The sequence below is a fragment of the Monodelphis domestica genome, chromosome 7 (genome assembly GCF_027887165.1).
Source record: "Monodelphis domestica isolate mMonDom1 chromosome 7, mMonDom1.pri, whole genome shotgun sequence".
Taxonomy (NCBI): domain Eukaryota; kingdom Metazoa; phylum Chordata; class Mammalia; order Didelphimorphia; family Didelphidae; genus Monodelphis; species Monodelphis domestica.
In genome coordinates, this window is record NC_077233.1 from 53,599,563 (window position 1) to 53,671,651 (window position 72,089).

The window sequence follows — 72,089 nt, forward strand, 5'->3', positions numbered from 1 at the left end:
TATTGGCTTTTTTAATCTTTTAAAAACACCTCTTTGTTTCATTACTTTAATTATGTTTTTATACTGTTAGCTCCTGTTAATTGCTTCTTTTTCTTTAGCACTCTCTTTTTTGTGCTTATTTGAGTTACATGAAATTGTTTGACTTCAAAATTGTAAACTGTGAACTATTCCTTATTCTCTTTATTTTGAGAAGGTTAAAATAAGCATTCAGGGACAGAGAGTGTCTTGTTTATGGAATGGCAAGAAGGCCAGTGTCACTGGATCACTGAGCATAAAGTGGGGAGTAAATTGTAGGAAGAGTAGAAAGGTAAGAAGATACTGAATTCAGAAGGACTTTGAACATAAAAAAGATTTTATATTTGGTCCTGGGGGTGATAAGGACCTACTGGAGTTTATTGAATGGGGGAGCGACAGGGAGAGGGAAACATGATCAGACCTAGGATTTAGAAAGATCAGTTTGACAACTCAGTGGAAGATGGATTGCAGTGGGGAGAGACTAGCAGGGACACCGGCCAGGAGGCTATTCCAGTAATTCAGGCATGAAAATATAAAGATCTATTACAGGGTACTGGCAGTGTCAGAGGAAATAAAGGGGCATATATGAGAGATATTCGAGGCACATCAAAACACCAAAAGTGATATTAGGGGAACATCAAAATATCAAAAACTTTGACCTAAATAATAAATTCCCAAACAATAAGATCATATTTATGGATGACTAAATATCACAAATGAACTTGGGCTAGAGCGAGAGGAAGGAAGGAAGGAAGGAAGGAAGGAAGGAAGGAAGGAAGGAAGGAAGGAAGGAAGGAAGGAAGGAAGGAAGGAAGAAAGGAAGGAAGGAAGGGAAGGAAGGGAGGAAACAATCATTTATTAAGCATTTACTACAAATTAGACATTGAGGTAATTGCTATGGGTACAGAAAGGAAAGAAAGATAAAGAGCTTACATACAAAAGGGAGGTAAAAAGTGTAGTGGGAGAAATGAAGAATGAACTAAATTAATTACAAAGAAAAGTAGACAATATTGACTATAATGATAGGAGACCTCTATTTACCCCTATCAGTCCTAGATTATTCTAACTAAAAAATAAACAAGAAATACACCATGAACCTGAATATTATTTTAGAAAAATTAGATATGATAGGCTTCTAGTGCTTATTAGATGGAAAGATACATGGGTTTTTATATTTTTCAGCTATACATTGCACCTTTTTAAAATTGATCTTCTCTTAGGACATGAAAAGAAACTTTCAAAAACAAATATAGAAAGGCAGAAATATTATGTGCATCCATCTCTGACCATAATACAGTAAAATTATATTAAAAGGCTATTTAAAATGTATTAAAAATAACTTTAAGCCTAAGTAATTGGCATATCAAAGAAGAAATCATAGAAATAATTGATAATCTCACTAATGATAATGACAAGACAAAATATCAAATTTTTGTAGGTGCAAATTAAAGCAGTTCTTGGGGGAAATTGTGTATGTCTAAACACTTTTATTAACAAGAAAGAGGAAGCTTATGTTAATGAATTGGAAATGCAACTTAAAATACTTGAAAAATAATAAATTTTAAAACCTTGACTAAAGAGCAATGAGGTGACTCAATAGACAGAGAGCCAGGGCTGTAGACATGAGGTCCTGATTTCAAATTTGACACTTTTAATCTATATGATCCTGGACAAGTCATTGTATCCCAATTGCCTATGCCTTATTGCTTTTCTGCCTTAATTAATGAAAATCAAAGAGAGATTGAAAAATATGAAAAAAATTGAATTAACATTAATTATAATTAATCACAATTTATAAAACTAGGAACTGTTTTTAAACCAATAATATAAGACATTAGCTAATATAATTAAAAAGAACTAAAAAACCAAGATATAACAGCAAAAATTGAAAAAGGAGATATCAAAACAAATGAAGAAGAAACAGGTTCTTATTATAAAGAATTTGTCTACCATAGGCCAATAAAACTAACAAATGAAATAAATTAATATCTACAAAAATGAAAATGATCTACATTAACAAACAAGACACAGAATTTAAGCAACCCAATTTCAGCAGAAGAAACTGAATCTACTGTAAATGAACTTCCATAGGATACTCCAAGATAATATGGATTTACAGGTGATTTCTATTACATATTTTTAAAAATTCTAATATTACATAAACTGCAAAAATAGAAAAAAGAAGGGATGCTGCCTAATTCCTTCAATGATACAGATATGGTCTTGATTCATAAGCCATGGAAGGTCAAAACAGAAAAAACGTATATATCAGTATCAATATCAATTAAGATAATTAGTGAATAGAGATGCAAAAATGTCAACATATTGTTGTTATTTAGTTCTGCAGTTCTTTCCTTCTGTTCTTGACTCCGTGGACCATAGCATACCAATGTTGTCCATGGGGTTTTCTTGGAAAAGGTACTGGAGTGATTTGCCATTTCCTTTTCCAGTGGATTAAAATAAACAGAGATTAAGCGACTTGCCTGAGTTCACATAGCTAGTATTGTCTAGGGCCATATTTGAACTCACAACTCCAGGCCCAGAGTTATATCCACTGAACCACTTAGCTGCAAAAATTATATACTATGACAAGGTTGGATTTATACCAGGAATGCAGGGTTAGTTTAATATTAGGAAAATAATGTTAAATGCTTTATAAATATTATCTCATATGATCCTTTAAATAACCCAAAGCAATAGATACCATTATTCCTTTTTTTAACTTAAAGAAACTGAGACAGACAGGGATTAAGTGAATTGTCCAAGGTTAAAGAACTAGTAAATGCCTGAGGTCATATTTGAACTCTGGTCTTCCTGACTTTAGGCAGTGTTCTATCCCCTGGCCACCTAGCTGCCTAGAAATCAGTTTTTATAGATATGATGGTGTAATTAGAGAACTCTAAAGAGTCAACTAACATCAACTGAAATATTTAATAACTTTATCCAACTGATATGATATTAAATAGACACAAATCATCAGTATTTCTACATAATATTAATAAAATCCAGAACAAAGAGATAGAGAAATTTCATTCAACATTATCATTTAATAAGAATGTTTAAAATTCTTTAGTCTGCCAACCAAGATACACACAAGAAATACAGTATTAAACTCCAAAAATCATTTACAGTAGTTAAGAATGACAGACCTAAATAGTTGGAATAATACTAAGTGCTTATGGGTAGGTTGGCCAAATATTATAAAAATTACAATTCTAGCTAAATTTATTGGCTTATTTAAGGTCATATAGATCAAACTACCAAGGGATTTCTTTTATAGAAGTAAAAAAAAACAACTCAAAAAAAGGGTTAAGGATCCCAAGAAGATAAGACAAATAAATGGGAATGAGGAGGGCCTGCTAGTGTCATATCTCATTCTACAAAGCAGTAATCTCCAAAACAATTTGGGACTGGTTAAAAAATAGAAGGATCAGCATAACAGAATAGCTATACAATATGCAGAACCAAAAAATCTGGAATCCTAGTTTTTGAAATGTATACATAAAGGCTTCAGCCACTGAGATAAAGGACTCTATTTGACAAAAATCACTGGGAAAATTGGACAGTTGTATGGAAGAAATTAGATTTGAGCCAGTACCTCTCATCTATGACTGAGTTAAGCTTTAAATGGATACTTGAGAGAAACATGAAAAAAAAAAAAACAAACTCTACAAGATCTCTGAGTAGGATAAAAGTTCATTGATTAACAAGTAATAGAGAGGAATCCAGGAGATAAAATGGATAATTTTGATAACATAAAAGTCTGTTTCTATGCTGATATCTCCCATGTCTCACAATCCAATCATTCTTAAAGAACTGTGATCAATACAATGGTTATCCATGGTTCCAGAATAGCAATGATGAATCATGCTATCATGCTATCACAGAGGTGATAGATTTTGGGTTTAGAATGAGATGTATATTTTTTAAATGTAGCCATTGAAGGTATTTATTTTGCTAGATCATGCATGTTTGATTCAAGGCCATTGTTTTTCTTTTCTTCCCCCTCCCCACCATAGAGTGAAGGCTGACCAGTAGTCTGCGAAGTCAGAGGTTCCTTCTGACTAGGTGTTATGACTTAGGCAGAATAAGGAGTAGGAGACAGCTGTGTGTTTCAAACATGTTGCTTAGGCATGAACAGGAGCTGTTCCAACAGGCACAGGGTTTGTCTTTATTTTGTATCTCAGTGGTTACACATTTCTCTGGAACACAGTCTCATTTTTCAACATACATGATCTCTTACAGGTAATTGGATGTGTCACATTAACTTTTAATAAATCATTTAATTAGCATTCTATGATTATCTTGCATACCAAGTTGCCACAACTAAGCAAAGCTTGCTAGAGATAAATAATGTCACAGGCAGGGTAACCAGGGGTCAGTTCCAACTGACCTGTGGGATGACTAGCTAAGAAAATCATTGTTGCTTTTAATTAATTCACATAATCAATCAGAATTACTTAGGAGATAAGTAACAAAAACAATGCTTCTAGGTGCAGGGTTAAAGGGTAAATTTAACATAGACCAGATTTAGGTATTTTAAAATTTTCAAGTTTCATTTTTTTATGTTACACTAAGGTATCTTAGTAGTGTTGCTGTGGCTTCAGTAAACACAACAAATCAGTGAAGTGTGTTGTACCAGCTTGTGCTTGAGAAGTGATTAATATTCCTGTCATCCCTGGCTTGCAGTGGGGGTGGAGAATCTGTGTAAGCCTGGGAAGGAAAAGAGAAGGGTGTTTTTTCAACTAAGTGGGTACATTAGAATCTTTGGATTTAATTCTGTAAATATGATCTTTGGGGTGGTATCCTGGGGGGGTGGGGATTAAAGTGGGATATATGTATTAATCCTGCAAGTGTTTTGCTCTCATATTATTTTTCCTAAAATTAGGGAGAGAACAATAATCATAGCAATTTCAATAGTAAGGGATATTAGTGGGAGACGTCACATAAAGGGGGGCTGAGTGGGTATCTCATCTTTTCTGGAGGCTGCTTTGCAGCCTCCAGTTTCCACATGTGACCATGTCAGACAGTCCCCAACAGGAAGGGAAAGAAAAAAATATATTTTTGTTAATTTTTTAAAATTAAAAAATCAAGAAGTGAGGAGACCCTAAAGATTTGGAATAATGAAAGCTCTTTCAGATAAGATCACTATGTTATTGGTTTTGCTTAATTGTTTATTTTATTATGAATAGTTTCTAAAGGAATGAAGCTAATCTTTAAAACTTTGTAATGTAAAAACAAAACATACCAACAAAAATTTTTAATGAAACTTGCTGCAAAGTTTTCCCCAGTTGGATGCGGAAAAGTAGGGACACTAATTCATTGCTGGTGGAGTTGTGAATTGATCCAACCATTCTGGAGGACAATTTGGAACTATGCCCAAAGGGCGATAAAAGACTGTCTGCCCTTTGATCCAGCTATAGCAGTGCTGGGTTTGTACCCCAAAGAGATAATAAGGAAAAAGACTCATACAAGAATATTCATAGCTGCGCTCTTTGTGGTGGCAAAAAACTGGAAAATGAGGGGATGCCCTTCAATTGGGGAATGATTGAACAAATTGTGGTATATGTTGGTGGATGGAATACTATTGTGCTCAAAGGAATAATAAAGTGGAGGAATTCCACGGAGACTGGAACAACCTCCAGGAAGTGATGCAGAGCGAAAGGAACAGAACCAGGAAAACATTGTACACAGAGACTGATACACTGTGGTACAATCGAAGGTGATGGACTTCTCCATTAGGGTCAATACAATGTCCCTGAACAATCTGCAGGGATCTAAAAAACACTATCCACAAGCAGAGGATAAACTGTGAGAGTAAAAACACCGATGAAAAGCAACTGCTTGACTATAGGGGCTGAGGGGAAAAGACTGAGGAGAGACTCTAAATGAACACTCTAGTGCAAATACCAACAACACGGAAATGGGTTCGAATCAAGAACACATGTGAAACCCAGTGGAATCACGCGTCAGCTATGGGGGGGGGGGGAGGAAAAGAAAATGATCTTTGTCTCTAATGAATAATGCTTGGAAATGATAAAATAAAAAATTATTTTTAAAAAGTTTCCCTAGTTGTTTCCCTTCTAACTTAAACTTCATTTAATGTTTGTATAAAATTTTATATAATTAAAATTAAATATTTTTCATTGGCAAAACGATCACTATTAGTGATCTATTAGTAGTTAACTGTTTCCATATTCACAAATCTGAAAGGTAATTTCTACTTTTCCCCTCTAATTTGCTTCTGATATGAATTTTTACAATCAAGTCATGCATCCATTTTGAGTTTATAGTAGTATGTAATGTGAGATGCTGGTTTAAATCTAATTCCTTCCAGAATGCTTCCAGTTTTCTCAGCAATTTTTGTCAAATAGTGATTCCTGATTCAAGTAATTTGGTTCTCTTCGTTAATCAAATACTATAAAACTGTACCAAGATGGTCCTTTCTTCAAGGGGCTCTGGGGATGCTCCATCACTTTGCTTATACCCCCATTTCTTTGTAATAGGGATCTGCAGCTGCCTTTTGTGGTGGGCTCTGAGTGGGACCTTCTGGGTTCAGCAGCTAATCTTGAACTGGAATGGACTTAGGGCCTCCCTCCTTTTCCCATAAGTCTCTGATCATTTCTTTTATTAGGCTTGCCTGGAACCCTTTCCCCTGAAATTGGGTTCAGGGACTGCTTCTAATTGAAGTTAAAAAAAAAAAAAGAAAACAGAAAGCCTCATGGAGTTTTGTTTTACTTGTATAATACTTATACTCATTTGTCCCTCACATTTCCTTAAGCAATCATCCTAGGTTGGTAGAAAGAACACTGACTTTAGGATTAAAGAATCTGACTTGAAATTCTACCTCTGCTGCTTACTACTTGTGTGACAATGGACAAGTCAACTTAATCATTGCCATTGCCTCATCATTGCCATCTTCATCATCGCCACCACCACCACCATAACTCTGTCTTTTTCTGAAAGCCAGTCCCTAAATTTACTAATTTTCCTGATGGCATTTCTACTTCCAACTGAATCAAGTTCATAACCTTGAATTCATCTTTGACCCTTCCCTCTCCTTTATCTTCTCCACTTCCATAGCCAATCCAATGCCAAACCATGCCAATTCTTCACTATCCTGCCTCATTTATCTGCCTCATTATCTTCTTTCTCCTCACAAATCTGCCACCCCGGATCAGGCTCCATCACCTCATTTCCTAGCTCCAATAACCTCTTAATTATTTTTCTTTCTTTCATTTTTACTCATCCCTGATAAATCTTTACACTGTTATCAATATACTCTTCCTTAGGCAGAGATCTGACCAATAGAGACTCAAAAACCTTTGCTTATCTTCTTATTGTCACTTCTTACTCAACCAACTCTAGTGGTTCTTTATTACCTCCAGGATCAAGCATAAAAAAAAAACCCTGTTAGGATGTTAAAGCCCTTCAAGATCTGACTGCTCCCTAGACTTCCAGTCTTACATTTTTCTCCCCTCTCCATCCTCCATGATTCAATTACACTGGTCTCCTTACTGTTCCTCACACTCCCAGCTGAGTATTCTCACTGATTGCCTCCGAAGCTTAGAATGCTCTCCCTTCTTATCTCCATCTTTTGGCTTCATTGACTTCAAGTCTCAATAAAACTTTAACTTTCTGCAAGAAATCTTTCCAGATCTCCCTCAAAGCTGGTGCCTTCCCTGGATTCCTTGAAGTCTCACTGAAACTCTAACCTTGTCCAAGAAACCTTTCCAGATACCCCAGATGCTCATGCTTCTGCCTGAAATGACCTCCAATTTACTGTGTATATTCTTGTTAGTTATTTGTATGTTATCTCTCATTAGAATGTGAGCTCCTCAAGAGTAGGAATACTTTTTCCATTTCTTTTTTATTCATAAAGTTTTTAATTTTTTCCAGATTACACATAGATATAATTTAATAACCATTGTCTGACATTTTGAGATCTGTGCTCTCTCTTTCCCTCCCAATCCTAACCCTTCCTTGAGATGGCAAGTAATATGATATGGGTTACACATGTGTTATTACACAATACATATTTCCCTGTTCGTCACATTGTAAAAGAAGACACCCAATGCTTATACTGGAGAGAAACTTATCAAGGAAATAAAGTGAAGAATGATATGCTCCAATCTGCATTCAGACTTCATCAGCTCCCTTTTCATCAGGATTCCTTTGGAGTTGTCTTGGATGCTTGCATTGCTGATTATAGTTAAATCGTTTACAGTTGTTCATAACACATTATTGCTATTACTGTAAATATACTTTCCTCTTTCTGTTCCCTTCACTTTGCTGTCTTCATTTAGGTCTTTCCTGTTTTTTTATGATTGTTTTTATGCTGTCCTTTTTTGTCATTTCTTATAGCATAATGGTATTCCATTACAATCCTATACCACAACTTGTTGAATCATTCCCCCACTGATGGACAGCTCTTTAGTACCAGTTCTTTGCCACTACAAAAAGAGCTACTATAAATACTTTTTGTACAAATTGATTCTTTCCTCCTATCTCTGATCTCTTTGCAATACAGACCTAGCAGGGGCGTTAATGGGTTAAAGGATATGCACAGTTTGATGGCCTTTTGGGCATAGTTCAAATTTTTCTCCAGAATGGTTGTATCAATTCCCACCACCAGCAGTGTATTAGTGTCTCAATTTTGCACATCTCCTCCTACAGTTATCCTCTTCCTTTTTTTGTCATATTAGCTAGTCTTATAGGTATGAGGTTGTACCTCAGTTGTTTTAATTTTCATTTCTTTAATTAAAAGTGATTTGGAGCATTGTCTTCCAAATGACTAAAGTTTGCTTTAGTTTCTTTATTTGAGAACTGTCTGTTCATATCCTGTGACCATTTGTCAGTTGGGGAATGCCTTGTATTCTTATACATTTGACAAAGGAGGCCTTTGTTAGAGGCACTTACTGTAAATTTTTCCCCCAGTTTTCCATTTCTTTGTATCCCCAGCAGTGCTTAGCACATAGTAGGTGGCTAATGTATACTTGTTCACTGACTTACTAAGATAAAATCCAAATTCTTCAGGCTGACATTTAAGATAGTCCATTTTTTGCTCCCATTCTTCTTTCCAGTTTTGTTTCAAACTGTTCTATTTAATGACCCCCCTATATTCTAATCAAATCGAACCATTCTATGCAATTTCTTGAGTTCAATATTTCATCCACCATTTTGGAACTTTTGTATAAACCCTCTCGTGTACCTTAAATGTGCTCAGTCTTTATCTCCACCACTCAGAATCTTCATCTTCTCTCGAGGCGAAGCTCTGGAATATCCTCCTTTGACTCTCCTGCTTGACTTACATAATATGATATTTCTTCTTGGGTGGAAAATATTCCCACCTAGCTGATTCAGAGGCTGGCTTATATAATTTCTTGTCAATGCAATTGGCTATCTCTATGACTTTTGTCTGGAATTTACATCAGACTAGGGAATCATTTACCCCTTACTAAAGCCATATTCCTCTTTTTCCTTTTATAGTAACTCTCTATAATCAGGAAAAGTGATTAATAATATATATGAACCCAGGGGACAATGAGCTATTGGGAGCCAGATCAAGAGACAAGAAAGCCCGAGTTCAGATGCGACCTCAAACACTTCCTAGCTGTATGACCCTGGGCAAGTCATTTAACCTCCATTTTCTAGCCCTTACCATTCTTATTCCTTGGAACCAATATAAAATATTGATTCCAAAATGGGAGGTAAAGGTTTTTTTTTTAAATACATTAACATAATATTGAATCTTTTTTTATAATAGAGGGCTGAAACACATCTAAACTACTAGTTTGTAAGATCTAAATTATTCAACTTGAAATTCCAATTCCTTTAATACCCCTAAACCCAACTAAGTAGACAAATAGTCTTATTATCTGTCACTAATTACTTAAGGACATTCAAATATCTCAGAATGGTAGAGGAATAATTAGACAATGTGACAATGATGTGAGAACATGAAGAACAAGGATATAGTTCCACTATTTAATGAGATTATGTCAGAAATATTTTCTTAGTGTTATAATAATTTTGTGCAATTACTTTTCTTTGAGAAAAAATAATTTCTTTTTGGTTACCTCTAAGATGCATATAACTCTATTAAAAGCCTAACATTTCTGCATAGGATATATTTTGTAATGCAAGCAAATTACACAGAGGTTTGGAAAAGAAAAAAACAATAAAGACTATAATCTTGGAGAGAAAAAAAGAAAATCTATCCTTCCAAGATTGTCCGATTGTTTACTCTCCCCTCTTAATGCTCTTATATAATACTATAATACTGACCTGTGTATTGCTCTAATAGAATGTAAACTCCTTGAGGGCAGAAACTGTCTCCATTTTTGTCATCATTACTCCCAGGTCTAGCATAGTGCCTCAAATGTAAAAAGTTTTTTTTTTTTTTAAGTTAGCTGAACTAAATTAAATCAAATATTGAATTCCTTTCAAGGTCCTCTCCACTGACCCTTTTAGACAGTTTTAAATCATAAAACTCTTATTATAGTTTTGTTAGACCTTTGTAAACTTTATCCTGAATTCACTATTTTACACCTTGTCCGGTCTTTAATTTGTACATCAAAGATTGCCATCTGGTTTAGACTTTCTTGAAATTATCTAGATTTTTGTTCCTGAGCTGATTTGTATATCAAAGGCCACAGCACCTTCCTCTTTTCCCCGTAAAAATGTTTGGAAATTGGAAAAGTTAAAAAATATGGTATCTTACTTCAAATATAATGTCTAATGTAGTTTTTAAGATGTTCTGGATGGTAGCCCAGTTTTCCTTTGACTTTCAATAAATCATTTCCCCTCTTTCTTTTTAAAGCTTCAGAGCAACGAGTTTTTGCCACTGGCAGATATATAAAATAAAGCTGGATAATTGGAGAAACTCACCTTCTTAGCCTCTCTTTTGTTCGGGCTCAAATTCATTTTCAGGATAAGTCAGATAGGGTCTTGGGAAATTTTAGCTCCAGATCCATTTTCCCTTAGAAAACTGTGATCTCAATGCTGATATAATAGTTAAAAAGAAAAGACGTAATCATAGTCTGGGGACATTTTGCTAACCTTAAAGCCACCAGTGTGATGGGTTGAACCAAAAAGCTATCAGCCTTCCCTTATCAGGAAGAAGTTTGATAGTCAGTATACTCTTATATGTGGTATAACATATAAAGGGTTGGCCTTAGAATTGGGCAGACCTAAAGACCTGGCATATATTGACTGTCTGACTCTAGGTAGGTCATGTTACCCACTCAATGCCCCTGGTTATCTTGTTGATCTGCCATTTGGCCATGTTCAACTCTTTGTGATTTTCTTGGCAACGCGGGAGCAGTTTGGCATTTCCTTCTCTAGCCCATTTTAAAGATGAGGAAACTGAGGCAAAAAGGGTTAAGTGACTTGGCCAGGGTCTCATAGCTAATCAGTATCTGAGACTGGATTTAAACTCAAGTTTTCACTGAGCCACCAGTTACTCCACAAGTCCTTTAGATTTTATGCTGCAGAATAGTTGCTAATTTGTCTTGGTAGAGGGAGTCTCCTCACAGGGAGTTCCTTAAACCCATGAAACTCCAGGTCCAGACTGAAAAATAAAAAATAGCAACAAGATGCCTCAACACATTAGAATAATGTAAATTAATTATAATTGGCTACTGAGGACTAATCAATGAACACATCTAGAATTAAGATGTCCAACAAGCATGCCTGAAAACCTGAATCTCAGGAACAACGAATTCCTAACAGAGACCACTTCATTCATCATTCACTCCAAGTAAGACAAGGTGAGGAGAAGAGAGGGATACGGCTGACTAGAAAAGGACCATTTACCCATCAGTGGAGAAGAGATCCTATCATCTTGACTAATATTGACCTAGAAAGTCCATTGAACCTGGGCTAGTTCTCTTGGGGACCCCATATATAAGAGGGAGATATCTAGGAGCTATGATTCTCATTTCTCATTTTGGGTGTGTAATCCAAGGCAACTGGAATGTCAGTTCTTTGATGAGGGATGCTTTTCCTCCTAGGGGCTTCCAAAGTCCTGTCTCTGTTCATGAAACTCTAGTCTTGGATGACAATATCTGCATGAATTAAAACTGACATTTATCCCTGTGGCCACCAGATGGATTCTATTGAACCGTGTTAGTACCCTCTGCTCTACAGATAAAGAAACAGAGGAATAAGTGATGAAGAAGCAAAATTACACATTGGGTTCCTAGTAAAGCTGGAATTGGGCAGCTAGGAGGCACACAGGGCAGGGAGTCATGAAGACTTGAGTTCAAATCCATCCTCAGATACTTAATAGCTGTGCAATCCTGAGCAAGTCACTTAACCCTGTTTGCCTCAGTTTCCTCATTTGTCAAATGAGCTGAAGAAGGAAATAACAAACCACTTCAGTATCTCTGCCAAGAAAACCCCAAATGGGGTCATGAAGAGTCAGACATAATTGAAATGACTGAACAAGATTTGGAACCGGTGCTCTATTATCCAGTTTAGTGAGTCCAGACCTCAAAAGCAAGAGGCTTTTGATTTTAATATATCAATATTTCTGCTTTTGTTAGCCTTGTATCTTCCCTTTCAGGTACTCCCCAGACCAATGTCACTTCCAACCTGTGAATGACTTAAAGCCTTAAAGATCTGTCTGGGAATGAGACAGAAATGATGTGTCTTCTTGTCTCTGGTCACATGGCAAATAAGCCACAGAGACAAGATTGAAACTTGGCTTTTCCCAACTCCATAATCAGCATTCTCTCCACTATGCCCAGCTGTCCCCCTATTTGTAAGATGCTACAGGGAAATTTTCTTATATAACTTCTGACAAATTGTCCTTGGGCTTGCTTGCTTACTCTTGGGATTTTCTGGGGAGTCTGATGATTGGAATTATTTCTCTAGATTTGGTTCTCTAATTTCATCATCTTTGCTCATAAAACTTTAAAACCCTTCTGCAAGTGACTTACCCTTGGATCTGATTTTGTGGCTTCTTCTTTCGTTGCTGCCTATCTGTCTTCCAGCATAACAATTCTTAAAATTCTTATTATTAATTAAATTTTCAGTTTCATGTAGAAATAATTTTTGACAATTGTTTTCTGGTATTTTAGGATTCAGATTTTCTCCGAGGTGGTAAAGGGTCTAGTACAGGATATACCAGTATTTTACTACAATACATATTTCCATGTTGTTCACATCATGGCTAAAGAGTCATATCACAGATACAAGAAAAATCTCATGATGGAAATAAAATGGAAGATGGTACGGCAAAACAATTTTCTTACTGATTTCCTCCATCCATGGTTTTCTTTATTTTTTTTCAATTTCCCCTTGTCATTGTTTTTGTTATCATTTTGTCGTGTTCTCTTTTTCCTAATGATAAGACCTCTCATTACAGATGTCAGGTCTTTCTTTATGAACAGCAGGTACCCTTTCATGTCCTTTTAATTGTTTGATATCTAATTTGATATGTCATGCTAGATTCAGCTGCACTGAGGGGCTGCCACTGAATTTAGCTGGTTATTTCTTTTTTCCTTCCAGCACCTTCTCTTTAGATTCTTTTCATCCATAGTATTTTTGGTCATTCTGTTAGAGGATTTTTTTGTCTTCTACTTGCTGGATTTTTGTCTTTTTCTTATCTGAGACGCTGCTGCTTTGGAGGCTCTGGAATTACTGAACTGGGTGTCAGGAGCTCATTATAGTTCTACTAGGAAAGAAGTTCTTTCTTTCTTTCTTACTTTCTTTCTTTCTTTCTTTCTTTCTCTCTCTCTCTCTCTCTCTCTCTTTCTTTCTTTCTTCCTTCCTTCCTTCCTTCCTTTCTTCCTTTCTTCCTTCCTTTCTTCCTTCCTTCCTTTCTTCCTTCCTTCCTTTCTTTCTTCCTTTCTTCCTTTCTTCCTTCCTTTCTTCCTTCCTTCCTTTCTTCCTTCCTTCCTTTCTTTCTTCCTTTCTTCCTTCCTTTCTTCCTTCCTTTCTTTCTTCCTTCCTTCCTTCCTTCCTTCCTTCCTTCCTTCCTTCCTTCCTTTCTTTCTTTCTTTCTTTCTTTCTTTCTTTCTTTCTTTCTTTCTTTCTTTCTTTCTTTCTTTCTTTCTTTCTTTCTTTCTTTCTTTCTTTCTTTCTTTCTTTCTTTCTTTCTTTCTTTCTTTCTTTCTTTCTTTCTTTCTTTCTTTCTTTCTTTCTTTCTTTTCTGTGTTCTCTCTCTCTCTTCCTCTCTTACCCCCTCTCCCTTTCACTCTCTCTCTTTTTCACTTTCTCTTTCTTCTTCTTCTCTCTCTTTCTTACTCTGTTTTTCTCTTTCTTTCCTTCTGTGGTAAACTGAAGGGATAGCATATTCTGGAGATCTATTTTACTGATATTTTAGCAATGTGTTGGACAAAAAGTCTCCTGCTTCCTTTGTCAACAAGGTGAAGATATGGGGACAAGCAATAGGACAATTTATATGCAATGTGGGAATTGAGAGGTTTGGAGCTGCAAGTGGTGGTGGGAATTGAGTAAGTTAAACTGACTTCATCTTGTGACTCAATTCTGGAGCTAGCTCATTTCCCTTTCTATTCAATTATGGATCCGGTCCAATTATTCTCCTGTGAGAAAAGTTTATTCAATTGTGGAAAATGGGAGAAAACCACATTGCATTATTTTAACTTAACCTTGCACGGTTGGGAAGCTGGACAACCTTCATGTCGTGTAGAAACCTTGAAGTAAGAACCCAGGTTATACTGACCAGAAACCCAGGCTAATACAAAGATTGATACCAAGAGTTTTCTCGCCATTGTACATCTCAAGCAACCCATATGCCTTATGTGAAAACTGGCCCCATACTGATCAATCAGTTACTGTTTCCATGTTCCTTTGATTGTATGTAGACACTGGATGGGAAGTGGGGCATCTTTTTATCTGATTTCAGGGAATTATATCTCCTCACTCTCCCCCTTCCAACTTGAAAAGTCTAAGTTAACCTTTCCTCCAAGTAGGAATCAGATTCCCTAACAGTGCATCCTGGATAATTATTTTCTTTGAATTAATTGCTCTTCTCTGATTGTGTTTAACATATAAAATCTGAACCCCCCTGTATTGGGGGTTCAACCCAAAGCTAGGGGAGGGACTGATTCTGATGGGCTAGACAATTGGCATCCATTGCTTAAAAAACAGATATGCTCTGAAGCTTGAAGTTTTGTTTCCTTAGTCACTTCAACTTTCCTTGGCCACAGCATCCTAAACGGATTCAATAGCTAAATCCAAAGGTAATAATAATAAATGCTTTTAAAGTCATCTTAGAAAGAGGTCCCTCTTGGAGCATTATTGAATTCTTTGCATTACCCTGGGTATTTAGCATTTTTATTAGATACTTGGATAAAAAGCATGGCTGATCTGAGGTAAATCATGCATATTTTACAAAGGTAGGCAGAATAGTTCTCAAATTAGATGTCAGAGCCAGGATCCCAAACCATCTTAATAGTCATTTTAGAGACCAAATCTAAAAATCTTACAGTTGGGTTCAAAACCTCAACTTCACAAGCACAATAGAGAAAAAAGGCCTGGATTTCTAGAGTTCATTTGAAAAAGATCTGAAGGTATTAGTGGGTCAGTAGTACACTCTGTGAGCCACAAAATCTAAGGGTCCATTCAAAGTATATGAATAAGGAGGTGATAAGTCCTCTATATTCTGTCTTGGTCAGTCAATATTTAGAGCACTCTGTAGCTATTCTAGGTACTATATTTTTAAAAGAGTATTTATAAGTTTCAGATTATCCATGGGATAGCAAAGGGCCCTGAGATCATGCTATCAGAAGATAGCTTGACAATACGGCGTATGTTCAACTTGGAGAAGAGAAGACTGAGTAGAGACAGGATAGTTGTTTTTAAATATAACAGTTTATGGTAGAGGTTTTGGATTTATTCTCCTCATTCCCAGAGACCAAAACTAGGAGCAAAGGGTAGGAGGTACAGAGATAAATGTAGGCTCAATAGGACAAAAACAACTGAAAAGCACCTTTCTAGAAATTAGAGCTGTTCAGAAATGAAATAGGCTGCCACAGAGGGGAGTGGCTCTAGCACAAGAGGCAAGACTATGACTATAAAAAGGAATTGCTAATTTGTGCTGGAAAAGGCATTTCCCTCCATTTCTGAAATGGCAGATACGACCTTGATGAAATGAAGTCAACAAACAAGTCTTTGCAAACAAAGCTTTCAAAGAACTTTCTTTCTCCCCCCCTTTTTTTATTTAGAATATTTTTCCATGGTTACATGATTCATGATCCCCCCCATTTTCCTCCCCCTTCTGAATCCTACAAACAGTTCTGCTGGGTTATACATGTACCATTGTTCAAAACCTATTTCCATGTTATTCATATCTGCAGTAGAGTGATCCTTTAAAATCGAAACCCTAATCATATCCCCATCACATTACATAACCGATCAAATATTTTTCTAATGCATTTCCATTTCCACAGTTCTTTCTCTGGGCATGGACAGTGTTCTTTCTCACAGATTCCTGTGAACTGTCCTGCTTGATTCCCTTTTACTCTGTTCCTCCTCACCAGTATTTTGCTTTTTGTCACACCTCCAGTTCCCTCTCCCTTCAATTATCCCCCCTTCCCTTATCTTGTTCCCCTTCTTCTTCTCTGTAGGGTGATAGGATCCTATGTCTCACTGAGTGTCCTCTTTTTTCCCCTCTCTGAGCCAGTTACAATGACAGTAAAGTTTAGCATTGCCCGTCACCACCCTTACCCTCCCCTCTCTGTATTAATTTTTCTCACCTCTTTATGTTATACAATTTATTCCATTCTATCTCTTCCTTTTTTTCTTCTCAGGGCAGCCCTCTCTTTCAGCTCTTGGTTGATTTTTTACATTTCATTAATATGCATACATATCATATCATACATGCATTCCATGTCATCACATTTGCATCCTATATCACATCACATCCTATATCATCATATACATCATATTATCATAATCAGCTTACTTCTTCACCCTCTTTATGAGTAAATTCCTTTTATCTTGTCTACTACTAAGAGTAATTTTTTGAAAAAAACAGAGATCCTCTTTCCATGTAGACATATAAACATTTTTACCTTGATGAGTCCTTTAAATTTTCTCTTTCTTATTTACCTTTCTGGGCTTCTCTTGTATCTCATATTTGACCTTCAAATTTTTGTTTAGGTCTGGCTTATTCCTCAGGAATGCTTGGAAATCTGTCTTATTGAATGACCACTTTTTCCCCTGAAAGAATATGTTCAATTTTGCTGGATAAATGACTCTGGGTTGTAATCCCAAATCTTTTGCCTTCCTGACTATCATATTCCATGCCTTATGATCCTTTAATATGAAGGCTGGTAGATCCTGAGTGACCCTGATTATAGGTCCATGGTATTTGAATGGTTTCTTTCTGGCTGTTTGAAGTATTTTTTTCATTGACTTGATGGCTTTTGAATTTAGCTATTACATTCCTGGGAGTTGTCAGTTGAGGATTTCTTTCTGGAAGCAATCTACAAACTCTTCCAATTTTAATTTTATTTTCTTGTTCAAGGATCTCTGGGCAGTTACTTTTGATAATTTCTTATAATATGATATCCAAGGTTTTTTCATCATCATGACTTTCAGATAGTCCAATAATTCTCAGATTGTCTCTTCTAGATCTATTTTCTAGGTCAGTTGTTCTTTCAATAAGATATTTCATGTTTTCCTGTTTTGCTTTATTCCTTTGATTCTGGTTTATTGTTTCTTTATTTCTCATGAAATCATTAGTTTCTAGATGTCCAGTTCTGATTTTTAAGGCCTCGTTTTCCTCTGTCAGTTTTTGATTCTCCTTTTTTTCAATTGGCCCATTTCTTCATTTTTCTTGCATCATTTACATTTCTTCTTGTATAACTTTTTTTCTTCTTGTATCAATTACATTTCTCTTCCCCACTTTTCCTCTACCTCTCTTAATTGGTTTTTGAAGTCTTTTTATTGAGCTCTTCCAGACTCTGTGTCCATTCCATATTTTTCTTTGGACTTCGTGTGTGTTTCCTTTGCTTTCATGACCCCCTTGTGTGTCTGCACCTTGCTCTTTGTCTCCATAATAAGTCTGGTTAGGTGCTTTTTTGGTTTTTTGCTCATTTTCCCTATTTAATTATAGGTAGGCTCTGTTTTCTGGGAAGTTGGGGTACCCTCTTAAACTTCAGTCCTTCCTTGATGCTGTTTTTATCTTATTTTCTGGGTGTTGCTAGTTTACCAGATGGTCTGAGGGCTAAGAGCTCTGAGAGTCCCCTCCCTGTGCTGATGTAATTGACCCTTGAGATGCTGATAGCTTAAAGACTTTCCTCAGACTTGAGGGTAAGCTTTTGATCTCAGTCTGAACTTGATCAGGTCAGGTACTGATCAAATTCTAGGCCCAGGCTTGGGTTTAAATTTTTTTTAATGTTTGAGTGTTCTTGATTTAATCAGGCACACCCTTGATTGCTCTGTCCTGGAACTCTACCCTTAGTTTTGGGGAAAAAATCCCAGGGAGGCTCCCCCTGAGAATTGTGTCCTCACCCCAAATTGTGGATTATGTACTCATCCCAAACCCAGACTGGGATTCCTGGCTTTGCTCTGCGTCCATGTGGATTGGCTCCCTTCAGCCTAGATTTCCTTGGGCTAGGACTCTGGATTTCTCCACAGATTAAAAAGTTCAAGGGCTGTGAGTTGGCTTGGACCACTACTTGCCACTACAGAATCTCTGGGTCTGGTTTAGTTTGGGATTAAGCTTGGAACCTGTGAGAGCAGATGTGTGGGTGTGTGGGTGTGGCTAGCTCTTGGTTTGCTCCTCATTCATTGCTATGCCTCCTGATAGCTCTGCTCTCCTCTCATCCCAGTTCCCCAGATGGTCTCTGCCCACCTTTTGGATTACTCTTATTTTGAGGGTTGTTTCACTCTGTCTCTTTGTTGATTCCTTCACTCCTATATTCATTTTGTGGCAATATTTTACTCTTGGTTGGAGAGGATTTTCATGGTGAAATGTTGAACTGCTGCCCTAGTTACTCCTCCATCTTGGCTCCACCCCAGAAGTCTCCAAAGCACTTTCTTTGTTACATTCTGATAAAGTGTAGAGGGAACATTTGCCCATTTTACATAGGTTGAAAATGATCACTCACAATGGTTAAGTGATTAGCTCATAATCATATAGCCAATTAAGAGTGGGAAGTATAGTCTACATTCAGGTGGCCTTTGGGTCCCCAAGTCCTGTACTTCATCCATTGTATGTCATTCCCTTTCTTTTTTTAATAATCCTTATCTTCCACCTTAGAACCAATACTATGTATTGGAAGTGTGTGGGGATGTGTCTGAGACCAAATTTGAACCTGGGACCTCCCATCTATAGATGTGGCTCTCAATCCACTGAGACACTCAAATGTCCCCCATTCCCTCTCTTATACATGTCTTTGTTGCAGAGTTACAGGATCTAGACAAGTTAGGAGTAATTAGAAGAAGAAGAATTGTACTAGAAGATGCTACCATGACATTCTTTTGCAACAAAACTGATTCTCCAACATGGATAGATGGTCCATTCCATTTGAGTGATGCTGAATACTACCCAACTTGAAACAGTCAGAAAATCTGGACATCTGGTGTTTGGTTTAATAGGATGGGAAGCACTCCTTATAGAAGTTGATTCTGAGTTATACTTTTGACTTGGAAACTCAGTGACCATTGGAGAGTTCCCAAAAATGAAGACCAAGCCATAAGAAGAGATGATTTGGAAAATGTTCAACCAAGTTGAATAGAGGATGATGAAATGTTTATGGCAGAAATCTGGGGCTTTTTACAATAGAATGCTGTGTTCCTAAGGAAAGCATCATTCAGGCAAAATAGTCCTTCATAGAGAAGAAAAGGCTGAAACAAGGCCTGCTTTACTCTATGCATAAGGTTCAAAACATCAACTTTATGGGCACAAGACATGGAGGTTTAGCTCTGTATAATTTGTATGAAAAAGACCAGGAAGTGTTGGTAGGTTGCAAGCTCAGCATGTATCAGCAAGACATTGGGGGATATGGGGCAGCAAGGTGACTTAGATAATAGAGAGCTAAGCCTGGAGACAGAAGGTCCTGGTTTCAAATATGCCCTCAGATATTTCCTATGCGACCCTTGTAATAGATGATATTTGGAGGGTATATTTGATGGATACTAGATAACTAATAGATCAGGTAGTGATCTTCTTTTGCCTACCCTTCCTCCCTTTCTTCCTCTTCCAATTTTCCTTCCTCCCCTCTTCTTCTCTTCAGTTTCCCCTTTCCCCTTTTTCTTCAGCCTCTTTCTAAATCATTCAGGGTGAGCTATGATGTTTCAAAGGAAATACTCCTTTCTCTTCTTTATCTCAAGTAAGGGTTTATTGAGGAAAACAGGAAAGATAGAGGATAAGGTAAGAAGGGTGGTGGTTTCCCTATCATCTACAGTGAGTCTTAGGTTGGAGGATACTGATAGAAATGGCAATTCAGTTACAGAGCTAGTCAGAGAGAGATATATGGACTATTGTCCTTCTTCTTCTGCTTTCAAATCAGCCAGACCACCTCCAACTTGATTATCCCAAGTCCCAGAGATAAACCCAGCTTCTTCCTTCAAAGTTACCACCATCAGTCCCCAAAGCCCTCAAAACCATCAGCAGTTGGCTCTTGCCTCCAACTGTTTCTCAGTCACATTCCAAATAGAATCTTCCTTTGATTAATAGATGATCAATCTCCAGCTTTTTGTCTTGTTGTATTTTTCTTGTAATTTCTCTCTTCTCCACACCCAGGACAAGTCATTTAACCCTAATTGCCTAGCGCTTATTCTCTTCTACCTTCGAACCAGTACACGGTATTGATTCTAAAGTAAGGGTTTAAAAAAAAAGACACCTGTGGGAGCCACAAAATCCAAGGTGATTTTAGGCTGAATTCAAAATCTATGAATAATAAAGAGATAAATCATCAATATTTTGTCTTGGTCAGATGATATTTAGAGTACCAAGTTCTGTTCTAGGTGATACAAAAAAGATCTTGCCAAGAAGAGCTTACCCTACAGAGCAAATTTGGATTCTAGTTCAAAATTTGTGGTTGGGGGTACTGGAGAGAGGCTCTGGAATTTTTCTTTTATTGGTGTAAGAGAATTCAGGTGTGGATATTTCCTCCATATGTAACTCTAGGCAATGGGAGATTAATGTTTTGTCCAAGGTTACTTTAACAAGCACAAAGTAAGACTTCAAACCCATGTCATTCAGACACCAAGGCTGGCCTTCTTACCTATAGTCTCATGCTGCTTCTCACACAAGGTTTAGAGAGATAACACAATTAGTAACTTCTCTTTCTTAAAGAAGGAATGATCAACAAATCAGGAATGACCTTTCTAATGCTGTGGATCTAGCTAATGGTGTTTGTTTGAGGACAGCAAATGTATCCCCTAAAAAAGGAGAGGAAATAATGTCAGTGTCTAAGGCTGCCTGAATATACCATCTGACTTGATGAGATGAAAGACTGTTAGAGCTAGAAGAGATCTCTGACGCCATCTTGTTCAGCATCCTCATTTTAGAGAAGAAGATAGCAAAGCTTTGAGAGAGATAGTGATTTGTCTATGCTGGTCTCTGAATCTCATCACAATCTTCTTGATTGCTGTCTTAACGAAAGTCTATTCATCTTTTTCTGATCTACTCAAATCTGCCTTCTTCCTTGAAGATTTTCTCAACTAGGGATAATACAGATATCCTTTCCACATTATGACTTTTCTCAACAAGGTTTCAATATATCATGGGTTGTGTATTGATTTAGAATCTTGAACCCTAGAGACTACATTTCCCATAATCCCCTTTTCCTCTTCCTGTTTGTGAATCTCCTTACCTAGGGGGAGTTTTGAGGGGTTTTTTTTTTCGCCCATGGGGTCTTGCAAGTTCCATGGTGGAAGAGGGAGGAGTGGCTTTTAGTTTTTGCTAGCCTTACTTCCTTAGACTTCAAGATAAATATTTAATATGTTATTAAATATAATACTTATACTACTGGATATTAATTTTAATCTTTACAGTTGGCATAAGAAATTAAATGGGAATTTAGGGGGAGTTTTTCAGAAGCTACAGACAATGCATGAAGGCTAACATATTACATAGGAAATCTTTAGAAACTCAGCATATATATATATATATATATATAATGTAATTTATTTTACTATATATAAAATACAATACTCCTTGAAGAGAGAAACTAATTTCTACCAGCCTCAGTTTCCCTAAATTTTAATCTTTACACCATAAGAGAAAAAGAAAAAATATCATATTTCTTCTGTGGTACAAAGGGTGGGCCAAAGAATTTCACATGGCTTATCTAAATTGCAGAGGCACCATAACTCTGAGATGTGGAAAGGATACCTGTATATGCTTTTTTCTTAGAAAAGTCCTTATCTGGAGGCATATAATACAGTCAAAAGAGTATGGAATTTAAAGTCAAGGGACTTGAGTTCAGATCCCAGAGATGCCTCTTGTAGGTTAGGTGACATTGTATCAATCATTTACAGTCTCTGGGCCTCAGTTTCCTCATATGTAAATGAAAATTGTTCTAGGGGGACTCAGGTTCTTCTGGCTCTAAAATGATGCTTGTATAAAAGCAATAGCTGACATTTCCATTTAGTTTTACAAAGTACTTTACAAATATTACTTCATCCTAGCACTTTTACAGATTCTGGCCCTTTTTGAAAAAAACAAAACAGTTTTACATCCTGACACTACATATGAGAAAACTGAAGCCAATATCCATAATGTGACTTACATGTATTTGTCTAGATATTAAGCGTCAGAGGTAGGATTTGAACCCAGGTCTCTTCTCACTCCAGACCCAGCCTTTTTTACAGCTACACTTTCCTGGAACAGTCATTTGACATTGGTTTTGGATTCTTTCAGAGTTAAATCTAAGACTGCTCCATTTTCTGATGGATTAAACAAAGAAAAGAACCAGCAGAGGTTAGCTAAATGTCCCCAAATGTTCCTCCTTTAAAGGAATGTCAATACATCTCTTTTCTCCATATGGAGACTCTTGCTTGGATTGGGTTATCTATTGTGCTATAGCTTTGGAAAGATTAAGTACAGTCTTGACTATTTTATTACATTTTAAAGGGCAATTTCCTTCCTGCTAACAGTACTAAACTTGTTTCTGTTTGTTTGTTTTTTTTTTAAGGGAACTTCAATAATTTTGGTGGCTATGATTGCATTTTTATTCTGGTTAGTTGGTGAAAGATGTCCTTTGGACATCACCCATAGGGCATTTAAGAAGGCTGATTTCCTATATATAAAGTGATAACATTTGTACCACCAGTAGAATTGCTTGTTGGCTCTGGGAAGGGAGGGAAGAGAGAAGGGAAAGAAAATAAATCATGTAAACATGGAAAAATATTTAAAAATAAAAAATAAAAGTAGAAGTTAAACAAATAAAAGAACATCAATAACATTTGAGTTATGGTCTCTCTGGGGGAAATGTTGCCTTATCAATGGTGGGATTGCTCTTCTCTACTTCCTCAGAAGTAGACAATATGTATGTTCATATCTATCATAAATACACTCTTCTGATTCCTTGTGCAGAGAATTCAGTCCTGAGTCCATATGTTTGAAGACCTTTGTTTTATTTTTCTTATCATGCAAAACATACTTCCTAATTGCTCGTTGTTGTAAGAGCACCCTCATACAAAACCAAAATCCTAAAATAAAACCATAAATTCACTGATGAGAAAGATAGTGTGATTTTATCTGCATCTATCTCCAACAATCATTTCTCTGGAGGTGGATAGCATTCCCTGCCATAAGTCTTTCAGAATTGTCCCACATTATTGCATTTCTGAGAAGAGCCAAGCTTTTACAGCTGATCATCGTACAATATTGCTGTTACTTGTCCAATGTTCTCCTGGTTCTGCTTATTTCACTCTGCATCAGTTCATGTAGATCTTTCCAGCTTTTTCTGAAATCATCTTGCTTATTATTTCAGAATTGTATTACTATTATATATTATTATTATAAAAGAACCTTTTTTCCCTATATCTTACTCTCACCTCCCTTTCTGTATCCCTCCACTTCCATCCCAGGCTCTCTACAAGGCTTCCCAGCTCTTGACACATTTAGTTCAGCCCAGGTCCAAAATGCAAAATATCACCTCACTATTCCATTCCCTATTCCCTTTAAAACATTATCAAAACTTTGAAATCCCTCACTCAGGATCAGTTGAAGTTTTATGTATTAATTTCTCTACTTATTTTCCTCAAACTATGTGACCACCAGCCAGTCCTCCCAGTAGAGAGCTGTTCTCTGCTTAATAAATGTATTTATTAATACAAATTATTCTCTTTTACAATCAGGGGTAAATCTAATGCATAGGATCATCCTATAGCACTGAGATTTCTCCTCTACACAAGGAAAGCCTTGGAGAGAGGTAGAGTTTTTTTCCCCCCAGTGTCTGAAAGGAAGAAGATTTCTTCTTTTCTTCTCCTTTCTCCTACTTTCTTCATGTCCAAAAATTCATTAAATAACTTCTAATGGCAAAAGAAATCCATTAGAGAAATAGGTAGAGACCAATTGGTATAGCTTTTAGTTCTCTTACCAATGGCACTATCTTTCTTATGTCATAGAAGAAAGTCTGAGCAGTGAAAAGAATACTATTCTGGACATCAGAAGACCTGAGTTCAAATCCCAGCTCTGCTATGTATTATGTGGGTTGTCTTGAGGATTTTATTCCCTCTCTCTGTGATGCATTTCCTCTTTGGGAAATGAGAGGATTGGCCAAGATATTCTTGGAAGTTTCTCCCAGCTCTAAATGTTATGATTAAGTTTTCATCTTGCTTTTAAAAAGCAAATGGATTCTTATTTCCATGCAAATAGGAAGGTATTTAAAAGGTAGTGGTGCCTTAGGAATTGGATAGGCAGCTGGTGGTATGACTAATGCTTGGAAGGAGCCCAAACATCATACTTGTGGAATTACAAAGGCGATCTGACACTATGTTATCAGTGCATTTAATTTACTAAGAATTTCTGGAAAGATGGTAGAGTAAAAGCACTCAGGAGACTCCCTTTTTTCTGTTTTCACTAAACCCTGTAAATCAGAGAAATGTCCTGAAAAAAAAAGAATGGGGGGGGGAGGAGATATTCAAGAGATATAGGCTTCAAAAGCAAGAGGTGTAAGCTTAAAATTTCAGTGGAGATCAAAATTACAAGAGCTGTAAACCTCTCTTTCTCCCCTCCATTCTCTCCTACACAATGGGAGTTTATAACTAATTGATCTGAACATGCCAACAATGTCAGGAGACTCAAATAAGCACAAATGTGTTATCACTAACTCTGGAGTGATCTTGTGCACATAAATGAGAAGAAGGTGAGGCAAGGCACTCATATCTCATTAAGTCATGACCTTGATGAAACAAATGCTATGCAGGAACTAAGCTATTTCAAAGCCTACCTCCAATTCCCCCAGACCAGGGTTGCTAAACTCAAAGGTTGCTAAAGATTTAGTTTAGTAGGATCTTGGCAAAAATGTTTTTCTATTGTATTTTTACAGATTACATGTAGATAAAAAAATTTTAGACCCATACATTCTGTCTTAGAATCAACACAAAATATTGGTTCCAAGGCAGAAGAGTAGTAAGAGCTAGGCAATGGGAGTTAAGTGACTTGCCCAGGGCCACACAGCTAGGAAGTGCCTGAGGTCATATTTGAACCCAGGACTTCTGTCCCTAGGCCTGTATCCCAACCTATTGAGCCACTTAGCTGCCCTTATAGATACAATTTTTAATAATCATTTTCTGACATTTTAGGATTTTTCTTATCTCCCTCCTTCCTTCCTCTTTCCCCACCTTAAGATAGCAGGCAATATATGAAATAGGTTATACTTGTGATAGAATGAAATATGTTTTTCCATGTTTATCATGTCATTCAGGAAAACATTTGACATTATCTGTGTTATTAGAGAGATTTAGGTGCAGTTAGTTAGGTTCAAAATTGGTTGAATGGCCAAAACCAAAGATAATTCATGTCAACTTGGTACAAAATCTCTAGAGAAGTTACGCATGGATTTGTATTAACACTAAAGTGTTAAACATTCTCATGCATGACATCAATAAAAGCATAGATAGCATGCTTATCAAGTTTGCAACTGACAGAAAGTTGAGGATTACCCAACACATTGGATGTGAGAGGCAATATCCAAAGAAATCTAGACAAACTAGAATGGTAGACTCAATTTTAAAAAGATGAAAGCTAACAGATGTAAATGTTGTTGGGATAGTCAAGTGCAGTGACTGAGTTGTGGGCTTGGAGTCAGAAGACTGAATTTTAGTACCAATTCCGTCACCTATGACCTAGGATGAATTCTTTAAATTCTCTGGGCTTTATTTATAGTTGCACTCTTATAGGTGGCAAAAAAATTGGAAAATGAGGGGCTACCCTTCGATTGGGGAGTGGCTGAACAAATTGTGGTATATGTTGGTGATGGAATACTATTGTGCTAAAAGGAATGATGAACTGGAGGAATTCCATGTGAACTGGAACGACCTCCAGGAAGTGATGCAGAGCGAGAGGAGCAGAACCAGGAGAACATTGTATACAGAGACGGATACACTGTGGCACAATCAAATATAATGGACTTCTCTGCTAGCAGCAATGCAAGGATCCAGGACAATTCTGAGGGACTTATGAGAAAGACACTATCCACATCCAGAAAGAACTGTGGGAGTAGAAACACAGAAGAAAAACAACTGCTTGATCACATGGGTTGATGGGGATATGATTGGGGATATAGAATCTAAATGATCACCCTAGTGCAAATATCAATCAATAACACATGTAAAACCAATTGGAACTGATTGCTGGTTACAGGAGGGAGTTGGGGGGAGGGGAGGGAAAAAACATGAATCTTGTAACCATGGGAAAATAGTTTAAATCAATTAATTAAATAAAAAATTCAAATAAAAATGTTTTAATTAAAAAATAAATTCTCCGGGCTTTATTTTACCCATATATAAAATAAGGGCAGTGTATTTGATAACCTCCTCCTAGGCCTAAGACTATTATGATTCTGTGATTTTACACTTGGGTTCCAAAAAATCTGCTTGACAAATGAAAGATTAGAAAGATATATGTAAACTGTAGCTCAGCTGAAAAAAAAACTTAGTGTTTAGAATACTGAAAGCTCCATATGAGTCAATAGTAACACAGAAGACAGAAAAAGCTCACACACTTTTAGACGACATTAAGAGAGGCAAACTACTCAGGACTAGGTGATAAGACCACATATGGAGAGCTGCGTTAAGTTCGCAGCATCACAGTTTAGGAAGGGCATTGTAAAGCTAAAAATTGTATAGAGGAGAGCAATCAGGATGGTGAAAGTTTCCGAGATGATGGCAGCTGAGAATTGGTTGAAGTGAGTAGGGATGCTGAGATAACCATGGGAAGACCAGATAACTGTCTTCAAGTATTTATAGGGTTGTTATATAGAAGAGGAATGAGAATTGTTCTACTTGGTCTCAGAGCAGAACAAGGAAACAGAAATAGGCCAGAGATACATTTTAATTTTGTATAAGCAAGAGTGTACTGATAAATGTTTAACCACGTGTATCAATCTATTTTAAAATTTCACCTCCAGTATTAAGACTTCCTTAAGTCTAGACAATCAACAAAATGATAAATCAAGCCCTGATTTGAAGCATTTTCCAAGGTATAAATGCATTTTTTGTTGTTGTTGAATTGTTTCAGTTGTGTCTGACTCTTTCTGAGAGTTTTGGGGTTTTATTGACTGAGATACTGGAGTGGTTTGCCATTTCCTTCTCTAGCTCATTTTACAGATGAGAAAACTGAGAAAAACAGGGTCAAGTGACTTGCCCAGGGTCACACAACTGGTGTCTGAGGCCAGATTTGAACTTGAGTTTTTCTGATTCCAGGCCTGGCACCCTGTCCACTATGCTACCTAGCTGTCTCTGAAAATGAATGGTTAAACTAAAAATTTAAGTTTGTTTTTTTTGAGCCAGTTGGATCTGATTTCATAGCACCCCCAGATATTAGGGAAATCTTCCTATAAATGATACTTATCTAAAGGTGGAGTGAGCTTTAAGTAGCAGTGGGATTCATTAGAGATCAGTAAAGAAAAGCCAAAGGGTCCTTTAAACAATAGAATAAAAAAATTCTTCATTAGGTATCTGGGTTCCTTTTGGAGCTGGACATTTTAGATTCTATAATCTCTTTCATTCATTCACTCAAGCAATCAATAGACCAACAAACATTTCACTCCACATCTACTATGTGCCAGATGCTGCACCAGGTCCTGGGTATGCAAAAACAATAGCAAAACAGTCTGACTTCAGAAAGTTTCCATTCTAATGAGGGAGAAAGCCTTCATATAGGTGAGGATATAGCAAACTCCTACAAATCAAATGCAAAGTGATCTTGGAAATGGAGAAGGCAGGAGCAGCTCTGAGGAACAGCAAAGGCTTCATACAGAACATTGTACTTAACCCAAGTCTGGAAGAAAACTGGGGATTCCAAGAGGCAGAGGTGAGAAGGGAGTGCTTTCTGGTTATGGGTAAGAGCAGTGAAAAGGCAGGACTGAAAATGACTGTTCAACAAGGAAAGGTGAACGAGCAGAATTAGAAAAGTCCCTTTATGGAGAGAACAACTCTCTGTCTCTCAAAGATCTCTGTGAACCCATATCACAAACAGTCCTCCACATACACTCACATGGGTCCTTTCTGTCACTTCTCCCCTACCTTTCCCCCATAGGCACTTCTGAGGGCTGCTTCTTCCTATCTGTTACTGCCCTCTGCTGCCAGAGTGACTCCAGTGGTAGACTTGTCTCTGCATTGCCCTGTTGCTTCTGTTTCTTCTATAACCACGACACCTTGAGAGCAAGAAGTGTTACGACCTAAGGATGTGTGGCTACATTTCTGGCAGCCATTCTGGCAGTCTCGTCATTCCTTTGGAAACACCAATCATTTGGGAAATGAGAAAGGAAGAAATGCTATAGCAGCCATCATGCATGTTTCCCTGCCTTATTAAAGAGAATGCACTGAAAATAATTTATTCCTTTGTTTTTAAACCCTTGCCTTCTGTCTTAGAATCAATACTAAGTATTTGTTTCAAAACAAAACTGTAGTAAAGACTAGGCAAATTGGGATTAAGCACCTTGCCCAGAGTCATATAGCTAGGAAGTGTCTTGAGGTCATATTTGAACTCAAGACCTCTACATCTTCAGACCTGGGTCTCTATCCACTTAGTCAACCTAGCTGCCCCAATCAAATTCTTTCTTGACATTACCAAAAGGATCTCTAGCTCTGTGTTTGCAACTATATGCTAGATTTTTCCATCTGGGTGTCCTCTACACATCTTAAACTCATCAGTTCTAAAGCAACTCATCAGCTCACTGGAAGCTTCACTCCATTCTCCTCTCTCTCATCTCTCTTTCCCTCCCTCCTCCTTCCTATTCTCTCTCTCTCTCTCTCTCTCTCTCTCTCTCTCTCTCTCTCTCTCTCTCTCTCTCTCTCTCTCTCTCTCTCTCTCAACTTTTATCTTTCTGGTTTTGATAACCACATTATTTCAAGAGAAGCTAGTAACAAGACACTAGGTAGTATCATCCATAGAAAAGTTATTTGTGTTTAGAATGGGGAAAACAACAATGTTGTGAGAAACTCCCCAAAGTAGACCTAGACTCTTTTTGTAATGTGAAAACTTCTATAATCTGCCTCATATTGAAAGCACACCAAAGATTTATAAATATCATTTTAAAATCATCTAATCTAAACTGGTTATTTTAGAGAAGAGAAAACTAAAGTTAGGAGAAGGATCATGATTTCCCAAGGTCACTTAACAAGGCAGTAGAAGAATCAAAATTTGAATTGGTGTATTCCATTGTAGTCTTCTTTTCAATTTGCATATAAAGGCTCCTAAACCCTTCTCTAGTTTTGCTGTGCCCATCTTGAGGTATGACCAAAGAAAGACACCCAGTATTCCTTGGGTGAGTTGCCACACTTCTTCCCACCCCCAATTATATGCAGACACAATTTTTTCTTTAAAATATTTTTTATTTACAATATTTTCCCATGGTTACATGATTCATGATACCACCCTCCCTGTTCTTTCTTCCCTTCTCTCGAAGCTGACAAGCAGTTCTATTGGGTTTTACATGTATCATTGTTCAAAGCCTATTTCCATGATATATCAAAACCCCAATCATATCCCTATTGAACTACATGATCAATCATATGTTTTTCTCCTGCATTTCTGCTCCCACAGTTCTTTCACTGGATGTGGATAGTGTTCTTTCTCATAAATCCCTCAGAATTGTCCTAGATCATTGCATTGCTACTAACAGAGAAGTCCATTTCATTCAATTGTGCCACAGTGTATCCGTCTCTGTATACAATGTTCTCTTGGTTCTGCTCCTTTCACTCTACATCAATTCCTGGAGGTCTTTCCAGTTCACATGGAATTTCTCCAGTTCATTATTCCTTTTAGCACAATGGTATTCCATCACCAACATATACCACAAATTATTCAGCCATTCCCCAATCAATGGACACCCCCTCATTTTCCAGTTGTTTTTTTTTTGCCACCACAAAGAGCACAGCTATGAATATTTTTGTACAAGTATTTTCCTTATTATCTCTTTGGAGTACAAACCCAGCAGTGGTATGGCTGGATCAAAGGGTAGGAAGTCTTTTTTTTTTTAATTTGGAAAGGTTTATTTAATTAATTAATTTAGAATATGTTTCCATGGTTACAAGATTCATATTCTTTCCCTCCACTCCCCTAACCCCCTCCTGTAGCTGACATACAATTCCCCTGGGTTTTACATGTATCATTGATCAAAACCTATTTCCATATTATTAATATTTGTACTAGGGTAATTGTTTAGTCTATATCCCCAATCATATCCCCATCAACCCATTTGATCAAGCAGTTGTTTTTCTTCTGTGTTTCTACTCCAACAGTTCTTTCTCTGGATGGGGATAGCATTCTTTCTCATAAGTCCCTCAGAATTGTCCTGAATCACTGCTAGTAGAGAAATCCGTTACATTCTATTGTGCCATAGTGTATCCCTCTCTGTATAAGGTTCCCTTGGTTCTGCTCCTTTCACTCTACATCAATTCCTGAAGGTTGTTTTAGCTTACATGGAATTCCTCCAGTTCATTATTTCTTTCAGCACAATAGTATTCTATCACCAATATATACCACAATTTGTTCAGCCATTCCCCAATTGAAAGGCATCCCCTCATTTTCCTTTTTTTTTTGCCACCACAAAGAGTATGGCTATACAAAGTTATGTACAAGTCTTTTTCCTTATTATCTCCTTGGGGTACAAATCCAGCAGTGCCATGGCTGCATCAAATGGCAGACAGTCTTTTAAAGTCCTTTGGGCATAGTTCCAAATTGCCATCCAGGAGGGTTATACCACTTCACAACTCCTCCAGAAATGTATTTGTGTCCCAATTTGGCCACATCCCCTCCAACATTTATCACTTTCCTTTGCTACCATATTGGCCACTGCAGATACAATTTTAAATTATTTTTTGACATTTTGCTATCCAGGTTCTCTCCCTTTCTCCCACCCTCTCTTCTTCTAGAGATAACAGGTAATATGATATAGGTTGCATATGCACTATTCTACAATAAATAATTCCATGTTTGTCATATTGTAAAAGAAGATACATATTGTTTATACTAGAGAAAGATTCATCAAGGAAATAAAGTGAAGACTGGTATGTTTCAATCTGTATTCAGACTCGCTCAGTTCCTTCTACAGCAGTAGGTAGCCTTTTTTGTCATGAGTCCCTTGGAATAGTCCTGGATCCTTGCATTGCTAATAATATTTAAATCATTCATGGTCCATCATTGTACATGATTGTTGGTATTATGTTCAACATTCTCCTGGTTCTGCTCACTTCATTTTGCCATCCCTTCATACTACTTTCCAGGTGTCTTTGTGATCATTCTGTTCATCATTTCTTAGAGCACAATAGAATTCCATTTTGCCATGTTTTTATACAAGTGAGTTCTGTGTCCCAAACAATGCCTGCCAGTCTGTGCCCAGTGGGTCATTGTCCTTTATGACTACAGCTACATAGTGAGCCAATGTCCTGGGAGAAAAACCCATCATGAGTCAAGGATTCTTTTCTGGGTCATGTCTGATAAGGAGTGGACTGATAGAATATTTTCATGCTTGAATGGACCTTGGAGACTCTCTAGTATGATTCTTTCCATTTAAAAGAGGAGACATGGAGGCTTAGAGCAGAAAAATGATTTGTCCTAGAGTACGCAAATGGTCCTGGACCCAAATGATTGGATTTGGATTCAAAGGGCCCGAGTTCTGGCTCTCTGAAACTTATTACTTATGTGACCTTGGACACTAAATGTCTCTAGGTCTCAGTTTCCCCTTTCATAAAAGGAGGAGTTAAATTAGATGATCCCTAAGGCCCCTTCCATCTCTGAATCCTATGAGTGAATCACTTATCATCCCAAACTCTCTCTGCTATACCATACTACAATCACTATTCTATATTTTCCATTTTTTATACTTAAAAGTATTTCTCTACACTTAAAATTGTATGAAAATTAAATGGTGAAAATTATCAGCCTCACTTTTTTGCCCATTCCCATGGGTTGGTAGTTTTGTCACATTTGACATAATCATGTTAATCCCAAGAAGACATTAATATCCCTAAGAGACATCATGGGGCAACCTGTGCACACAATATACACTCATTAGCATTAATTCCTAGAATACTCTCATGGTCATATTATTCTTATTTAATTGAATCCAATTTAACAAACATTATTAATCACCTGCTATATGACAGATGCTGTGCTATGTGCTAGGGAAAGAAAGAAAGAAAGAAAGAAAGAAAGAAAGAAAGAAAGAAAGAAAGAAAGAAAGAAAGAAAGAAAGAAAGAAAGAAAGAAAGAAAGAAAGAAAGAAAGAAAGAAAGAAAGAAAGAAAGAAAGAAAGAAAGAAAGAAAGAAAGAAAGAAAGAAAGAAAGAAAGAAAGAAAGAAAGAAAGAAAGAAAGAGAGAGAGAAAGAGAGAGAGAAAGAGAGAAAGAGAGAAAGAGAGAGAAAGAGAAAGAGAGAAAGAGAGAAAGAGAGAAAGAGAGAAAGAGAAAGAAAGAAAGAAAGAAAGAAAGAAAGAAAGAAAGAAAGAAAGAAAGAAAGAAAGAAAGAAAGAAAGAAAGAGAGAAAGAGAGAGAAAGAGAGAAAGAAAGTAAGAGAGAGAGAGAAAAAAAACACAGAGGCTTCCATTCTTTTGGGAGAGGTAGAGAGAACATGCATAAGACCTCTCCATTTCAGATATCTTAAGGTGATTCTTTATTAGTGGCAAAACATCCACCCTTATCTTCTGTCTTAGTATTATTTCTATGACAGAAGAGAGGTAAAAAATAGGCAACTTAACAAGCAAACTAGCAAGAACCACATGATTATCTCAATAGATGCAGAAAAAGCCTTTGATAAAATACAACACCCATTCCTATTAAAAACACTAGAAAGCATAGGAATAGAAGGGTCATTCCTAAAAATAATAAACAGTATATATCTAAAACCAACAGCTAATATCATCTGCAATGGGGATAAACTAGATGCATTCCCAATAAGATCAGGAGTGAAACAAGGATGCCCATTATCACCTCTACTATTTGACATTGTACTAGAAACACTAGCAGTAGCAATTAGAGAAGATAAAGAAATTGAAGGCATCAGAATAGGCAAGGAGGAGACCAAGTTATCACTCTTTGCGGATGACATGATGGTCTACTTAAAGAATCCTAGAGATTCAACCAAAAAGCTAATTGAAATAATCAACAACTTTAGCAAAGTTGCAGGATACAAAATAAACCCACATAAATCATCAGCTTTTCTATATATCTCCAACACAGCTCAGCAGCAAGAACTAGAAAGAGAAATCCCATTCAAAATCACCTTAGACAAAATAAAATACCTAGGAATCTATCTCCCGAGACAAACACAGGAACTATATGAACACAACTACAAAACACTCGCCACACAACTAAAACTAGACTTGAACAATTGGAAAAACATTAACTGCTCATGGATAGGACGAGCCAATATAATAAAAATGACCATCCTACCCAAACTTATTTATCTATTTAGTGCCATACCCATTGAACTACCAAAATACTTCTTCACTGATTTAGAAAAAACCATAACAAAGTTCATTTGGAAGAACAAAAGATCAAGGATATCCAGGGAAATAATGAAAAAAAACACATATGATGGGGGCCTTGCAGTCCCAGACCTCAAACTATATTACAAAGCAGCAGTCATCAAAACAATTTGGTACTGGCTAAGAAACAGAAAGGAAGATCAGTGGAATAGACTGGGGGAAAACGACCTCAGCAAGACAGTCTACGATAAACCCAAAGATCCCAGCTTTTGGGACAAAAATCCACTATTCGATAAAAACTGCTGGGAAAATTGGAAGACAGTGTGGGAGAGACTAGGAATAGATCAACACCTCACACCCTACACCAAGATAAATTCAAAATGGGTGAGTGACTTAAACATAAAGAAGGAAACCATAAGTAAATTGGGTAAACACAGAATAGTATACATGTCAGACCTTTGGGAGGGGAAAGGCTTTAAAACCAAGCAAGATATAGAAAGAATCACAAAATGTAAAATAAATAATTTTGACTACATCAAACTAAAAAGCTTTTGTACAAACAAAACCAGTATAACTAAAATCAGAAGGGAAACAACAAATTGGGAAAAAATCTTCATAGAAACCTCTGACAAAGGTTTAATTACTCATATTTATAATGAGCTAAATCAATTGTACAAAAAATCAAGCCATTCTCCAATTGATAAATGGGCAAGGGAAATGGATAGGCAGTTCTCAGATAAAGAAATCAAAACTATTAACAAGCACATGAAGAAGTGTTCCACATCTCTTATAATCAGAGAGATGCAAATCAAAACAACTCTGAGGTATCACCTCACACCTAGCAGATTGGCTAACATAACAGCAGAGGAAAGTAATGAATGCTGGAGGGGATGTGGCAAAGTAGGGACATTAATTCATTGCTGGTGGAGTTGTGAACTGATCCAACCATTCTGGAGGGCAATTTGGAACTATGCCCAAAGGGCGACAAAAGAATATCTACCCTTTGACCCAGCCATAGCACTGCTGGGTCTGTACCCCAAAGAGACAATGGACACAAAGACTTGTACAAAAATATTCATAGCTGCGCTCTTTGTGGTGGCCCAAAACTGGAAAACGAGGGGATGCCCATCAATTGGGGAATGGCTGAACAAACTGTGGTATATGTTGGTGATGGAATACTATTGTGCTCAAAGGAATAATAAAGTGGAGAAGTTCCATGGAGACTGGAACAACCTCCAGGAAGTGATGCAGAGCGAGAGGAGCAGAACCAGGAGAACATTGTACACAGAGACTAATACACTGTGGTATAATCGAACGTAATGGACTTCTCCATTAGGGGCGGTGTAATGTCCCTGAACAACTTTCAGGGATCCAGGAGAAAAAAAAAACACCATTCATAAGCAAAGGATAAACTATGGGAGTGGAAACACCGAGAAAAAGCAACTGCCTGAATACAGAGGTTGAGGGGACATGACAGAGGATAGACTTTAAATGAACACTCTAATGCAAATACTATCAACAAAGCAATGGGTTCAAATCAAGAAAACATCTAATGCCCAGTGGACTTACGCGTCGGCTATGGGGGGTGGGGGGGAGGAAAAGAAAATGATCTATGTCTTTAACGAATAATGCTTGGAAATGATCAAATAAAATATATTTAAAAAAAAAAAAAAGTTTCAAGAATCTAACATGATTTTAACAAATTAACATGCTTCTCCAGTGTCTAGTTTTCATCTGTATGACTTGAATAAAACTATAATTCAACTTGCTTTTAAAAAAAAAAAAAAATAGGCAACTTGGGTTAAATGACTTGCTCAGGATCACATAGCTAGGAAATGTCTGCGGACAGATTTGAACACAGCACCTCCTAACTCTAGGTCTGGCATGCTATCTATTGTGCTGCCTACCTCTCTCCATGAGTCACTGTAAAAAAATTTTTTTTAATATGAAATCTTATAAAAAACTATTTAAACACCTAAGTAAATGCAATCCATTGGTTTTCTTTTATGAACAAGCATATATCTTATATTACTTCTAATAAATTCTAATAGATTGGTTGGGTCTGATTTCCCTTTGCAAAAACTAATCAATCAACCAAAAATATTTATTAAGTACCTACTATATGCCATACATACATGGTTACTAGGGACTAAAATATAAAGAATGCACTAACCCTTACTAAAACACTCCCCCCACCCAACCTACTTTTGTTTCCATGAGTTTTCCTTTATCATTACTGTTACCATTAGAAGTCGACTCACATTCAGTCATGTTCAGTCATCTCTGGAATCCTTCTCCCATTGGCAGTCAGTTCACATCTCAATATTTCAGTAGAGTGGCCATCTGTAATAGCAAGTTGCTCATGCTGGCCAACAGTTACACAATTTCACCCTTGAGCACCTTCAAAGCTCCCAGGTGGCTGCTACCTAGTCTTGGGGCTGCCATCTACGTCGAATGGGGACCACTGGGTATCCTGTACAATTATCACTGCTGCTCTAATGACTGAATTCTTGGTCTTAAAAAGCAGGCAGGCAATGGGGAAACTCCTCAACATAACTCCTTAGTCCAAACTGAAGCAAATAATTCCTTGAAATCTTATAATTGATGAGCATGCCTTTCATATACAATCAAGATGGAAAACTGATTGTTTCTTTGGCTCAATCCATGTGTATGTTTAAAAGATCTTTTATTACAAGCTTTAGAGTTTCATTCAAAGTGTTGCGAAAATTAATTTTGCTTTGCCTGAATCTTAGTTTACACTATGTTCTTCCTTGACTTCCCCATTCTTCCATTTTTGAAAAAAAATACCATTTGGGACATGACAATTCATTTCAACAGCATCACAATTTTTCTAAATAGCCATACAGGATTATTTTGTTCTGTTTTTCTTTCAAGTGACTGATGACTAACCATTTGTTTATCTAAGTAGCTCATTTTTAGGCTCTAGTACCATGGCTGACACATGGTAAATAAGGGAAGTGTGATATGGCAGAAAGAATCCTGGCCCTTATATTCACTAGCTTGGTGACTGGGAGCCAGTCACTTACTGCCTCTGGATCTCAGTTTCATCATCTGTAAAACGGAAATACACAAAATAGCTATCTAGTGACTTTAGAGATAGGAAATTGAGACTTGAGTAGGTTTAAAGACTTTTGCAAGATGCCACAGCTACTCAGTGTCAGATGGCAAGGAGTAAAGCTCTTTGTGAATCACAAAATTTTTACTTTTAATTTGATAGTTATGACTTAATTAACCTAAGCTGGTTCTTTCTCTGATTCAGAAGGCAACTCACTTGCATCTACTCATCTTGTGTAATTCATGTCTTCTCCAAACTCCCCAATACTGGAGTTCCTTAACATGCCAAGAACCTACCTTCTTCTGCTAATTCTTTTGACATCTTGAGAGATTACCAAGGTCACATTCAGTACCCAATCCATCTGTTATCTCACTCTTGGTATGTGTCTGGGTTATCTCCTCTACAAGCACCCGTGATTCATTTTGTTTTATTTAAATCTTTTCTTCCCATGTGGATTCTAAGGCAGAAGCTCAGTAAGGGCTAGGTGATTGGTGTTAAGTGACTTACCCACTATCACACAGTAAGGAAGTGTCTGAAATCAAATTCTCCCAATTCCAAGCATGACACTCTATCCACTATGCTATCATGTTTTTTTGTTTTGTTTTTTGATGATACCTTATTGCAGGCAGGTCATTGTTGGTAACTGACTTATACTCATTATGAGTGTTCCTGTTCCCCTTTGGGTTAGTTTGACACAAATATGCTCCATTTGACATATAAACCAACCAACACCAGAGGGCAGTTTAAGGCTAGCCTAAGCTCTCTTTGGCTCTTGGAAAACTGGCTACCTCTCTTCCCTTAATTCTCTATCCTTGGGGGTGGTTCGCTTTCTCTCATTGGTTTAGGGTATGGATGCCTACTATCCAATGGGATTATGGATAGAGCCTACTTGGGAAACTTCTCCCATGCATTGTATACCTACTCTGTGTTACTAATAACTCAAGCTTCTATGAATAGCCTGAAGAGGCATTTAAAGGAATTAGATGAATTTTAACAACATGTAAACAGCAAACATGCCTTTCAGAAATGACAACCATTTCAATTTCACCCTCACTAACTTCTGCTCCACTGTTCACAGAAAAAGTGTTCAGATATTTTATTCAAACCTCTCTACTCATGTTGGTCCAGGAAAGGAGAAGCATCAACCAACCATATAACCCAAACCAGATGTTAACATTCTGGGCTTAATCCAATTCTGCCTTCTCTGCTATTGTTCTTTATTCATCACATGAAGGTTGGCTGGAAGCTTGATCCTTTCCCATAAGAGCCTCCTTGGGCTCTCTCATGAGCTTGACTAGATGGGAATCTACTGGTTTCTCTGCTAGTGAAAGAGACATCCACCACTATGATAGACATACAGCACAGAGACAGAATGGATTAATGTCTTCCCACGAACAGTCTTCCAGTACTCATGATTCCATCAAGACCTATTTGTTAGGACATTTTTTTCTTATACCTAATCTAAATTTCCTTCCTTATAGCCTCCATCCATTTCTAATCTCCATCTAATTCTGCTCCCTGAGACTAAGCAGAACAGTTTGAATATCTCATCCATATGTCAAAACCCAAATACTTGAAAATAGCAATTATGGTCTCCTTCTTCCCAATCCTCCTTATCTTCTCCAGGTCAAATGTTCTGTTTCGTCAACTGGTATGATTTACAATCTTCTCACCATCAGAAGAGATTGTCAGAGTCTTTTATATAATCTGCCATAGATTTAAACAGAATGCTCTTGATGTGATCTGAATATAACAAAGTACAATCAGACTATCATGGGATTATTACCATGGAATCTACTAATTTGGTTCAAAATATTTTATATCTGTGTTCCAATGTAATTAGCTTCTTTTATTTTAAAATTAAAATAAAAAAACATTTAAAATTACTTGGGAAAGAGTGATGGGCAGGTAGATGGCACAATGGATAGAGTGCTGGTCCTAGAGTCAAGAAGACCCAAGTTCAAATCTTATCTCAGATACTAGCTCTGCAACCCTGGGCAAATCACTTAACCCTGTTTGCCTCAGTTTCCTCACATATAAAATGAGCTGGAGAAGGAAATGGAAAACCACTACAATATCCTTGCCAAGAAAATCCTCAAAGGGGTCATGAAAAGTCAGGCAAAACTGAAAAATGATTAAACAACAACAAAACCAAGAGAGGATCCATAAGCTTCTCCAGACCACCAACGGATCCAGATCCAAAAGACATTGAGAATCCTTGCTCTCTCTTAATGCTATTCTTCTATTAAATTGAACTAATGTTGAATTATATTTCATGGATGTCATGTTACCCTGGTAACTCTCATAGAATTTCCATTTCAGTTAAACCAATTTTTTTGCATGACCTGTTTTGAAAATATAACTCCTCCTTTTCTACTTCTTATTTGATTTTTTCAAACCAAAATGTAGGACTCTACATTTATCCCTGCTAAATTTCTTCTTATTAGATTCTGCCCATTGTTCTAGCCTGTCAGTATATTTTTGGATTCTGATTTTGTCATGCAACATGTTAGCTATCCCTGCCAGCTTGATGCCATACACAGATCTGAGAAGCATGTCATCAAGTTCTTAATAAAAATGTTGAACAGAGTAACACCAAGGATAGATGCATGGAGCATTGCTATAAAGAACTCCTATCAATTTGACAAGCCTTAGCACTAACCATTCACAGAATTACAAATATAGAGCTAGAATAGACCTCAGGGACCATTTAGCTCAACCTTTTCATTTTACAGATGATGAAACTGAGGCCCAAGGAGGTTGAAGAATTTGCCCAACATCACATGGTGGAAAACATCAGAGATGAGATCTGAACCATGATCAGATTTAGTGCTTGTTCCACTGTTCCCAGATGTTTCTGCCTAATACTCTCTGCTAGCTGTGTGTGTGTGCATGTGCGCGTGTGTTCATTTTGTATTCCAAATATCCATTTTGTACTCATGAGAAAATTATCAAGAGAAAACTTGTCAAATGACTTGCTGAATTCCAGGTGCATGATATCTTTAACATTCCCTTGATCTACCAGACTAGTAACCTTGTGAAAAATGGAAATGATGTTGGTGTGGCCTGATTCCTTCCTTCTAAATGCATACTGTCTTGTGGTGATCATCAATTCCTTTTGTAAATTTTCACAAACTATCCCTTTAATAATGTATTTTAGAGTTTTGTCAGGAATTGATGGCAAACTTACTGATGTATAATTTGAAGAATCCTCCTTTCTTTAACAGTCTTTCTTAAATTGGGACATTTGCTTATCTCCAATCCTATAATAAGTCTTGAATTCTTCATGATATTTCCAAGATTACTTACAGTTGCCCAAAAATCACATGCTAGAGTTCTCTTATTACTCTGGGATATAGCTAATTTGGGTTTGTTTCCTTGAATTGATCGACAGCAGTCAAATGAGGACATTTACCATATCTTCATTCATCTTGAATTTTTAACTCTTAAACTATTATTGTTTTATCAGGTGGTTTTATCTACCATGTTTTTTAAAACATTCCAACTATCATTATTTTCTCCTTCTTCCATAAAATACCATTTACCTTGTTAGAGAAAAGAGAAGCAAAACAAGATTAAATAATCCCACATTTTTAATCTTCTTTTTTGTCCCATCAATTATTTTTGTTCCATTAATTCCAAGAGTTGTTTTAGCTTTCCAAATCTTCCTCTTATCCCACCATAACTTTAAAATCCTTTTGATTATTTGTAATATCCAGTTTCAGCCTATCCTGAGATCATGCACACAGGACTATTGTGAGAGAATATTCTTTGCATTTAAACTTTATTACCACCCCCTTGCTCCTATCTTCTGCATATAACTTTTTTAAAACTTTGACATATTTAGAAATTACCCATAGAAATAATATTTACATTTGTTCTGGGACATTTTAGGATTCAGATTCTCTCCCCTCCTCTTCTTATACCTCCTTGAAATGTCAAATAGTGTGATATAGGTTATATTAGTGTTATCATGCAATACATAGTTCCATATTCCTTATGCCATGACAGAAGACACATACCACACATATAATAAAAAAAAAAACCACAAAGGAGGGATAGAGTCAAGATGACCACTTAAAAGCAGCAAAAGCCAAGTCCTCTGTGAAAACCCTGCCACACTAATGACCAACAAAGTACTTTAAGGGGACAGAAAACCAAATCCCAATACAGACAGAGCTGGGGGAACCTCCTGCTCCATTCAGCTTAAAAGATACACAGAGAAAGCTGAATTCTCAGGTTTAAGGAAAGGGAAGAAGAAAGATCCCAGGATTCCTCCACCACCTACTGTGATAAGTCTCCAGTGGTTGCTGGAATCTTGGGGCAAGGGCTCCAGCCCAGAGGGAGTACCTTGCTGCCACAGCTGTGCCAGGCTCAGGGCTCTAACCACAGCTGGCAGGGTTGCAGCTAGAGGAGAAGTGCTGAGGGGAGGATAGCCTAGTTACAGCCACTACTTTCCATCTTGGGTCTCAGCTTCTCAATGTTTTGGCCTCAGGACATATATACAGCTTCCCAGACTAGCTCCCCCTGCTTAATCTAGTCTATCAATAGGACAGATAAAAAGCCTTCAGAGGGCAGGGAAGCTAAATCTCCAACACCCCATCTGCCACTGATGGTGCTGAGAGCCTCTGTAAGAATCTTGCTGACTCAGATCACAGGGTGAAGGCTGCAACTGTGGCAAAATACCTTGATAACGGGTGGGAAGCCCAGCTCCCTTCAGCCTCCACACCTTCACCTACATCTTCAGCTTCTGATGCCAGCTGGGGAAGATCTGATCTTAGGGCTCATTAATATTCTGTTAGCCTAATCTAGTCAATCAGCAGAGCAGAAAAGAAGCCCCTTCAAATAATCAGAGGAGCAAGATTAAAGTCAATGACAGTGGAGAGAAAGAAGGAAAAAATATGAGTAAACAATAGAAAAAGAAAAAAGAAATTACAACTGACAACTTTTATCCAGGTAATGAGCAAAGAGCAAATGGGACAGAGGAAGACCAAGGAACACCAAGCAAAAACACAGAAACTCCAGCAAAATGGACTCAGGCTTCGGAAGAACTCAAAACACAATTCAAAAAAACAATTAAGAGAGGCTGAAGATAACTGGGGAAAGAATTTAAAAAGGAAAATAAGTCATCTGGAAATAGAGGCACATAAACTAAAAAAAAAGTGTCTTGAAAGCCAGAATTGATCAGCTTGAAAACAAGGCAAAGAAAGCAAAAGATGACCTACAAAGAAAAACAAACCTGAAGGAGAAGAATGACCAAAAAGCCAGGGATGAAATTCAGTCTTTAAAAATTAGAATCCAGACTTCTTCTCTTGCTTTTCTCCCTTCCTTCCCTCCCTCTTCCATTTCCTTATCCTCTCCCTCTCCTTCCTCCATTTTCTCCTTTAGAAATTCCCAATTTTCCTTTCTTCCTCTAACCTCAAGATGCAGATCAAATTATTTATGCCCTTCTCCTCCATCTTCCTTTCTGGCCAGGAAAGGGGGAATGAGTAGATGTAATGACTTGCATTTTGAACACCTAGGTAGTTTGTGGGTCTCAAAGTTTTACTTTGGATTGAGATACAATGTCCCTAGTGCTTAGCACATGGCCTGGCACATAGTAGGTATTATTCTGGAGAGAAAAAAGCTCCTGTTCTCACAGTCTTCATTGGGGAAAATCACACACCTTCTAATCACTTGCAGGAGCTACCCTACGGTGGCTGGGAGGCACCAAACATATATTATCTAGGATATGCTGGAGTAGTTAAATTCCATGGTGTAAGAATTGCTGGAATCTCTGATATCTTCAAATCTCCTAACTACCGTAAAGGATATTATGAGTGGTCCCTTTATGATCAAAACTCAGTAAGAAGTATATATCATGTGAGAAATATTGAAGTCTTCAAATTAAAACAGCTAAAGAAACTTATTGATATATTCCTGTTTCATGACTGGTCAAGAAGTATATACCATTATGGCAATAAAAAGCAACTCCTTCAAACAAAATCCTTCTTTTGACAAGAAGTAGAAAACAACACATTAGGAAGCCCTGCTGCTGTAGAACTTTTACATCATCTGCTACCTACTTACTGGTTCTCTGCACACCTTCATGTGAAGTTTGTAGCTTTCATGAAACATCAAGCCAATGATGGACAGGTACAAAAAGAAACCAAATTTTTAGCCTTAGACAAATGTCTACCCCACAGAGACTTCCTACAGATAATAGAAGTAGACCATGATGCAAATGCACCAGACTATTTGGAATATGACTTTGAATGGCTCATTATTCTAAAGGCTACTAATAGTCTTGTAAATGTGTCAGGAAGTTTATGGAATATACCTGAAAATAATGACCTCCATGCATAGTAGGATTATAGTGTAACAGAAGAATCCATGGAAGAGGTATTAGAAGAAATGATCCATGACCTCAAAGTTCCATATAAGTTCAGTGTGACAGCTATATGTTATGATCCCAGCAAGCCCCAGAAACTCAAGGAATTAGTTCATAGGATCAGTCCTCAGACCACAGAATTTTGTGCCCAGCTTGGCCTCACTAATATTAGTAATCTAATTCAACAAGTGATAGAAAAAATGTTCATTGCATGGAGACTATGAGAAGGATGTGGACAGTAATGGATCAGAAGAAACAAGTGAATACAACACAGATAATTCTGTCTTATCTTCCTCAATTAACCCAGATGAAATAATGCTTGATGAGGATGATGAGGGTGAAGATAGTATTACAAGTATACATGGTGACATTAGTACTCTCTCAGTGGAGTCCTCACCTGATCATACCCCTCCTGATTTTTCAACAAGCTTTTCTGACATTAGGATCTTACCAGATTCCATGGTAGTATCTTCTTATGACACCATAAATTCTACAAATGAACTAGAGAAATCTAGTGAAAATCAGGATTCAGAAGAAGGGAGGAACTTAAATGAAAAGTCCTTGAAAAGACTAAGTGATAAAACTGGAAATGGAAACCACTTACAATAGAAAAATAAGAGAAGGGATCAAGCTATCTATTCTACAGACAATGGCAGTAATTTAGAATGAAGAAGAAAGACTTTACATGAACTTTGTGTTATACAGAATAAATTGTCATATATACAAGCAATTTAATTCCTTTTGTAGCTGGATAACACTGAATTTAGATATTTGTACTTGGACCTAAACTAATATTTGTCAATGGAATCAACACAAGAAATTTCAACATTTTCTTCCAAGGGGGTGTCTGTGTTTAACTTCTTATGTATTCTGGATTAAATACATTTTTTTCTGAAAGCAAAAAAAAATTAGAATCCACAACTAGAAACAAATGAATTCACAAGGAACAAAAGTCTATAAAACAAAATCAAAAGAATAAAAAAAATTGAGGAAAATATGTAATACTTCATTGATAAAATTACAGAACTGGAAAATAGATCCAGAAGAGACAATTTAAGAATTATTGGACTACTGGAAAATCATGACAAAAGAAAAAGCCTGGACATCATTCTACAGGAAATTAGCCAAGAAAACTGCCCTCAACATTCTTGAACAAGAGGGAAAAGTAGAGATTGAAAGGATGCACAGATCACCTCCTACATTTAATCCTCAATTGACATTACCCAGGAATGTTAAAGCCAAATTCAAGAACTACCAGACCAAGGAAAAGATACTATAAACTGCTAAGAAGAAACTATTATATCATGGAACCACAGTTAGGATAACACAGGACCTGGGTGCATCCACATTGAAGGACCAGAAGGCATGGACTATGATATTCCAGAAAGCAAGGGAAAAGGGTCTACAACCAAGAGTTAACTACCTAGCAAAATTGACTATATTCTTTCAGGGGAAAGTATGGTCATTTAATAAAATAGAAGACTTCCAAACATTCTTAAAGAAAAGACCTGACTACTTAAACAAAAATTTGATGCCCAAATATAGAGCTCAAGAGAACCACCAAAAGGTAATTAAGAAAGAGAGAAAAAAATTTTAAAGGGACCCAATAAATTAAAATAATTTGTATTCCTATAAGAAAAGATGATATTGGTAATTCTTAAAATTGTTATTATCATCAGAGTAGCTAGAAAAGTATACTTAGAGGGTACAGTGATAAACCGTATAGTGCATGGGGGGAGGTGGGGAGAAGACCAATACAATGAAAAGTTGAAAAAGATTAGAGACATAGACTTTCTCTCAGGCTTGCATCAATACTACTTTTTGATATCCATAGCTCCCTTCAAAATTCAATTGCATCCTCTGAAAGAAAGAAAAGCACCTATTTGGTTTACCCACAGAGCTAGTGCTATCTCTGTAAAAACAACTTTGCTTATATTTCATATTTAATTTTCTACATATGTATACTTTCCTCCTAGTAGAATACTAGTGCCAAAGAGAAAGTTTGTTTTGCTTAATAAAGACAAATTTTTTTTTTTTAATTTTAATATTATTTTATTTGGTCGTTTTCATACATTATTCACTGGAAACAAAGCTCGTTTTCTTTTCCTCCCCTCCCCCCCCCCCCCCGCCTTTCCCTCTCCCATAGCCGACGCATGATTCCACTGGTTATCACATGTGTTCTTGACTCGAACCCATTTCCCTGTTGTTGGAGTTTGCATTATAGTGTTCATTTAGAGTCTCTCCTCAGTCTTATCTCCTCCAACCCTGTGGTCGAGCAGTTGCTTTTCAGCGGTGTTTTTACTCCCACAGTTTATCCTCTGCTTGTGGGTAGTATTTTTTTTTTTTTTAGATCCCTGCAGATTGTTCAGGGAAATTGCATTGATACTTATGGAGAAGTCCATCACCTTCGATTGTACCACAATGTATCAGTCTCTGTGTATAATGTTTTCCTGGTTCTGCTCCTTTCGCTCTGCATCACTTCCTGGAGGTTGTTCCAGTTCACATGGAATTCCTCCACTTTATTATTCCTTTTAGCACAATAATATTCCATCACCAACATATACCACAATTTGTTTAGCCATTCCCCAATTGAGGGGCATCCCCTCATTTTCCAATTTTTGGCCACCACAAAGAGCGCAGCTATGAATATTTTTGTACAAGTCTTTTTGTCCATTATCTCTTTGGGGTACAAGCCCAGCAGTGCTATGGCTGGATCAAAGGGCAGACAGTCTTTTATCGCCCTTTGGGCATAGTTCCAAATTGCCCTCCAGAATGGTTGGATCAATTCACAACTCCACCAGCAATGAATTAATGTCCCCACTTTGCCACATCCCCTCCAGCATTCATTACTTTGCATAGCTGTCATGTTAGCCAATCTGCTAGGTGTGAGATGATACCTCAGAGTTGTTTTGATTTGCATCTCTCTGATTATAAGAGATGTAGAGCACTTTTTCATGTGCTTATTAATAGTTTTGATTTCTTTGGCTGAGAATTGCCTGTTCATGTCCCTTGCCCATTTGTCAATTGGAGAATGGCTTGATTTTTTGTACAATTGATTTAGTTCTTTATAAATTTTAGTAATTAAACCCTTGTCAGAGGTTTTTATGAAGATTGTTTCCCAATTTGTTGCTACCCTTCTGATTTTGGTTACATTGGTTTTGTTTGTACAAAAACTTTTTAATTTGATGTAATCCAGATTATTTATTTTGCATTTTGTAATTCTTTCTAATTCTTGCTTGGTTTTGAAGTATTTCCCTTCCCAAAGGTCTGACATGTATACTATTCTGTGTTCGCCTAATTTTCTTATAGTTTCTTTCTTTATGTTCAAGTCATTCATCCATTTTGAATTTATCTTGGTGTAGGGTGTGAGGTGTTGATCTAAGCCTAATCTTTCCCACACTGTCCTCCAATTTTCCCAACAGTTTTTATGAAATAGTGGATTTTTGTCCCAAAAGCTGGGATCTTTGGGTTTGTCATATACTGTCTTGCTGAGGTTGCTTGCCCCCAGTCTATTCCACTGATCCTCCTTTCTGTCTCTTAGCCAGTACCAAATTGTTTTGATGACCGCTGCTTTATAATATAGTCTGAGATCTGGGACTGCAAGACCCCCTTCCTTTGTATTTTTTTTCATTAATTCCCTGGGTATCCTTGATCTTTTGTTTTTCCAAATGAACTTTGTTATGTTTTTTTCTAAATCAGTAAAAAAAATTTTTGGGAGTTCCATGGGTATGGCACTAAATAGATAGATGAGTTTGGGTAGGATGGTCATTTTTATTATATTGGCTCGTCCTACCCATGAGCAGTTAATGTTCTTCCAATTGTTCAAGTCTAGTTTTAGTTGTGTGGAAAGTGTTTTGTAGTTGTGGTCATATAGATCCTGTGTTTGTCTCGGGAGATAGATTCCTAAGTATTTTATTTTGTCTTGGGTAATTTTGAGTGGGATTTCTCTTTCTAGTTCTTGCTGCTGAGCTGTGTTGGAATTATATAGAAATGCTGATGACTTATGTGGGTTTATTTTGTATCCTGCAACTTTGCTAAAGTTGTTGATTATTTCAATTAACTTTTTGGTTGAATCTCTAGGATTCTTTAAGTAGACCATCATGTCATCTGCAAAGAGTGATAATTTGGTCTCCTCCTTGCCTATTTTGATGCCTTCAATTTCTTTTTCTTCTCTAATTGCTACTGCTAGTGTTTCTAATACAATGTCAAATAATAGAGGTGATAATGGGCATCCTTGTTTCACTCCTGATCTTAATGGGAATGGATTTAGTTTATCCCCATTGCAGATGATATTAGCTGATGGTTTTAGATATATACTGTTTATTATTTTTAGGAATGACCCTTCTATTCCTATGCTTTCTAGTGTTTTTAGTAGGAATGGGTGTTGTATTTTATCAAAGGCTTTTTCTGCATCTATTGAGATAATCATGTGATTCTTGTTGGTTTGCTTGTTGATGTGGTCAATTATGTGGATAGTTTTCCTAATGTTGAACCAGCCCTGCATCCCTGGTATGAATCCTACTTGATCATGGTGGATGACCCTTCTAATCACTTGCTGGAGTCTTTTTGCTAGTATCCTATTTAAGATTTTTGCATCTATATTCATTAGGGAGATTGGCCTATAGTTTTCTTTCTCTGTTTTTGGCCTGCCTGGCTTTGGAATTAGTACCATGCTTGTGTCATAAAAGGAGTTTGGTAGGACTCCCTCTTTGCTTATTATGTCGAATAGTTTGTGTAATATTGGGGTTAACTGTTCTCTGAATGTTTGATAGAATTCACTGGTGAATCCATCAGGCCCTGGGGATTTTTTCTTAGGCAGTTCTTTGATGGCTTGATGGATTTCAATTTCTGATATGGGATTATTTAAGAAAACTATTTCTTCTTCTGTTAGTCTAGGCAATTTATATTTTTGTAAATATTCATCCATATCACCTAGATTGGTAAATTTATTGCCATATAGTTGGGCAAAGTAGTTTTTAATGATTGCCTTAATTTCCTCTTCATTTGAGGTGAGATCCCCCTTTTCATCCTTGATGCTATTAATTTGCCTTTCTTCTTTCCTTTTTTTAATTAAATTAACCAGTACTTTGTCTATTTTGTCTGTTTTTTCAAAGTACCAGCTTCTAGTCTTGTTTATTAGCTCAATAGTTCTGTCACTTTCTATTTTATTAATTTCTCCCTTAATTTTTAGGATCTCTAGTATGGTTTTCTTCTGGGGGTTTTTAATTTGTTCATTCTCAAGTTTTTTGATTTGCAATTCCAATTCCTTGGTCTCTGTCCTCCCTAATTTGTTAATATATGCACTCAGGGATATGAATTTTCCTCTAAGTACTGCCTTGGCTGCATCCCATAAGGTTTGAAAGGATGTTTCGCCGTTGTCATTTTCTTCAACGAAATTGTTAATTGTTTCTATGATTTCTTCTCTAACTAAATGGTTTTGGAGTATCATGTTATTTAATTTCCAATTAATTTTTGATTTGGGTCTCCATGTACCCTTGCCGATCAATATTTTAATTGCCTTGTGATCTGAAAAGGCTGCAGTTAATATTTCTGCTTTTCTGCATTTAAGTGCCATGTTTCTATGACCTAGTGTATGATCTATTTTTGTGAATGTGCCATGTGGTGCTGAAAAGAAGGTGTATTCTTTTTTGTCCCTATTTATTTTTCTCCATATGTCTATTAATTCTAATTTTTCTAAGATTTCATTCACCTCTTTTACCTCTTTCTTATTTATTTTTTGATTTGATTTATCTAAATTTGATAGTGGTTGGTTCAAGTCTCCCACTAATATGGTTTTACTGTCTAATTCCTCCTTCAATTCTCCTAGTTTCTCTATTAAAAATTTGGATGCTATACCATTTGGTGCATACATGTTGATTAGTGATATTTCCTCATTGTCTATACTTCCTTTTAGCAGAATATATTTACCTTCCCTGTCCCTTTTGATCAGGTCTATTTGTACTTTGGCTTTGTCAGATATCATGATTGCAACTCCTGCCTTCTTTCTATCGGTTGAGGCCCAAAAGGTCTTACTCCAACCTTTAATTCTAACCTTGTGAGTGTCAACCCGTCTCATATGTGTTTCTTGAAGACAACATATGGTAGGGTTTTGTGTTCTAATCCAATCTGCTATTTGTCTGCGTTTTATGGGTGAGTTCATCCCATTCACATTCAAAGTTATGATTGTTATTTGTGGATTCGCTGGCATTTTGATGTCTTCCCCTAGTTCTGACCTTTCTTCTTTAGCTTTCTCCTTTTGAACCAGTGATTTACTTTAGGTCAGTCCCCCTAGTCCCCTCCCTTGAGATGCTTCCCTTTCTAGCCCCTCCCTTTTTATGCTCCCTTCCCCTCCCCCCTCTCCTTCCCTCCCTTTTTGTGCTCCCTCCCCCCTCCCCCTCCTTAATTTTCCTTTCTTTCTTGCCCTAATGGATAAGATAGAATTCAGGATCCCACTGGATCTAGATGTTCTTCCCTCTCAGATTTGATTTCACTGAGAGTAAGGTTTAAGTACTTCCACTTCACGCTCTCTTCCTCTCCTTCTCATATGAGAGTTCTTCCCCTCCCCTTCCCATGTGTATCTTTATATGGGAAAGTTTATTCTATTGATTCCCCCCCTATTTCTTGAAGTTAATCTTAGTATTATCACGGTTCCCCCCTCCCTTTTCCTTTTTTTGCCCCAACTTTCCCCAAATCTTCTTGATTCCCCAATCTTTCCCTATGCATGTTTCTTCTAACTACTCTTATGATGATACAATTTATGAGAGTTACACAAAACATTTTCCCCACATATTAATATATATAATTAGATGTAAATGTAGTCCTTATAGAAGAGAGTTTGACTTAAAGAGAAAGATAAGATTTATCTCCTTTTCCCTTTCTTTCATATTTACCTTTTCATGTTTCTCTTGCTTTCTGTGCTTGGATATCGAACTTTCCACATAGCTCTGGTCTTTTCTTAGCAAATGCTTGGAAATCTTCTATTTTGTTGAATGCCCATACTTTCCCCTGGAAGTATATAGTCAGTTTTACTGGGTAGTTGATTCTTGGTTGGAGACCCAGCTCTCTTGCCTTTCTAAATATCGTGTTCCATGCTTTGCGGTCTCTTAGTGTGTTAGCCGCTAAGTCATGTGTGATCCTTATGGGAGCCCCCTTGTATCTGAAGCTCCTCTTCTTGGCTTCTTGTAGGATTTTCTCCTTTACTTGGAAGCTCTTGAATTTGGCAATTACATTCCTAGGCGTTGTCTTTTGGGGATTTAGTATAGAAGGTGTTCTATGAATCCTTTCTATTTCTATTTTGCCCCCTTGCTCCAGAACGTGGGGGCAATTTTCTTTTATAATCTCCTCTAGAATAAAATCCAATTTGTTGTTTACCTCTGGTTTTTCTGGGAGACCGATGATACGGAGATTTTCTCGTCTTCCTCTGTTCTCCAGGTCCGTGACCTTCTCAGTGAGATATTTTCTGTTTTCTTCCAATTCATTAATTGTTTGGGTTTGCTTTATTGATTCTTGCTGTTTTATCATCTCACTTTCTTCGAGGTCCTTAATTCTGGTCATTAGGGACTGGATTTGCTTTTCAGCCTTGTCTGCCCTTGTATTGGCTGCTTCGAGTTCTTTTTCCAATTGAGCAGTCTTATCTGTCAGACAGCTGATCTCTTTCTCCCATTTTTCTTTCCAGAAGGTTTCCATCTTTTGGATAAGTTCCAGTTTGAGATCTTCCAGAGCTTGTTGATAGTTTCCATTTTGGGAGGCGTGTTCTGAATTTTTTTGGATTTCCTCTTCATTCTCCTCTTTCCCTTGGGTACTTCCACCATAAAAGTTTTCAATAGTCACTTTTTTCCCTTTCTTCCTGGAGGCTTGATTTTGGGCCATGTGAGCCATCCCTTTGGTGGTTTTATTTCCCTTTCCTTTTTGGTCTGGGGTCTGGGTTATAAGAGTGGTTTTTCTGTGAATTTAGGTTGCTTCAGACTAGTTCTTCCCAGCCTCTGAGCCCAGGTATTCAGCTCCGCCCAGATAATCCGTGCGCCTTGTTCAGCGCAGCCCGCCCGAAGTCCGCTGGCTTCTCCAGTGAAAGCGCCCTGAGACGTTTTTTCCTGGCAGTCCCCAGATCCCAAGGACCCTGGAGTGCCCCCCCAGACAGAGATGCTCCCCACTCACTCGCTGTCCCGGTGAGCGCTCAGGTAGCTCACTCTGGTTTAGTGGGGGAGGTGGGGTGGGGGAAGGGCGGCTCAGTTCACTTTTCTGTGCAAGCTTTTCCTTCTTATTTTAGTGTGGAAATGTTCAAGCCCCACGTACCTTTGCCTCTGTGGGGTACTGGGGAGTCCTTCTGTTCCTCCAAAGGTGATTTTATGCTCCTTTGATGTAGTCTATTTCGTTCGGTGCTGGGGAGAGGAAACGTGCCGCGTCTAGATTGCAGCCATGATTACCCGGAAGTCCAATAAAGACAAATTTTTAAAAAATTATGAAGGAAATAAAGAGAAAGATGATCTTCTTTGACCTTTATTCAGATTTAAACAGTTCTTTCTTTGGGTGTGGATAGCATTTTTTATCATGAATCTCTTGGAGTTATCTTGGAACCTTGTTTTGCTGATAATAGTTTAGTCCTTCACAATTGATCATACTACAATATTTCTGTTACTGTATAAACTGTTCTTCTGGATCTGCTCACTTCACTTTGCATCAGTTCTTATAAGTTCTTTCCAGGTTTATCTGAACTTATCCCAGTTTTCATTTCTTATGGTACAATAGTGTTCCATTATGACCATATAGCATAGTTTGTTCAGTCATTCTTCCACTGATGGGCACTCCCTCAGTTTTCAATTATTTGCTATTAAAAAAAAGAGTTTCTAAAATATTTTTGTAAAGTAGGTCCTTTTCTCCTATCTCTGATCTTTTTTGGAATATAGATCCAGTAGTAGTTTACTGGGTCAAAGGGTGTGCATAATTTTATGACCCTTTGAACCTGGTTCTATATTTCTTTTTCTATATATAATAATCTTTGAGAGAAAAAAAAAACTTAGTTGGCTGATAAATAACACTGCATCCAGATCAGTCTCTTTAGACTCAGCATCATGATGGCAGCTGTGCTGTTGGAGAGAAAGTGACACATAATAAAGATGTTAGGAAGGCAAAGACAACAATACTTGGCAAAGAACTAGATATGGGGGGAAGGGTGAGAGAGAATGAGAAGTTGAGGATGACGTTGAACTTGAAAGCCTATGTGACTGCAAGAATAGCATCTACTTCAAAGGTACATATGTGTTCTTTCCCCCAGTAGAATATTAGTGCCAAAGAGAAAGTTTGTTTTTGCTTAATAAAGACAAATTAAAAAAACTCATGAAGGAAAGAAATTTGGAAGAGTGGAGAGTTGTTAGGTAGTTGATATTGTGAGATGAAGTCAGGAGAGAGAGGCTAGGCCTGAATAAATACAGTAGGACCTCACTTTACATGAGCAGTTCATTCCAAGACTCTTCACAGAAGTTGAAAATCTATTCATAATAACAAATTACATTATTTAGTAAGTATTTCTTTTATGAATATACTTAGGTACTTTATGACTTTTCTTAGATTTATCAGAGCTCCCAGCATCACTACTTTTGTATTTTGGGGTCATTATTAATAACTAAATAGCATTATGAAAACAAAAAAAGAAAGCACTGCTCTGACTTGGATACAACTTGTTACAAGTCAGAATTCTAGACAAAGACTGAATTGGGAGCTAATGTTTAGTACAAAACAGTGTAATGATTCACACTAACGTTTCTCAGAGTGAGACTATGATTAAGTGAACCTTAATGAGACTTTACACCTCTTGGGAAAATGGCACAGGTTTGGTGCCCAATTAAAAACGATTATCCTACTTCTTTTCTTGCCTTTATTTTTTCAAATGCCAGTCTCACATACCTGTATTTGTATGTGCTAAGTTCATGTAAAACAGGATTCTACTGTAGAAACGTAAAAATGAGCATCATCTTCATAGAGATGAAAATTGAATTCACAGAAACTGATGAAGTCATCAACTGAAATAGTATAGAGGAAAAGGAGAAGGCTAAGGACAGAACCATGGAGGGCATTCATGATGGGTTTAACTCGGAGGATGATCAATTAAAAAAGATAAAGAAGAATCTATTAGACAAAGAGGAAGAAACCTAGAGAGAGGTGAGCTATGAAGAAGAAGATGATTGTTAAAGGATATTAAATGTTGCAGAGATCGAGAAAGAGGGAGATTGAGGAAAAGCCATTAGATTTGTCAATGAAGAGTTCATCCATTCCTTTGGAGAGAACAGTTTCAGTTGAATGATGAGGGCAGAACTTAATCATCAATAAACACATATATTTCCACATACTAAGAATAATCAGAAAGGATTGTAAAAGAAATTATGAAGTTCTGTTATGGACAGTTGGGTTTTTTAAATATATATATGTGTGTGTGAGTTATGCATCATATCATTTACTAAATATTTAAAAATTATAAGGCCATTGAAGTTGGAGTGTAGATTGTATGTAGAGAGTAAAGGATAAAAAGACTGAAAAAAATAAGAAGGGGCCAGGTTATGAAGAACTTTACATGTGAATAGAAGAGTTTATACCTAATCCTGGATCATAGAGAGAGAATGGAATTTACTTGTAGACATCATATCTAAACTTTAGAAAAATGATTTTGAGAGCTGAGGCACAGACTGGGTTGGAGGGAAGAGAGATTTGAGGCCAAGGGAACAACAATTTGTTGTTGTTTGGTTGCTTCAGCTGTGTGACTCTTTGAGACCCCATTTGGGGTTTTCTTTGCAAAGATACTGGAATCTCCTTCTCCTGCTTATTTTACAGATGAGAAAACTAAGGCAAATAGGGTTAAATGGCTTGGTTAGGGATCACACAGTTGCCCAGCTGCCAAGAGGAAAAAAATTAGAATATCATTATAGTCTATAGTCAAGAGGGGTTGAGGTTCTGAAGCAGGGGATATTATGATATTATGAGAGCAGAATTAGATATGTGGGGTGAGATTAAGGAATCAAAGATGACACTGAAGTTTCAAACCTGAATGACTAGAAGTATGATGTTCCATCCACAGTAGGTTCAAAACTGAGGAGGCTTTGGAGAGAAAAATGATGAGTTCTGTTTTGAACCTGTTAAATTTGAGGAAATGGTGAGACTTTTATTGGGAGATGTACAATGAGCAGTTGGGGATAAGTAGCTCCTGAACTGTAGCTCAGGAAATTTGCAATGGTTGGATAAATAGATAGATGTGAGAGTCATCTTCATAGAGATGGTAATTGAATGTATGGGAGCTGATGAGGTCACCAAATGGAAAAGGATAGACCAAAAAGAAAAGAGTGCCCAGGACAGAGCCTTAAGAGACACCTTTTTGCAGACCCAATAAAGTGGATTGAGAAAGAATAGTGAGATTTGTGCAAAGAATCAAAATAGAGCAGTATCATAAAAATGGAGAGAGAAGACACCCAGAAGGAGGAAGTAATTAACAGTGTCAGCAGCTATATGAGGTTTAGAAGGAGGAAACATAATGGAAGGCACTAGACTTGTCATTTAGAGATTATCAGTAACTTTGAAGAAAGTGTTTTCGGTTGAATGATTAGATTGGTAGCCAGATTACAGAAGGTTTAGAAGGGAATGAGAGAAAAGAAAGTGGAGGCACCCATGTAAATGGCTTTCTGAGGGAGTTACCCATGAAGGGGAGGAGAGATCTAGAACAGTAGCTAGCAGGGGATCAGATGAGGAGGTAAGAAGGGGTGGCCCTCATAGGTTAGCTTTAATGTTTTCAGTGAATTGGGGTGCGGGGAGGTAGGGAGTCATAGGAGACTTAAGGTTTACCACTGCTGTAGAGTCTTTGTTGGTGAATTGATTAGGGAGGAGCAGAATGATAGCTTTCCGGCAGTGAGTCTCCTTTCAATCAGATAATATAAATTTGTAGTATCCTCAGTTAACACCATATACATTATAAAATATAAAGCTGGGGAATGGTTAAGGAAGTTGTGGCATATGAGTATGATAGAATACCATTTTGCCAAATGGAATAATGAACAGGCTACCTTTAAAAACATGAAAAGACGAACATGAAATTATGAAGAGGGAAATGAGAAGAACCAAGGAAACATCATATACAGCAGAGATATTGTTTGAAGAATGACTTATGTATGTCCACCTCTAGAGAAAGAACTGATAACTAGAAATAAATAAGACACAGTTTCATATATACATACATCTTTTTGTCAGAAGATGCCTTCTCTAATGAGGGAAGGAAATTACCTGAGTATTTCAATGTAACAAACATGTGAAAAAATAAATTTTTAAAAGAGGGGAAAATGTATGGAGGAATTTTTTTTTAAATAAAGCTAGAAGGGACCATATAGGTAATCCACTACAACCCCCTCATTTTATAGAGGAGGAAACTGAGACCCAGAAACTGTTTTGTCTAAGATCACCCAGGCAGAAAGAGTAAGATTTGAGCAGAGTACTCCTGGCTCTTTATATTACCTCCAAATGAAATGCGGATATAGAAAACAGGTATAAATCATTCTAGAGCATATATAAATAAAACAGGGCAGTCCCATAATCAATAACAGGCATTTAATTTATTTAAAAAACCTTTGGGAAAGACACCATCTTGAGTGGGGGAAATTGTGAGAACTGGAAGAAACTTTGAGGGAGTGTTAAGAAAAGTCCTGGGGAGATTGTCTGAGAGTGCCAGAGGACAGGATTTTATGAGTCTGAGCATGCCAAAAAGCTGAGGAAAAGTTTGTACACAGTCCACTGCAAGTAACAACCTGGTTATAAATGACAAAAGAGCTTTAAGTGTGAATCAGTTTAAGTCATTCACTTTCTGTGTGTACTGTAGAAGAAAGTATGGGCATAATAAAGCTTAGAGAACCACCCCAAAAGACTTTTTAAATGATAATAATCTTTGTGTAGTCTTCAGATTCCCCCCAAAAAAGTTCTTTCCAATGATATAAAATATCCTAGTATATTAATATTGTTTTATGGAATCATGAACTTTAGTTGGAATACCAACTCAGATACCTACTGCCTGGCTCAGTGAATAGAGTCAGGAAGACCTAAGTTCACATTTGACTCAGGTACTATCAGAATGATCCTGGGCAAGTCACTTAACCTTTTTCTACCTCAGTTTCCCCAAATTTTAAATGGGATTAAAAATACTATGAGGATTTCAAATAAGATACTATTTTTTTTTAAACCCTTACCTTCCGTCTTGGAGTCAATACTGTGTATTGGCTCCAAGGCAGAAGAGTGGTAAGGGCTAGGCAATGGGGGTCAAGTGACTTGCCCAGGGTCACAGAGCTGGGAAGTGGCTGAAGTCAGATTTGAACCTAGGACCTCCCGTCTCTAGGACTGGTTCTCAATCCACTGTGCTACCCAGCTGCCCCCAAGATACTATTTTTAAAGTACTTAGTACAATGCCTGGCACATACTAGGTGCTTAATAAATATTTGTTCCCTACTCATGAGAACTTTAACTTCTTAGAAACTCAGTTCCCTCATTTGTAAAATGAAAATAATATTAATGTCCCCTTATCTTCTAGAATTGTGAGGAAAGGAGTTTGTAAAGTTTAAAGAGCTAAAATTATTGGTCCAGTTTCTTTCACACTAAAGAACATCACTCAATGCTAGTCTCTACATCAATGACACAAAGGTGAAAGAGTTTAGCTGGGACAGGATGAGGGCAATAATAAGCAATGGCGTGGGGATCATTCCATTTCCTGCTGTGAGAGCCAGGTGGCCCGGGTCTAAGGGTAACGGAGGCCCAGATGATCGCTGAACCCTGGTCTCCCTCCATCCATCCTCTGCACCTGGGCCCACTAAGCATCTTGGAGATGATCTCACCCTTCTCCTTTGGCACCCCATTGCTGGCCCCCTCAGCTCTTCTCCCACCCCCAACCCCCATTTCAGTTTCCCACCAGTGAAAAGGGAAGGGAGTGGAGACAGAAGGGCTGTGGTAAATGAAGTCAGGGCAAACTGCTCAGGCCACGGAGACTGCCATGGTCTCTGGGTTTGCAGAATGGGGGAATTAGGGGACGGGAGAGGTCCGCGCAGCTGCCTCTCCTCCCCGCCCCTGCATCTTTCTCCAAAGGGGTGATGGCGAGCAGGGCCCAGGTTAAGGCTGAGACGAATTCAGTGGCGTCCTGGTGGAGCCATCCTGCAGGCTGGGAGAGGTGCGAGCCTGTGGCTAGTAGGGCCCGGGACTGAACTGGCAGCTCCGCCGCTCTCTGCTGTGATGCATTGTCGGCAGTGTGCTCTGGGAGCAGCCACATCCGTGGGTGAGAAGCTGAGAACCGCCGGAGCCAGAGCTGGGGAGGGCGTCAGGGGAGGAGGGAGAGAGCGAGAGTAAGAGAGAGGCCAGAGAGCGAGTGCGCCCTCCCCCGCCCCCGCCGCCTCAGCTGGGTTACCCCGCTAAGCAGAGTCGAACCCAACTGAGCCCGCGGGAGAGCCGAGACGAGGCGTGGGGAACCAAGAGAAGTCTGCGCAAGGCTGCCCACCCTGGATCTCCAGCGAGGGGCTCGGGCCGTGCGCTCCTGGACTCACTAGTTCCTGTGCCTGCCCCCGTCCCTGGCACGGTCTCCCATCCTGCCAACTTGTCTTCCCCCGCCGCCCATCTGCCCTCTCCACGCCTCCCGCCCTCCGGGCCCCCTCCTCCTCCCTCCTTCCTCCTCTCTCTCCCCCCTCCTCAGTGCCTCCTGAAAACCCAGCCCTCCCGGGGCGGCCCCGCAGTGCCAGGGACCCGGGGAGCCACTGCCGCCTGTGCGCTCCTCCGATCCGCTCTCGTCAAGCACCCAGGCTGCCGGTCCTCCCGCCCGTCCCACAGTCAGTCCGACCCTCCCACAGTCAATCCGAGCTCCCGGAGCCATGACCGCCGAGAAGGCGCTGCCCATCAGCAATGCCAAAGCGGCTGAGGAGGCGAGGGACCCCGAGGCCTCCAGCGCCAGCTTGGTGTCCAGCCGTGACAAGAAGGTCCACGAGCGGGGCCATTGGAACAACAAGGTGGAGTTCGTGCTGAGCGTGGCGGGAGAGATCATCGGGCTGGGCAACGTGTGGCGCTTCCCTTACCTGTGCTACAAGAACGGAGGAGGTGAGGAAGGGGCGCGAGGGGGATAGGAGAGGGGTGGACTGAGGCCCGGGGTCAGGATTCACCCTGCTGAAGTGGAGTTACGGAAAAAGGAATGGGTCAGTCTGAGGAGAGGGGCGCTGGGGAGGAGGGTGGTGCCGGCCAACTGACAGGAACAAGACACTCGCTCCAGGAATCTGTCTCCTGACTGACCATCTTACCTGTCCTCGGGTCTGTGTTTGGTGGTGGTGGTGTTAATACAGGCACACCTGAGAGGGAGCCTGGGATGACTTTATTTACAATTAGTACCCCCCCCCCCCAATGTAAGCTCCTTGAGGGCAGAGACCATTTTCATTTGTGTCTTTGTATGGTCAGTGACTAGCACAGTTCTTGGCACATCTTAGACAGTCATTAAAAACTTGTTTGGGATTGGACTGTGATGTGCACTTCAGAAACTCCCCTTACTTTTAAGTGGGAGAACACACACAGGCTTGAAGCTAAGACAGGTTGTTGAAACTGGTTATACAGCCAGTCTGGTGAAATGATCACCTTGGCCTGCCTGTGGAGGTTTCAGGACACATCTACCCACATCCCTCATGCTGTTTGGCCATGGTCCCCTACAGTCTTTAGAATGACAGAAGTGCACTTCCCTGACCCCCTTCCCCTCAACAAAAGAAGTTGTTCACTCACTTTCTGAGCTGTGTTCATTTCATATGGGCTCCAGCCATTCCACAAGCCTCATCCCATCACCAGCGCAGATAAACTTCCTCTCTGTGTTCCGAGTAATAAAGTTGTTCATACCAAGAAGTGTCTGAGGCCAGATTTGATAACACTTGTCTGAGACTTTGAGACCCTCAGGGTGACGTGTGTGCCTGCTAGTAGTGGCAGGAAGGTAAACTGGTGTCCTACTAGAAAAAGTCAGGCAGTGAGCTTTCATTAAACACTACTATATATCAGGCACTTTCTTAAACTTTGAGAACCACAATGAAAGTCAAAAGAGATTCTCTACCTACCCATGGGGAGCTCACAGTCTAATAAAGAAGACAGAATGTAAATAACTATGTACAAATAAGCTATATACAGAATAAACAGGAGACAATCTACAGGGGGTCCTGGGTTCAAATCTGGCATCTGGCACTTCTTAGGTGTGTGACCCTGAGCAAGACACCCATTCCCATTTGCTTCGCCTTTACTGTTCTTCTGCCTTGGAACCAATACTTAGTACTCATTCTATAAATTTATTTTTGTTTGTTTGTTTTTTAATCTATGGAGGGAAGGTATTCAAATAAAGGAGAATTGGGAAAGGCTTCTGGTAGAAGATGAGATTTTAGCGGGGACTTGAAGAAAGCCAGGGAAGTCATGAGGCAGAGATGAGGAGGAAGAGCATTCCCAAGGGCAGTAAGTATATCATCAGTAAAAATGCCAGGAGCTTAGAGGTGGAGTGTCTTGTATAATAGAATCCTAAATATCAGCAAACCTGAGCTGTATTCATAACTGTTGTTAGCTGTATCAGTCTTGAACAACTTGTCTGACTTCTATAACCTTGGTTTGATAGTTTATTTTGAAGCTCTCTTCAGGTACTAACATGTCATGGCTATCAATGCCTATTTTTTTTAACCCTTACTTTCTGTCCCAGAATTGGTACTAAGGATTAGTACCAAGGCAAAAGAGTGGATGGGAAGGGCTAAGAAATTGGAGTTAAATGACTTGCCCAGAGTCACACAGCTAGAAAATGTCTGAAGTCACATTTGAATCTAGGACCTCCCATCTTCACGTCTGGCTCTCTATCCACTGAGCCACAGACCTACCCCACGAAATTTCCTAAGCATGTTGCTGAGCCTTCCTTTCTCAAACCTGCTCACCTACTGAAAAGGGATGAACAAGAAGGAACTTTAATGAGAGGAATACAGAACTAGCAACAAGTGGCTCGATTTGGTCTTGTCACATTCCATTCTCACCTCCACCAAAAATAAAAAAGTGTTTACGGTCTCAGCCACTGTGAGGAAAACATCACCGGGGGGATGGGAACTTTTGCCATGGCTGATGTTTTCCCTGGACCCCTGGAAAGATAGTGCTACTGGTTCTGGGAATCCATCACTGTAGACTAAACAATATGCCTCTCCAGTGATATATTTATTATGATTTTTCAAATGTAGGTAGATACTGTTGTGATGAATAAATGTAAGTGAATGCAAATGAACTACAGAATTCATAGTAGCCTTTTGTCATCCAGCATTTTCTCAATCCAAAGATACTAAATATACAACTATTATCATAATGAGGTCCAACTTTTTTTTTTTTAACACTACGGAAGGGTCCAACTACTCAGAAAGGTTTACAGTTTCTGCCCTAGAAGATAGAAAGAACTGCCAGTACATGAAGCCTGGGCAGAACACAGATCTCCATTCAATAAAGATAGGAGGGATCAGTTGACTGTGTTCTTTATGAAAAGCCTTGTCACAGACCCCAGGTACACGAACTCCAGAGACAAGAAGATGGGGTTGGGCGGACACTACCTGAATGTAACTGTACAAGTCTTTTTCTTCTGCTCAGCTCAACTTTCTCCCTATAAAATGATGGGGTTTGCCTAGATAGTGCTTTTTTAGGCCCTTTACTGTCCTAACTTTCTATGTATAGTGCTATGAGAGTTAGCTTCAACTGGCCTTGCAAAATCACTCACAGAAAAAGCAAAAGAAGATGTCAAATCTGTTATTATTTAGCATGATAGTCTACCTGGGAAATTTCCAGGCCGATCTTTTGATTTAGCAATTATTTGCAAGGCTTTTCTTTTAATAAGCTACATGGTGAATAATTAAAGTTTTTAAAAATTAAAAAAATAAGCGACAGGGTGAAGGAATAGAGTCACCAAGGATATGTAAATTCAGACTGAGAAAAAGGAGATAATTCACAGCCAGAGCTGAGTTCAAATCTTGCCTCCGATGTTATAGCTGTGAGGCTTAACCTCTATCTATCTCCTCATTTGAAAATGGAGTTATCTATCTAGTAGGATTGTTGTAAGGATCAAGTGAGATAATATTTGTAAAATGCTCTGCTAACCATAAAGCATTATATAAATGCTAATCATTATAACAATCAATGTTTAATGGACGGCCATCTATCAGGACACTTATTAGAAGTTACCTCCACCACTACCACCACCAAAGAAAAAAGAAAAAAGTTTGCATGACTTCTACAAGATAACAAGGCCCATTGGATGTTTTTCCTACTTTTGTTATAGTAGAAATTGCTTCCAAAAACAAAAAAATCCAACACACTCAAGCAGCTCATTTTGCATATAGGATGTTTTCCATCTGTCCAAATCCCATTTCTCCAGGCTCTTACTGTGCCAGTGCAATGGTGAGAACAGAAGAGAAGGGCCACTTCTTGGTTTGAGCTGTTTTCTTTGGAGACTTGCATAAATAGAGCAAGTTGATCTGAGTCTGCTCAGCACTGGTAATGAGGGGGCTTTAGCAGTGTTTGTATGAGAGCTAGGTCTGGGAAGCAAGACTGCCATCCTGCCTTCTGCTGTGGGGAAGACCTTGCCAGTGCTCTCATTCTAGTGGCTGAGATATCCTATTTGGTGTCATGTGGAACATCTCTTCCTATGAATTCCTATCACTAGGAAGCAATAGACTATAACGGAAAGGGGGAAGATAGGAAGTATTGAATTCAACTCTTGCTTTTGACACACACACAAGCTATGAAAACCCTGGGGAAGCTCTTGATCTCTCAGGAGCCCCCCCCCCCCCAGATCTCTAAGACTAAGATGACTTGGCCACCTTCGAAGCTTCCCACCACAAAGAAATCAACACCTGGTCTACAGGAACAAATTCAAAGAACACTGCCTTTGGGCCATAGTAGTAAGACAGGTAGCTCATCCTCCGCCAAAATGACTGCCTGCAGCGTTTGAAAGTAAGTTCGATCATACTTTGCAATGTGAAGGAATGGATGTTGGTAATTAACCAATTAGAAAAATCTTATTTTGGTCTCCCTGCCACAGCAATTTTCTGACTTCTAGCCAAAAAAAAAATACAGAAGGAAAAGTTTCATTGAAAAAAGTCCAATGGTGCACTAGAGTGAACAAAGTCGTGATAGAGATCCAGGCAACCTTGGCTCGGCCACTGACTCCAAGACATTTCACTATTCTTCCAGGCCTCATCTTCCTCATCTATAAAATGGAGCAGTTGGACAAGAGAGTCTCAAAGTCTCTTTCTATGTCTATAGCATTTTATGACTCTAGTTATTTTGCTTTTAATCTGATATCCCCAAATTTTCCTTTGGATGTGCATCTACATATGTACATGTACTCATACATTTATAGACATATGTCTGTGTACATATATATCTACATATATTTTCATCTTGAATTTGAATGGCTTATTAGAAGAATCTTTTAAATACACCTTGTTCTCTTGTCAATGGACAGTACAAAGGACTTTGGATTTTATTAAAAATTTAAGATGCGTGTTTAGATTAGATATTAAATGTCAGGCGCCATTTTGCTTTTTAAAAATTATATCAAGGGCAACTAAATAGCTCAGTGGATTGAAAGCCAGGCTTAAAGATGGGAGGTCCTGGGTTCAAACATGGCCTCAGATACTTCCTTGCTGATTGATCCTGGGCAGATCACTAAACCTCCATTGCCTAGTCCTTACCACTCTACTGCATTCATGCCAGTACATAGCATTGATTCTAATATGGAAGATAAGAGTTTTTTTCTTTTTTTAATTACATACTGATTTACAATGTTGTACCATCTTCCCCCCAAAAAATGCTTTTGCTTAGCAATGAGAGGTTAGTGGTTAACTTCTTTTTCCACCTCTTTTTAAACAAATCAATTCATTATATCCCTTTAGCAAGTCAGAATTATTCTTGCCTAATGTGAAATATTGAAATAGGTTTGACCACTGAAAGATTCAGAGATTAAGTGCATCCATTGTAGCATAAACTGAAGGAAGAGATTTCTTTTGTTGGCAAGGAACTACTGCCTATCTGGGGAGCCAGCAGATATCTAGATTAATTGTTTAATCAACAGGCATTCATTAAGCATTTATTATATGCCAGGCGAAGGTGATACAAAGCCAAAAGCAATTCCTGCCCCACAAGAAACTTACATTCTCTCTAGCTATTAGGTCATATCAGAACTGACCAAACAGATGAGAAAAATGAGCTGAGGCATAAGGATCAGTGATTTCCTCAGCAGTTCCACGAATCACAGAGATGAAATGAACTCTCCAGATTGCTATTGCTAAGTAATTAATCACAGGTGAGATATGAATCCAGTGGTTCCTGTCTTTTAAGCCTAGCATTTTATCTACTACACCAAGACGCTGCCTCTATAGCCAAAGATTAAATTATGCTTTTTTAAGAAGACTTACTTCAGTACAATGACATTTTAAAGGAAGCCTTTATCTTTCAGGTAAGAATATGTTATATTAATGGACAGACTTTCATTGTTAGCAAGAGGAGAGAGCGTGATTTGGGGAGAAATTCAATGTTGGGTGGAATTTCTTCCACAGGTGGAGTGGTTCAAAGAATGCTGGAGAGAGAGAGAGAGAGAGAGAGAGAGAGAGAGAGAGAGAGAGAGAGAGAGAGAGAGAGAGAGAGAGAGAGAGAGAGAGAGAGAAGTGCTATTTCTTTTCTCTAAGGATTTATTGATGCCTTTTTTCTTTAACAATATACTTATTTCTCAGTTAATCCTATTTCCCTTTCCCTTAACCATTTCTTGTAACAAAGCAAAATAGTTAAGCAAAACCTACGAACAAAACAACTGTGTCTAACAGAATAGGCATATTTCTCTACCTTTCAGTGGAATATATTTCAGCATATATTCTCAAGGACCAAGATTGGTCATTGTAATTTATCTGAATTTGACTATCTTTAATTGTTGTTTTCATTCACATTATTTTAGTCATCAGATATTGTCCTTCTAGTTCTATTTAATTCACTCTATATCAGTCCCTACAGGACTTCTTGGGCTTCTCTGAATTCTTACTTTTTGTGACTACACTGATATAGTAGTCCACTGCATTTATGATTCAAATTTCTTCATCCATCCCTTAACTGATAGTCACTTTTTTTTTGTTTACAGTTTTGTTCTGTGAAAGGGCATTTCACTGCCACAAAAAATGCTTCTATGGACATTTTCGTATATATGTGACCTTTCTTTCTTTCATTGACCTCCTTGGAATATATGCCCTAGTACATGAGCCAAAGAGTATGAATAGTTTCATTGCCCTATTCCAAATCCACATTAAAAAAAAAATTTACATTTATTTTTTAGCATTCTTTTCAATTCCAAAATTTCTCCTTCCTTCCCAGCTCTCCCCAACCCTCTGAGAAGACAAGCAATATGATATTAATTGTACATGTGAAATCATGCAAAATGCATTTCCCATATTAGCCATATTTCAAGAAAAATAAAGAGAAAGTTACATTTCAATTTGTACTCAGAATTAGTCAGTTCTCTCTCTGGAAGTAGATTGCAATTTTTCATTAAGAATCTTTTGGAATTGTTGGGGAGTTTTTTGTTTTTGTTTTTTTTTTAAACCCTTACCTTCCATCTTGGAATCAATACTGCGAATTGGTTCCAAGGCAGAAGAGTGGTAAGGGCTAGGCAATGGGGGTTAAGGGACTTGCTCAGGGTCACACAGCTGGGAAGTGTCTGAGGCCATATTTGACCTTAGGACCTCCTGTCTCTAGACCTGGCTCTCAATCCACTGAGCTACCCAGATGCCCCTTGGAGTTGTTTTTAAACATTGTATTGATCAGAGGAGTCAAGTTTTTCCATAATCTTCTCACTTTAATTTGCCTCAGTATATAGTATAGTGGTAGTCTCTCGGTGACCGAGAATGACAATTGTCTTTGTGCGTTATCATCATCTATTGATGTATTGATGAAAAACCACCCACTCTGTCATTTACCCATAGCACAATAGTACTCCATCACAATCACACGCCACAACTTAGTCATCTGTTTCCCAGTGGAGAGCATCCCCTTGATTTCCAGTTGCTACCACATATAGGCCCTTTAACTTTTTCTTTGATCTCTTTAGGATACAGACCTGGCAGTCATTTTGTTGGGTCAAAGGGTATGCAGCTTTATAACTCTTTGAGCATAGTTCCAAATCATTCTCCAGACTTGTTAGACTAGTTCACCATTCAATAGTTCATTAGTACCCCTATTTTTACCTTATCTCTTCCAATATTTGTTATTTCTGAAAAGTGTGAAGTGGTTTCTTAGAGTTGTTTAATTTACCTTTCCCTAATCAATAGTGATCTAGAGCAATTTTTCATATGACTAAATAGCTTTGATTTCTTCTTCTGAAAAGTACCCATTATATCCTTTAGCCATTTGGAAAGTATGAAATGGCTCTTATTTTTAGAAATCAGTTCTATACTTATTAAATATTGAGAAATGAGGCCTTTATCAGAGAAATGCTGTAAAAATTTTGATACTACTTCATTGTCTATAGAACATTTTAGCAAAATGTTGTTTCCCCAGAGGGTAGTTAAGTGGCTCTGTGGATTGAGAGCCAGGCTTTGAGATGGGAAGTTCTGGTTCAAATCTAGCCTCAGACTCTTCCTGACTTGTATGACCCTGGGCAAGTCATTTAACCTCCATTGCCTAGCCTTTACTGCTCTTCTGTCTTGAAACCAGTACATGGCATTGATTCTAGGATAGAAGATAAGGACTTTATTTTTAACGTAATTTCTCTGATTATCATTTTAAACTTTATTTGTTTTTGCTTTTGCTTTGTCTAAAACTATGATTGTTACCCCTGAGTTTCTTTACTTCTGCTAAAATTTAATAGATTCTGATCCAGTCTTTTATTTTAACTCTGTTGGTGTCTTTCTGTTTCAAGTGTATCTCTTGTAAACGACATTGTTTGAATCTGGTTTCGTTTCTATTCTGCTATTAACTTCTGTTTTATGAGTGAGATCATTCTATTCACATTTTCATAGTTATGATAACTATGTGTATTGTGTATTTCCCCATCCCATTTTTTCTGTTTCTTTTTATCTTGTCCCTTCTAAAAATCACCCTCAATATTCCATCCTCTCCTGAATCCTGTTCTTACACTATTCAACTCTGGTCTTTTCATCAGGAAAGTTTAGAAGTCCTCTATTTAATTACAAATCATTTTTTTCTTATGAAGATTTTTTTTTCTTGCTGGATAGATGATTCTTGCTTGTAATACTAGCTTCTTTGCCCTCTGGAATATCATAGTTAAAGCCCTCTGCTCCTTTAACATGGAAGCCTCTAAATTTTGTGTGATCCTGATTGGCTCAACAATATTTGGGTTATTTCTTTCTGACTCTTTGAAGTATTTTCTCTTTGACCTGGGAACTCTAGAATTTAGCTTTAATATTTCTAGGAATTTTCATATTGGTATCTCTTTCAGGTGGATTCTTTTGATTTTTAATTTCTTTCTGGATCTAAAACATTGGTACAGTTTTCCTTGATAATTTCTTAAAATTATCATATCTAGGCCCTCTTTTGGATCATGGCTTTCAGATAGTCCAATAATTCTTTACATTTCTCTCCTTGATATATTTTCCAGACCAGTTGTTTTTCTGATAAGTATTTCACATTTTATTCTATTTTTTCATTCTTTTTACTTTGTTTGATTGTTTCTTGATGTCTCATGGAGTAATCAGCTTCTACTTGCTCAATTCTAATTTTTTTAAAAATTATTTTCTTCAGTGACTTTTTGTGCTTCTTTTTTCCACTTCATCAATTCTAGTTTTTGTTTATGTTATCACATATTTTATTCAAGCAATGGGTTCTGCCTATTATATACATTAAACATTCTTAATATAAATGAGAAATTCTTTGGCACAAATTAATTTTTCACCTAGGCTAAATAGCAAGAGGGAATTAAGCTGCAATAAAACCCACTAACATAAGGATCACCCAAATTCTAAACAGCATATTTTTAAAAGATATTTTATGTTTTATTTAAAAAAACAACATTTCTCAACTGTAATTAATTCTATAGCTAAAGTTACCCAGAGAAAATGTTCCTTTATGCTAGAGTTTTCATTGAGAAGTGTCTTATTAATTTCACGCACGTCAACATGAAAACTAGTATTTAATCAAGGAACTGACTCATTCAGGATTCATCTGCTGAACTAAGTGACATTTGCTTCCCAACATGTCACAAGATTTCCAGTTTATATTGGGAAACAGTTTTATGGTTTGGAAAGAGTACTAGATTTGGATTTAGGAGACCCAGCCTTAAACTATGGTTCCACCACTTATTATATGTCATTGGAAAGTCACTTAATTTCTGTCTCAGCTTTCTTCTCTGAACTCTCATCTTTATCCAGGAAAGGCTCCCAGTCCTCTATGGCCACAAGTGTGTGTGCCCTCTTTGCCTTGGAACTATGTCCAGGGCCTCTTTTCCCTTTTGATTGAGCCCTAGTCCTCTTCCTTGGAACTGTGACTCAGAACTTTGTTATGGGCAATTGAATTGCCAATCAGTGCCAGCTGATCCCCTATAATCTCTTCCTCAATGGCTAACTGAACTTCTTACCATCCTTAGACAGAGAGCTACTAAAGCTGCTACTGCAGTCACTTATTGCTGCCTGTGTGTGGTCTCCAAACCAGTTTCTACCCCAGTGTCACAAACCTCTGCTCCTGACTTCCCAAGTTTTCTCAGATTGGAAAAATGGCTCACCTTGATCTTTTGTCAGCTTTGCTACTCCAACATTTGATGAGAGATGTTATTTTGAAGACTTTGGGAGAAAAATATGGAGAGAATTGAGCTGGCTGACCTTTAATTCTTCATCTTCCAAATCAACTCTTTACCCAAATGAATTGAGCCAGCTGTGTTTCACCCCCTTCAATACTTTTCCACTGGAAAGATTTAATTATCTTATGTCTGTTCAATTCCATAGCACATGACCCTCTGAAAGGCTTTTCTTATGGAAGAGATCACCTGTGGTTGGTTGGTCCACTTCCTAGATAAAGTGGATCTTTCTTTTTTTTTTTTAACAAGAACACACTTGAGGAGGTAAAGAAGAAATACTTTCTCAGGACTGAGTAAAGACCTACTGGCAGCTGAATTTGCCACTTACGTCTTCACAATGTGTGAAAGTAGATCTTGATGCTCAGACAATGTTGAGCTTTGAAGCAATTTGGGTAAACTGACCTCTGACTATTTTTTTTGCAGGGGCTTTTCTGATTCCATATGTGGTGTTTTTTATCTGCTGTGGAATACCAGTGTTTTTCCTGGAGACAGCCCTGGGGCAGTTTACTAGTGAAGGTGGCATTACATGTTGGAGAAAAATTTGTCCCTTGTTTGAAGGTAAGTGGCAGCATCAATATCATACGTGTGTCTATAGAAGTACATATACACATGCATGTGTTTTGTATATGTGGCTGGGCATATATATATATATATATATGTTCTATGGTTTCTGGTTCTGTGATTTCATTGGTGCTGGCAACTTTCAGTATGGAAAGGCTGCTTTAAGAGTCTTTTATTCCTATGTAGCACCCACCAATATAGTCAGTAATTTGCTGTCTTAGGGAATTTCAAGGGACACTGAGAGGTTAAATAACTTACCTATGGATCTACAGCCAGAGTGCATCAGAGAAGTGATGGCTAGGTGGCTCAGTGGATTGAGAGCCAGGCCTAGAGATGGGAGGTCCTGGCTTCAAATCTGACCTCAGACACTTTCTAGCTATATGACCCTGGGCAAGTCACTTGACCCCCATTGCCTAGCCCTTACCACTATTCTGCCTTAGAACCAATACACAGTATTGATTCTAAGATAGAAGGTGAGGTTTAAAAAAAAAAGAAAATGTCAGAGACAGTTTGTTTGGGTATTAGCTAGAGAGCCCCTTTTGAAGCCAAACAGACCTGGGTACATGCATACATTTCTCTTTGGGTATATGTAGTCAGTGTTTATTTTCAGTTGTCAATTCTTCCAGCCATGTTTGCCTCTCTGTGACCCTATTCTCAGGTTTTCTTGTCAGATACTTGGCCATTTTCTTCTCCTGCTCATTTTACAAATGAGAAACTGAGGCAAACAGGGTGAAGGGATTTGCCGAGGATCCAACAACTAACAAGTGCCAGAGGCTGGATTTGAACTCATGAAGATAATCTTCCTGATTCCAAGCCCAGAGCTCTATCCCACTGCTCCACCAGGCTGTGCCTAGTGTCAGTTACCTATGCTCATTTGCACACCTACATGCATGTAGCTACATATTGGTATATAGGCATTGAAGCATGGGGATATCTGCCTGTCTCATCCAAAGCTTCACATAGCATTTCTGATGGAGCAGAATATTTCATCCCTTTCATTTACTGGTATTTGTTTAACTCTTCCCCAGTCAGAGAATCACGAATTGTTTCTAATCATTTCTGCTCTTAGGAATATCATGTTGCTCTTATGAATTGGGCTACTGTTACGACTTTCACACAGAGAGGACTCCATTTCCCTTTATTGCTATTCTAGACCCCGAGGGTTGGGCAGAAAGATAGAAAGCTGGGAGACAGGCTGAATGTTTCCTAACTCTTGAGCTATTCACCGTGTTACTCTCTTAGGGAAAACACTAACCTTAGTGCCGCCCTAAGAGGAGGGCGCATTATCTTTTACATTGCTTTTGGCCCCCACCCTCACGCCCCTTCCTAATGACCGGAGCTCTGTCCATCAGTGGGTTCATTTCTTCGTATCTTTAACCACTGCTTTTACTGGCTATCCCTATTCCTATTCTATAGAGATGTCAGGCATGTAGTAGGTGCTTATAAATTTCTTGAATGAATTAATATGTATATATTTGTGTACATGGGGGTGCTTATATGATATCGGGGATGGCTAAAGCGGTTCAGTGGATAGTGTGCTAGGCTTGGAATCAGAAAGCCCTGAGTTCAGGAGCACCTAGGTATCTCAGTGCATGGAGAATCAAGACTGGAGACAGGAGGTCCTGGGTTCAAATCTAGCCTCAGATACTTTCTAGCTATATGACCCTGGATAAGTTATTTCACCCCAAATTCCTTGTCCTTGCCTTTCTTCTGCCTTGGAACCAATACTCACTATTAATTATAAGACTGAAGTTAAGGCAGTGTTTTGTTTTGTTTTTAAAGAAATATATGAGTTCAAATCTAGCCTCAGAAACTTTTCTATATGACCTTGGACAAGTCACTTACCCTCTGCCTATAGATCAATGATACACTGCAGAAGAACTACTCCAGTAGCTTTGCCAAGAAAATCCATGGACAGAGGTCCACAAGATCACAAAAAGAACAACTACAATATGACATATGACTAATCTTAAAGCTACTTCTCCCCTCCCCAGGAAACGAAAGCTTTTTTTAACCCTTATCTTCCATCTTAGAATCAATTCTGTGTGTTAGTTCCAAGGCAGAAAAGTGGTAAGCAATGGGGTTTACATGACTTGCCCAGAGTCATACAACTAGGAAGTGTTTGGGGTCAGATCTGAACCCAGGACCTCCTGTCTCTAGACCTGACTCTCTACCCAATGCACTACCTCGCTGCCCCCAGAACTATACCTTCTTAAGGGTGAGACTTGTGTATATTATGTTGCCTCCAGTAGTCACTTAAATGCATTTTTGTTTAATTGAATTGAACTGAATTGAATTGAGATGAAATAAACTGAATGTCAGAGGTATGAAATCTAAGAATCGTCACTGACTGGGAGTAGAGTAATTGAGATCTGTTTCTTATATTCCCTCCCCAGGAATTGGCTATGCAACTCAAGTTATTGAGGCCCACTTAAATGTATACTACATCATCATTCTAGCCTGGGCTATTTTCTACCTGTTCAACTGCTTCACCACTGAGCTCCCCTGGGCCACCTGTGGGCATGAGTGGAATACAGGTAGGAGCCAGAAGTCTTCTCTTGATGACCCATGGATGATCCCCTTTTTGTGATTGTGCCAGACTGTGATATAAGCTGGAGATCACCCAGAAGGGCATAAGCAAGATGGGAAAAGGCCCTGAGTTCATGCCATATGGTTGTGAATTTAAGGAATGGGATGTATTTTGCCTGAAGAAGATAAGATGGGCGGAGGGGAGGCATGATTTCTGTTTACAAGTATTTCAAGAATTGTAACATGGAAGAGGGATTTGAGTTGTTATAATTTGTCTCAAGGGGCAGAATCGGAGCAACATATGGGAGATGCATTGGGATAAATTTTGGTTTCAATTCGAATAGGGCTATTTGAAAATGGAAAGTCTTGGGTGGTTATGAGTTCCCCCTCACTTGTAATCCCTAAACAATGACTGGGTGGCCACTTGGCTGGTGGATTCTAGTGCAGATTCTTTTTCCCGTGCAGGTTGGGATAGATGAGCACTGAGGCTTCTTCCAGCTATGGAATTTTGTATTTTATGAAATCTCCTGAAAGAGGTGGTGCTTCAGCACCATCCTCATGGAATCTGGGGAATGGAAGAGGCAGAGTTTATAAGAGAGAACAATCCAGGAATGGGGGTCAGCCTATG

The 72,089-nt window shown here is 38.0% G+C and overlaps 1 protein-coding gene and 1 pseudogene across 1 annotated transcript in view; both read left to right on the forward strand.

Moving 5' to 3' along the window:
- The first annotated feature begins 11,705 nt into the window (after positions 1-11,705).
- On the forward strand, positions 11,706-44,157 carry LOC100024562 (lariat debranching enzyme-like; annotated as a pseudogene).
- An 11,961-nt stretch (positions 44,158-56,118) lies between these two features.
- The window catches only part of SLC6A11 (solute carrier family 6 member 11), a 185,130-nt gene continuing 169,159 nt past the window's right edge, over positions 56,119-72,089 (forward strand). The window contains exons 1-3 of the mRNA XM_001365646.4: positions 56,119-58,641; positions 68,795-68,929; positions 71,329-71,469. Coding sequence (XP_001365683.2) covers positions 58,419-58,641; positions 68,795-68,929; positions 71,329-71,469 — 499 coding nt within the window. The 5' untranslated portion in view covers positions 56,119-58,418. The remainder of the gene's footprint in view (positions 58,642-68,794; positions 68,930-71,328; positions 71,470-72,089) is intronic.